Source organism: Quercus suber, unplaced genomic scaffold (assembly GCF_002906115.3).
Source record: "Quercus suber isolate HL8 unplaced genomic scaffold, Cork oak 2.0 scaffold_63, whole genome shotgun sequence".
Classification (NCBI taxonomy): domain Eukaryota; kingdom Viridiplantae; phylum Streptophyta; class Magnoliopsida; order Fagales; family Fagaceae; genus Quercus; species Quercus suber.
Genome location: NW_027069528.1, coordinates 1271638 through 1327949, shown reverse-complemented (window position 1 = coordinate 1327949; position 56312 = coordinate 1271638). Strand labels below are relative to the sequence as shown.

Genomic DNA, 56312 nt, shown 5'->3' with positions numbered 1-56312 from the left:
AGAGAATTTCCAAATTTAATTTTTAGGAAAACATCAAGACAAGGTGAATTTTATTCTTTTTAACTTCCATAGAAAAATTTATTATGCACATTATTTCAACCCTTATAGAAAAGAAGGTTTCATGTAGCATGCAAAACATGTTTAATTGACTTAGAGATGTAACTTATAAATTAAACCCAAATCAATCATACAATTACACAATCAAAGCATGAACATGTAACATGTATTACCTTCTGAATTATTGCTTGGAATTTTCACAATTATTGAAAGAGAATTCCGAATTTAATTTTTAGAAAACATCAAGACAAGGTAATTTTATTCTTTTTAACTTCCATAGAAAAAAATATTACGCACATTATTTCAACCCTTATGGAAAAGAAGGTTTACATGTAGTATCAAAACATGTTTAATTAACTTAGAGATGTAAAAATTAGTCAACCAACTATGGTAAATTAAGGTTTCAAATTTTAAATAAAACAATTCTACAATAATAAAAAATTATTTGTGATAAATATGATTATGAAATGCATTACTTTTCATTAAATTAGTTCAAATTACAAAATAATAATAATAATAATGAGATCACCATAAAAAATAATCATGCGCAACGCGCGGCCTGCGACTAGTATTAATAAATCTTTGCTCCTCTTCTTTAGTTTTTTTTTTCCTGAATATATCCTTGAGGAGACATTTTAGTTTGAGGAAATTTCATGAGAGAGAATAAATTCTTGGAGAAAATACATTGATCCAAAGTTGTATCATTTTGTATCGGTCCGGTGGCAAAATTTCTGTACTGGCTACCAATTGCGTCTTGCTCAAAATACTGGCCAAAAACTTGGCTATCTGGGTTTGTTGACAAAGTAATCAATATCTGTATTTTGAGCATAGGGTTCGATCACATTATAGCATTCCTTTACCGCACATATGTGAATACTGGCCAACATTACAGTACAATCAACTTGGCCATCTGTGTTGTTTGACAACATGATTCAATATCTGTATTTTGAGAGTAAGGTTCAATCACAGTATAGCAGTCCTTAACCTGCATATATGTGAATCATTTTTTTATGTTTTGATATTAAAATAGAATTTGAAATTAAAAAATGATAATTCTTTTGTGAGTGAATTAGAACATTTTTTTAGTTATCAAAATGCTGGTTTTGTGTTGAAGCGGTTAATGAACATAGAAACAAGGGGTGACGGAACAAAGGAGTTTGTGGCGCTGATCTCCACTAGCCGGGCCTCTCCATTAGCTATATCAGCTTCGCCATGGATGGTGGGTTGCCGTCGCCGTAGATTGAGCCCTCTTAGATTCTCTGATCTCCCCCTTCTCCTTCACAGGTAGATATTAAATTCCAATGGCCTTCTTTTTTTAGTTAATGACACGTGATAATTTACTTGGCAAAAATAATAAATATTTAATATCTTTGTTAATGGTATCTATATTTTCATCCATAACTTAATGCAATGACTATTTTAACATAATATCAAAAAGTTAAATGAGTAAATTGGAACAAATTGACATTCAATACAAAGTTAAGGAGGACTAAGATATAGTTTACCCAAAATTTATAACTAAGAAATTAAGCCTCATTCTTTGCCATGCCAATCCCCGCGGTGCTCAACATTTTTCTAAAGGACCCCACATAATCACCCTGCTAAAATTATATTTGCAAACATGTCTATTATTATTTTTGGTATGGGATTTGATAGATCCAATCAAAAACTAATTTTCCCAAAAGAATAACAACAACAGCTGCAACAACAACAAAAGTTAAAGACCTTTGGCAAAGGTTTGAAACATGATGTCCTCCTTGCAATTTGGGAAGCAAAGAATCTGAATCCAATGGGTTGCTCGGGCAAGACAGCAGACAACGTTGTTGTTGTTGTTGTTTTCCTAAGATTGTATGTCCCCCCATTTGGAGCTTTGATCCTCTTCAGAAATGCCAACCTACTAAACATATTTGGAAATATGTCTCCTGACTCTGAGGGTTTAGCAAGGTTTTTCTGCTACCCAAAAAAAAAAAAACATATTTAGAGCAAACCCAAAATATACTATCAACCCATGAACCATTTTTAGAACCCGATGTGTGTAAACTGTTTTTTTCTCTCTCTCTCTCTCTCTCTCTCTCTCTCATAAGTAATACTAAGTTTTATTGATCAACAAAAGATTAAAATGAAGCCCAATGAATGAACTGAAATGAAATTTCTACTTACCTCACCAAAGGCAGACTCAGGATTTCAAGCTGGGGGGGCCAGATATAAGCTTGGATATAAGTGAATTTTTTTTTTTCAAATACGCATCTATATAGTATTAATAAACTATCAACTAAGACAAATACCCAAATTTCATCACGTTGATTAACACGATATTTCCATATTTGTTTGCATGTTCCAAGATCATAATCCAAAGAATCAAGATCAACTCTTTGAAATTGTGTTTGAGAGATTGGAACATCAACATTTTTCGAAATTGGGGAATGCATATTTTCTAGAATTGAAACATCCACATTTTCTAGAATTGGAATATCAACATTAGTTATTGGCAATCCCACGTTGACTTCGAAAAAATTTGAATATTTTCTTTTGAAAAAATCAAGCATTGTAGTTGATTTTTTCATGATCTACAAATAAAATAAGAATCATATATATTAAATTTGTGTGACAATTTTCTATATTATATGATTTGTTTTTTTCTTTTTGTCTTTGGTCTACCTTTATTTATCTTTGCCTTTGTGTTATCTCCATCTTTCTGACATTGACTTAGTCCCACTACGGCACTACCGACACTACAAATTTATTCTGCACTACTAAAAAAAACTTTTCTTAACTTTACTTTTTTTTTGTTTTTTTTTTTCCTGGTCACAATGTCACTTGTCCCTATTATGCCCAACCACCAGTCAACAAAGATGAAAGAACAAACAAACAGTCAAAGTAATCTCTACAAACTCTACTCTCTCTCTATCTCTCTTATCTATATAATACAAGAGAAAGAGAGAGTCACAAACACACATAAAGTGACAGAGAGTCACAAAGCTAAAAAGCACCAAAGAAAAAAAACACCACAAGCTGCAGCACAGATTCAATTCACAGAATCACAATCACCAACATCAGTAATCAGTTCATCACTCATCATCAGTCATCAATAAAAACACAAACACTCCACAAGCAAGCACAAACATCTTATTTATTTTTTAGGTTTTGAAGGAAACTAGGAAAGGATCATAGATTAAATACCTATGAAGGCTCGAGCAACCGGCGGCAACGGCAAGATGGGGCTCGCGTGGGCAGCGGCGACAGCTAAGACTCTCGCCTTCTCACATCGGCGTCAGCGTGGCGTGGAGAGAGAGAGAGAGAGAGAGAGAGAGTGAGGTTTTAGAAATTTGGGTCCAAATGGTTTAGAAGTGAGTTATTGGGCCTTTTGGGGGCCAAAATGGGAAATTAGCCATAATTTTCCAACTATATAGTTAGTAGTTCCAGTTCTCAAACTATATTATTTACTAGCATCTCAAGTCTATGAGACTCGATTTTGGCCTGTAAATCGAGTCTCAAAGACTCGATTTCCATGGTCTGATCGTGTCCGATGTGACATTTTTTTCCACCTGGCAACTACATGGAAATCGAGTCTTAAAGACTCGATTTCTAACCCATATAGCTTTTAACACACATCAGAGAAGAACCCAGAACATCATAGATGAACCCAGATAAAAAAAAAATAAAAAAAATAAAATAAAAAAAAAAACAAAAACAGAAAGAGAGAGAAGGAGTGGGTGAGCCACCACCATGAAACCAAAGAACCCACAGCCACCACCATGACCATGCGCGACCCAGCGCGCGGCCTGGGTCGTGCGCGGCCAAAGGCCAGGCCACGCGCGACCCCGGCCAGGTTGAGCTATCTCTCTCCTATCTGATCTGGCTGCGCGCGACCCAGGCCGGGCTGAGCTCTCTCTCTCCTATCTGATCTGAGTCTCTAGATTCTTTCTCCCTCTGATTTGATTGTACTGGGTTTGGGGTTGTTTTGTCTCTGGATTTCTTAAATTTTTTTGGGGTATTTTGGCTTGTACGAGAGACGTGAGACTTAAAATTTTTTTAAATTTTTTTGGGTTATAAATCGAGCGTTAGAGACTCGATATCCAGGTGGGAAAACAGTGCCACGTCAGACATAATCAGACCATGAAAATCGAGTTTTTGAGACTCGATTTATAGGCCAAAATCGAGTCTAACAAACTCGAGATGCTAGTAAATGATATAGTTTGAAAACTGGAACTACTAACTATATAGTTAGAAAATTATGGCTAATTTCCCATTTTGGCCGCCTTTTGGTCCTATTGGTTAGGCTAGTGGGTTAAGGTAAGGAGAAGTGGGTTGCCTTTCTCTACAGAAATATATTTCACTTTGACTTAATAAATGGCATGCATTAGAATATATATAATTACTAGACTCGTTATACCCATTTTGCACGTGCAATAATACTTTTTTTTTTTAATTTATTTGTTTTTTGGTTTAGTATTATGATGGTTAAAAGTGATACATAAATAATATATAAATACTATGTGTATTTTTCTTTTAAAGAAAGAGGTAAAGTAACATGGAATAATGTTTAAAAATTAAATAGAGATATTGTCCTAAATTTTAGGCCGAGTGGAGAATATAAAGGAAAAGGGTATGGCTTCTGTCCAGTGGCCAGTGCCCATTGGAGCCATTGCGATACGTGTCCAATCTTGGACACGTGTCCGCATCGCAACGTGTCTAGTGATCACTAGCACTGGACACAAGCTGCTCCCAAAGAAAAAAAATCTAAAACTTAAGAACAATAAATTACTCTTTTAACTAATTTGTGCTTTTTAATTTAAAATTATTTAACTAAAAGATAAGGATATTTTAAAGAGTTTAAGAATTTGTGTAAGGGTATTTTAGTATGCAAAATGTTGAAATCAAACAAGGAACCATGTTATTAATAAATATAGATTTTGCAATGTTCTATAATATATAATTTGATTTCTGAAATTTGTTCACTCCAAAAAGCAAAAAATTTTCTAAGTATTTTTTAAAATTTTTTTTTATCTTTCTATCTTTACAAATATATCATTTTATTATTTTAGGAGTGTTTGATTGATATTAATTTTTTTAAGTGATTCATTTTCTTCTAATCTATTATAATGTGTTATATTTGCCTAATGTACAACTATAAGTTTCAAATTTATTATTCAAAATTTGTACTCTCTTAAGGAGATTATTAAGATAATTAAAACTCATCACAAAATTACAATTTTTTTAACCAAAATTAAAATGAAACCTAATAGATTGTGTTCTGATATAAACTCAAATTTCTATTTCCAAAATAATTGAGAATCTTATCAACGACTTTTCGTTAATATCCAGGGTAATTAAACTACATCAATTTTGGGATCAAACAATAAATAATAATTAAATCGATGGAAATAACTCTATCTATGAGGAATTGCTGGAGTAAAGCAATATAATACTATAGATCTTTTACTATAGTGGAATTGATGAAATAATGTAATCTAGGGGTGTGGTCGGTTCGGTTGGCTTGGTTTTTTTCCAAATTTGTTACCGAACCGATAGGGATCGGTTTTGTAATAATTAAAACCGATGCATACCAATGAGGGTCGATTTTTCGACCTATAGCGGTGTGGTTTTATCGGCTCGGTTTACTTGGTTTTGACAAATAGTGGGAGCAACGTATAGAAAGTAAACAATAAATCTGTTCTAATCTGAACAGCATGAAGGAATACCATTTTGTTTTATTAATGTTATACTTATATATGAGTTAGGCAGGCCCACCCATTTGGCAACGAGCTCACAACAGCATAATAACAATTAACAAGGCCCATTCACTATGACCATACAAAATTTTGGAGTATTCAATTTAAAGTTTTATATAAAAATTACAACCTTAATCAAACAGCCAACCTTAATCAAACTCAAACACGAAGACATTCATGCTTTCCCACACAGCCAAACTTAATCAAACCAACTTAATCATTCATGCTTTCCCAAACAAAAAACGAATGAAAAGGAAAACAAAACTGAAACACTCTCAATCACTAGCAATCACAAAGACAAATACAGAAACAAATACAAGCTCTCACCAATAAATCAAAATCATAAACTTCACTTCTCTCACAAGCCTAAAACCCATTGTACCGTATCATTTATGCTTAAGATTTTCCATGCTTAAGAGTCATTCATGTAGAGGCTTATCGTTGGTTTGCCATGACTGGTGAGCGACGACGAGAGCTCAGGCGAGCGTTGCTGCGTCAACGTCAGGTGAGAGGAGAGAGTGAGAGAGATTTTTTTTTTTTTTTTTTAATGACAGCCATAGGACGTCATTTTATTAAAAAGAAAATTACAATCAGAACCTGTGAACGACGCCGTATCCAAACTGGGGGAGAAAAACGAATACTGGGTCTAGTATCGATTCAGTTCGGTGTAGATCGGGTGTGGTATCATTTGATCCGGTGACTGCGCCGCACCAGCGTCAAAATGGGCTTCGCCCTCCGAAGGCCAGCCTCAGCTCAATCAGTTAGCGTTGGTCGGTTGGGTCAACTCCAGTAACGATTTGCTCACCCCTAATGTAATCTACTACAATGAACTAGAGAAATTCAAATTAATAATACTTTGGATTTGAATTTTCTTTTTTTGCTTCCTATGTTCCTTTATTTGCTATATTTTTATGTTTAAAAATATTAAGAGGTGCTAACCAATTAAACTACAAGACTCTTGGCTCTTATCAAAACATGTTAGTTATTGTTATTATGATGATGATCACACAACCTTAAGCTTTAAGCAAAGCTGAAAACACCCTCTTTCTCATTATATATATATATATATATTGATGAATAAAAAATGGGTAAGAGGACAAACAACGTAATAATCCTACCTGGACATGACCATAGTAGCACCCTTATTGCTCAATTTTATTTTATGTTATTATAAATGTGGCCCAGTTGCAACATTGTGAAATTGAGTTTATTCATAACTCAAATGTTCTGTTTGATTAGCTTTATGATTTGAAACAATATTTTATTCTCCTTATTAGCTTTTGAAACTATCTAATGCCCCAACCATATTTCAAAAAAGTTATAAAATTATAAAGAAAAAAAAGGAATTCCTGCATTATTCTAAAAAAAAAAAAAAAAAAAAAAAAAAAAAAAAAAAAAAAAAAAAACTCTCTTTATTTAAATGTAGGACAAAACTTAAGTATAGTACCTTAAGTGCTATTTCTTAAGTTCTCCTCTTAAGATTCAGCCATGTGGCTACTTAATCAAAAAATGCACTTCCATCCCATGAGAAAAAATCCACATTGTAAAATCTTAAATGTAGAACCTAAAGAACAGCACATAAGTACTGTACCCAAATCTTGCTCTTTAATGTACCCTTAAAGTTGAATTTCTTATGCAAATTGGCAATATCAATACAATTACTATATCCTTGCTCTTTTTGTACACAATCTATGCTCATTCATCAATAACACCACAATACTTACTTAACAAAACATTTAGTGTTAAAATTATAATGATACACATTATGATTACTTTCATTCTATAATTTGAATTAACTATTTCCTCAAACTGCAAATAAATATCATTAATTGAAAGATAATGCTTGCTTATTATTCAATTCAATTTGATTACTAGAAGAAAGTTCCTAAGAATGCTATCAATAACATAACCAAAATTCTTCTATGTCCATCAGATAAAGAAGATGCACCAGAGAAGTTGACTCTCTGAGCCTGATCACTGCCAAAGAGAGAAACAAATGAAATTATTAGTAAAGGTGTTTGGAATAGAAGGGATATAAAAAATTCATTGACACATAACTTTTTGTTAATAGTATGTGTATGAAACAATATCTAGAAGAGTTATACAATAAGAGCAATCCTTGGGACAACATTTTTCACGATCTTTTTAACAACATGCTAAGATGGAAAATTGTGATTGCTGCAATGACACTTTCAAAAGAGCCCACCATTTACACTACTAGTATGCAACAATCACAAGTCACATCAATAGTTATGAAAAATGTTGTATTCCTAGACAATAAAATAATAATAACCACTTTTCAGCATAAATTATTACAAAAGCAAGGATAAACCTGATAATTTATTGTATTTTGATTTACACTTCCTAAATATAGTAAATTTAACAAATTGACAAAGTTTAGCTGTGTTTTTGATGTCTTCCGTTTGTAAGGATGAAAGTAAGCCACAATATATTGCATTGCCAGGCAAAGGAGCCCCATCGCTGTCATTCTCTGTGTTTAAAACATTCAAATAAACTTCTTGCCCCAGATACCAATAGTTGAGATTCTCAGCACGAAGGTTCCAGTTACCAACATTGTCAAGGGAAACTAAAATGACTGTCCAAGCTCCAGGAAAGACCTGAAGTGAGAAATAAGTGGTTATCAATACAATCTCTCTCTCTCTCTCTCTCTCTCTCTCTCTCTCTCTCTCTTTGGGATCTTTTTGTTTTTTTAGCTAATTATCAACAAAGAATCCAACCTAAATATATAGTAGTATAATTTTATTTTTCAATCTTTGTGCATGTACATCCGTGTGCAAGTACTTTAATAACAACCTATAAGAAAGTGATTAAAAAGCTTGAGCGATTAGGCCTCAAAGCACCTAAAGCCCCCAATTAATGGCCTGTTTGGATAGAGGAGGGAAGGAGGGGGAGTGAAGGAGAGTAAAGTAAAGTTGGCTAAAAATAAGCTAATTTTGTGTTAAATCTACTCTACTCCTCCTTCCTCTCCCTCAATCCAAACAGACCATAAAGGATGGATGGTGCAATGGAGAGAGAGAGAAAGATAATGCAAGCTCTGCTGGTCAAACCGGATCATTTAAATAAGATGAATGAAGATGGCTATTTTGAGGGCCTCAAAGCTGATATTTGCGTGCCATATCTTTTTTCTTTTTTTTTCCTCTCTTTTAGGTGGTTTTTATTTTTTCCTATCTTCTGACCATCCCTAGTACACAAATGGACTTCTTACGTTCTTAGTTTACTTCTTAAATGTGGGACAGAATTTCTTCAAGATATTAAATTGGCCACAACCAATTATGACTCTGATATGAATTGTTGCCTCCAAATTTTGAATTTTTTTTTTTTTTCTAGTTGCAGCATATAGTATCTACTTGTTTTCCATTTCTAATTATGTCTACACATCCATGACATGTCATAAATGGAAAGGTTGAAGAGAGTCTAGAAGCCACCAAATAGATATAAAGGGGTGTTAAACATCTTTTGGTAATTAATCCAGCCACTGATCTTTATATGAACATGGGAAATAAACTAATAATTTTCACTGCTCACTATGTGACATCTGTCTTCATGTGTCAAATCAATTATTTTGATTTAAAAATTGTTTCATAGAATATTACCATCATATATGCTGTTCTTTCCGTCATCTATGATGTATGTTTCCCAAAAACAGGATGTTTATGGACTTCTGAACGGATTTCTTCCGGCCATTAGATTCTAGTATGCAACCTTATTGATATCTTACTACTGTTTACATGGAATATGCTTAAACATCACTGCTGAAATGTAAATGCAACTAGCACCTACTTCACAGTAGAAGGTAAGGGGTTCATTTTATAGATTTTAAGGAAAGCTCTTCCCAGTCCCAGATATTAAATCCCCACGCAATGCATTTCATTTTGACAACATGGCTAGTAAAGGTTCCCAATACAGTGAGAGGCTGAACGCATCACAAAATCCACAATCCCTTAGAGATTCTAATACCCCCTGGCTTTTAAGATTACCTTTAGTTTTCTTTTTCATAAAACTGATCTTGATATGCCTTTCTTGTTATTGCATATCCCATTCCTACTAGCTTTCCAATGCAAAAATTGCTCAACCAAATGATTCATACAAAAGCATTTTGGGTGAAGATTATAGACAGGAGTACCTGCGTAGTGCAGCGAGCAACACCATCCCATTTGTTATAAGTTACTCTGCTATTCTCTGTCCACACTCCGAAATCCATACTTCAGTGCAAATGGGAAATTATCCAAATTAACTTTTGAATTTGATAAATTAGAAATAGTATGATGACAATATCAAAGCTGATGGCTCACCCCACAACTAGCCATCCAGGTGGTAGCTCTGGACAGTTGTATCATTGTTTTGAAAGATAATTTCCATAAAACCTCTGTAAGTACCATTAATTAGAGATGTATCAATTTTGGGAGGTCTGTTCATCAATCTATTTGGGAAATCTAGCTTATACACCCCTGGAATGTTGAACTGCTGGGCAAGCGTCAGGGGTGTTGAAGGTGGTAAGTATGAAATACCATGGAGGGTAGTCTGCCACTTCCCATCTATAAGCACTGGCGGTCTATTGAGGATCACATATACATCTGTCACAGTAATTTGACCATACTTGAAAGATCCCTGTGGGTTTGGGCAAGCAGCACCAGCAGAGACATTCCATCTGAAAAATGCACCACCATGACCAAAAATGTGAAATAGTCAGCCCTGCATCCATGAGTATATTAAAAGTACAGCAATGATGCAAATATGACCACAAGGATAACAAACGAGATACAAAAGGACAAAAAAATGTACATCGATTTCTGATGTAGTTTTGTTTGCTTCTTTCCAAATGAAATTGCTTATTTTAAGAAGTTGAAAAGATAAATTTATCCCATATCATAAAATTAATCAATATTCGGGCGAGGGATGAACCCATCTTTTAAACCACTCACATTTGTGCATTGGAAATTTTACCGATTAATCTTAGGCTAAGAATCTACAAGGAGCTCTATACTATGTCCGTTTAGGATATTTCTTTTATTAACCCAAAAAGAGATATACTTAGCTACAACCTTATGGATCTTGCTTGATTCATTGAGAAATAAGGGTTGTTTTCATTAGGAAGATCAGGAAGAGGATCTGAAGCAGGTCCTTGAGAATTGGAGTAGTGCAAGATGGCAACTCCAGTAGCACTGCCCCAAGCAGATGAATTGACAAACCGAGGACTCACAACAATGTAGTAATCACCGCTAGCATTTTGATCCATTGTGACCAAGAATGAGTATGATGGCCCACATGAACATCCATGTTTGTGTAGTTCTGCTGAACCGTGTCAGATACTTCAGTCTCCACAAGAATTAAGTTATGATTTTGTATCCTGAAATTCAAGCTGGTTGAAATACCAACATTGTGCACCCGAAGATGATATGTTTTTCCTGCAGCAAATAAAATTACCAACATTTGGCTATCATTAACTAAAACAAAAAGAAACTGCGTGTCTTTCATAGTCGTGCATGTACAAGTCACCATATGTGGGTTGATTAATTACAACATATCACAGTCACAATATTACAGGGAAGAAAACCTACAAGAGTTTGTTTAGAACAAATATGAAAGAAGCCCCTGCAGGTCTGAACAGAATTTGAACCACAAAAGTATACACTGAAACGAAATGGATATAAACCATATCAGCATAGAGCACCTCATCAACTTCTTTTGGGCATGCATGAACCTTTCATAAAAATGGGACCTTTTCACATTCTGTTTTCATTATATTTGAAGGCACAAAAAATCCCCTAGGAGGGGTAGCACTGCCTTCTAGAAAGAATTTAGAAATGAAACCCATCTCCTAGAATGAGGCCAAATATGTAATGGTGGGTGATGCACCTAAAATAACATCCTGCAATTACATTGTATAGCAGGGACAATATGGGGCCCAGATGACCCAAAATACGAAGATATTAATTTTTTTTTTTTATATACTATTTTTGTTTTATTTATCAAGGGGTTTATCAGATGGTTAAGGGATTATTAGAAAATCCAGAATCAACTGTATAATAAAAATACAAACAAGGAGTATATAAATATTTAGTGTTTTGAGTGACAAAACTGGAGCTTGAATCAACTTTTCCTAATTTCTTCAAAAGCTTTGGTTGCCAAACTCATCCATGCAAACCGTCCTTTCTTCATACAAACTGTAACCAGAGCCATAATAGTGCAAAATCACAAATCAATCTCCAATAGAGCAAGGTCTGCTAATGAAAACTGACATTTTCTCGATCTGCTTCATCGCCATGAGAGGAAGCAACAGATCAAGAGAAAATACACTTTCTCCAAATTGATGCAGGACTTCTCTTCACACAAAACTCTCATCAATTATTGAAAGTGAATAATATGTTCTTCCTTAGCCTGACTATATATAAGAACATCATTCAAGTAAATGACAAGAAATTGAACAGTAAATGTGCTATGTACATTGGTAAGACCAAAGGGCATGACCAGCCATTCACAAAGCTCATCCAGTATTTTAAAGTGATTTTCCACTCATCCCTAACTCTGAATCTGATTTGATGATATCCACTAAGGATCAATCTTCCAGAAGGCATTAGCTCTGGTCAACATATTCTCAAGTCATGGAATAGGGAATTGATATTTGATGGTGATTGGTTGATTGCTAGGCTAACTTTGCACATTCTCTAGCTACCATACTTTTTAAGAGTTAACAGAGCAGGGACTGAAGGACTTAGGCTTTCCCCTTATAAACCTTTCTTTAGTAATTCATTTACATGGCTCCTAAGTTCAGCATATTTAACAAGATTCATATGCTAGGCTGGTAAATTTGGTAGAGAAGACCCTGGAACCAGAACTATAGCATGTTGCACATATCATAAAGGTGGCAATTCATTGGAAATGGAAAAAAGTGGACAGCAACACCTGCAATTCTGTTGGTACCTCTGTTGGCTGTTGTTCATCTAGTTGTTGCAATATTCACATCAAAACATAAATAACCTTTCTTTCCTTGATGGCTGCTTCAAATTATTTTCACCAAGGAAGTGAGAGGCTTTTTTTTTTTTGTTTTAGTTGCTATTATGCTTCCATTCTCCCTATTATTGTCTCTTCAACAGGGAGAATGGAAGTATAACACAATTACAAGAATGGCTTAAGCTAATACAAGAATAACAAGCCGATTATAATATAAACACTAATGCTAACGGTAGTCAATGCAATTACCTTTCCCTTGGCTTTAGCCCATTGTTAAAAATGAGAACTACTTAACTCAGTTAATTGGAAGTAAATCTTTTTTAGTAATCAAATATTGGTGGCTATATACATGTAAACAATGGTCCATATCCATAATGAGAAAAAAGTTTTGTCTTTCATTCTCTGTCACTATACAAGACACTAAACAGAGAGCTCATATCACCCTTCTTAATATATTGTGCAACTGTCAAACTCCCTTGCCAAAGTGTCATAAGGTCATCATAAACACAGTCTTGATAATCCGATGGCAAATATCTCTTTCAACTTGAACCTCATCTCCTCCCAATCAATAATTGGAGGCTGCCTCGCTCATTGAAGTTGGACAAAAATGAGCGAGGCTTTGGTCTTGATAGTCCGATGGCAAACTTGTGGTGTTGTACCTGAAACACCACAAGTTTTATAACTTCCCCTGCAAAAAATGATTGAAAAATCAAGATATTCCCTACAATTATCATTACCCCAATTAGTCAATTTTATCCTCCACTGCTGTAGGGATGGCGGTGATGTACAATATTTATGATAATGATCTCCAAGCCAAAACAAAAGGCTCAAGCGTAGTATAATTATTTTTTTTCCTTCTTGCAGATCTAATAAGTAGTGCCTTTTGTACAAATATTCCAAACAAATTAATAGATTTCTCTTTAACTATTGAACCTCCACAACCTTAACCATTTTCACTCAATACTATCCCCAAACATGGTTTGGTTTTAACCTCCCTCAGTCAATTGTCTACAGAAGAGGAAATATCTGAGGATTTCATAGTTCATACTATTACTATCATTTTCTAGAATAAGGACAGATTGGCTTGTCTACAAGGCCGTTCTAGCCTTTCTTACGTAAAAAAATAATAATAATAATAAAATAAAATTAAAAAAAAAAAAAAACCTTCAAGATTTCCCATGCAGTTTAACGTTGGTAGGTCCCATTAATCATTAGTCAATATGTTGATATGATTACAGTACAAAGTAAAACAATATGGCTTTATCCCAAAGGAAGGGAGGCATGAAGCATCCAGAGCGCCAAACTAATTATTATTTGTTTCACAACTGCTGTATGATATAAAAATAAATAAAATTACTAATGATGGCATTCTTACTTTAAAACTATTATCCTATGTACCCTCAAATGAATAAAGTTTCAAGAACCCCTAGTAACACTCAAATAGTGGTAAGTGCAAATAGGACAAGAATCAAAATTAGTAAAGGTTGACACAAGCTTCATCCAGCATTTTGACAAAAGGAAACTAAAAGATATGAAAGTGAAACAGAAAGTGTCTTAAATTGATTGATATTGCATAGGTCTGACAACTCAATTCATAGTTGTTTTAAAACAATAGTTTAACTTGCAAGCACCCATAACGTGTTTTAAGACTAAATTTGATCAGCTAATTACAACTGGATTACTTTTGTAAAACTGAAACTGATTCAAGATATAATTTGGTCCAGAACCTAATTGCTAAGCAATTAAGAATTTTTGGGCTGGTTTGGGTAGAGGAGGATACCTATTGAAGGTTTGATATTTAGGCTATATTTGAATTGGAATACTAGTTTTTATGATTGGAAAACTTTGAATAATGGTTGGAACATAGTATAGCTAACTAGTACAAAAAATAAGATCTATGAATTTAGTCTCAAACTAGGACTCTTGAGTATCCACCTAAGAGGGCAGTATAAGACACCCAATGGCTAGTCAAAAGGTTTAGCAACAACATGCGTGCACAAGAAAATTGCAACAGAAGATAGAACAGTAAAAGGAATAAACAATCTTGGGCACATAAATGAAAAGAATTTTACTCAAAGCAAATATACCACTCACATAATGACTAGTGATAGGTTAAAATATAAAAGTTGTCTTTGATTTTGAGAAACTAAATAACTTTCACCTAGACTTTGGAAGCAACTCTTGAATATTTTCATCTACTTGATTAGACGACAGCAAGTCAATAAACATGGCAGCAGTTGTTGCGTTTGCTGAAAATCCCTCGTCAACCATCATTTTGAGATATTTCATTGCCTTTTCAGTCTCACCATGTTGCAATAACCCTTGGATTAATGTGTTATATGCGTGCTCGTTAGGTGAACAACCATTGCCTTCCATTTTCTCAAGCAGCTCAATCGCTTCATCAATTAGCCCCTCTTTGCAAAACCCTTTGACCATTATAGTGTAAGTCCGAACATCAGGTTGCAATCCTTTTGCAAGAAGACTACTAAAGATTTCTCTTGCAATTGTAAGCTCCCTAGCATTGCACATACTGTCAATCAAGATGTTGTAAAACACAATATGTTGGTCCAACTTTTTTTCTTCCATCTCCTGAAACAATGCCACCGCCTCAGCGATTCGTCTATTCTTACAAAATCCATCTAACAAAATGGCATAGGTTTGGGGATTTGAATGTTGGCCACAAGCTTGCATTGTATTGAATAGCTCTAGTGCAGCCTGGACTCTCTCCACTTGACAAAACCCACCTCTAAGAGTATTGTAAGTCATTACATTAGGAATCATTCCCTTGTTGGACATTTCATGAAACAGACGCATTGCCTCATCAATTTTTTTACTTTTGCAATATCCATTGATTAATATGTTATAGCTAAACACATCGGGTGAAAAACCCTTCTCAACCATCATATTAAAGATTTCTCTTGCAGTTGTAAGTTCCCCAACCTTGCAGTAACCATTAGTCAAGATGTTGTAAAACACAATATTGTGGTCCAACTTTTTTTCTTCCATCTCCTGAAACCATGCCATTGCCTCAACAATTCGTCTGTTCTTACAAGATCCATCTAACAAGATGGCATAGGTTTGGGGATTTGGATGTTGGCCACAAGCTTGCATCTTATGGAATAGCTCCAGTGCAGCCTGGGGTCTCTCCGCTTTGAAAAACCCATCGATAAGAGTGTTGTAAGTCACAACATTAGGAATCACTCTCTGGTTGGACATTTCATGAAAGATACGCATTGCCTCATCAATTTGTTTTATTTTTGCAATATCCATTTATCAATATGGTATAGCTAAACACATTTGGCGAATAGCCCTTCTCAACCATCACATTAAATGTCTTAATTGCCTCATCCATTTGGTTTTGCAAACAATAACCATCAATCAAAGAATTGTAAGTGACTTTATTAGGCTCAATGCCTCTTTGAATCATCACTTCAAAAGCTTCTTTTGCCTCACTCAACATCCCTTCCTTGCATAGTGTGTCCACCAGTATGTTGAAGCTTCGCACATTTTGCATGATCTTCCTTTGTCCCATCTCATTCAACATGGTAGCAGCCTCCCTCCACCAGCCAAAATTGCATAGTCCTTGAATTACGCAATTGTAAGTGACAACATCTGGCTGAATGCCTTTACTCATCATTTCAGATAAAAGGTTCAAAGCCTCAGTTACCAATTTGCCCTTACATAAACTGTCAATGACCGTGCTATAGAGCACCACATTTTGTTCAAAATTCCCTTTTTCAAGCTTCCTGAACAACCTAATAGCCACACCAGTCTGGCCAATCTTACATAGACCGTTTACTATTGTTCCACAAGTTATCACATTAGGCTCATACCCGTTCTTCTCCATTTCCTCTAACAACTTCACAGCTCCTGAAATATTACCTTTAAGACAGAGGCCCTTGACAAGAGTGGTTAGAATTATACAGTTTGGCTGATAGCCAAGTTTCAAAATTGTTGCTAAGACAGAGAATCCAAAATCGACCCGGTTCAATTGACAGTAGCAATTAATCAAAACAGCGAGAGTACAAACATCGGGAGAGATTCCGAATGATTTTATTCGTTGAATTAGAGCAATGACTACGGAGTAATGCTTCATTCTTGCAACGGCACCCAACAATAGAGAAAAATCTCCAATGAAAGGCAAAGGGTGCATGTGAAGCATTATATCAAACAGGCCTAAGGCATGATCAAGATTCTTAAAGGTTCGAGATTTGCACTGATCTCTCACAGATTTCAACAAGTGATTCGGATTCTGATATGGGGTTTTCGCATTTTCTCTAATAGTGGAACAATAATTAGAAGTAAAAGCGCGAAATGGAAGGCTTACTCTAATAATCAAACGATTGCATATAAAAAGAAGAGAGGATGTTGATTTACCCATTTCACAACGACGACAGTCTCAGCTACCAACTCGGGTCGGGTTTGGTTTCGGCTTAGCTTCGAAAGGAGAAATCATGGTGGTGGAGTGGCAGATCGGAGAGCGAAGCAGTGAGTATGACTGGAAACTCACTGCAATGAACAATGAACTCAAAAGACCAATGAACTCACTGCAGTGAGTACATCTTTCTTTTTGGGTAGAAATAAAATGGGCTTGTGTACCTTTGATCCAGACTGCACAATGTAAGTAAACTAATGGATAAGATTAAGAGTTAAAAATACACTTTTAATCACAATTTTTTAACAGAAAATTTTTTAACCTTTTAAATTTTTTTTTTTTTTTTTTACTTTTTTACTTTTTAAACTTCTACATTTATAATTAATTATACCATACATTATTGCATGAACTTCAAATCCATATAGGATAATGCTGCTTATTCTTTTTCTTCATTTCTTCTTCTGTGTCTGCCTTGTAATTGTTGGTGTTTAAGGGTGGCAAAATTTGACACAACCTGTAAACAAGACACTACTCGACACGAAATTAGTAAGTTATGGGTTGAGACTTAATGGGTTCGTACCATATTCGGATTGACACAATTGACCCATTTAATAAACGGGTCGTGTTAGTGTCCGACCTTTGGAACCCATTTGATTTGTTTAATTAAACTATATTTTATTAATATACTCCTCAAACTCTAGATATATATAAACTTATTAGTTGTTGTGGTTTATTTTTTTAGCATATTGCGATTGATAATTTGTGATATTGAGATATATTTTAATTTTAAATAATTATTTGTGATGTATTTACTCATTAGTTCTAAATTTTATATTAAAAAATTTATTTATTTTTGGTTTTTCATAATTTAGATCAATTTGGTCAATACTAAAATTCATTGGCAGCTCCACATGCAAGTCAAGGTGGTCATAGGACCACCCTAACTTGCAAAAAAAGTATATATACACTTGCCCAAAAAAAAAAAATTAGTATATGCTAAACTAACCTATTGTGAAGAATGGGAATGATTTGTATTTCTTAATTAAGTGGAAACTCGTTTAGAGCCATTTTTGAACCCTAAAAAAACAATAAAAAAATTGTAAGGTTAGACATATTTTGTTTTACTGCACGTGTCCTATCTAAATTTTTTTTTAAACTTTTGTTCATGTTGTGCAAAAAAATGAAAAGTATAATATATATAAATAAGTCAAAAACCTAGTAAAGAAAGAAAGAAAGAAAAAAAGAAAAAAAAAAAGAGTACACTCATATGTATATTAAAAAATTAAAAATTCCATAAAAAAAATAAAATTAAAAATTAAAAAAGAGAGAGTAAAACTCATCTATAACTTAAAAAATGTCTAACTCTTACACTAGGTATAATTTGAACCCACGTATGTGTAATTGAAATATATATATATATATATATATATATATAATTAAAGTCAAAACTAAGAGAAAATCTAATTTAATTCTAATTAGATTCTAATTGTTTGTCTAATTTTGCTTTAGTGTCCTATCTAAGTTTTTAAAATTTTTGTTATAGGTGAGTTAATGTTGTGCAAAAGAAGAATAGTCTAATATAATAAATCATCAAAAACCCAATAATAATTAAAAAAAGAATAAACTTATGTGTATATCCAAAAATAAAATAAAATAAAAAATTAGAGAGAGAGAGAGAGTAAACTCATCTCTGGCTTAAAAAATGTCTAACTCTTAAACTAGGTATAATTTGAATCTATATATGTGTGTAATTAAATATATATATATATATATATTAAAAGCCAAAACTTAGAGAAAATCTAATTAGATTATCAAGTTTGCGCCATTTGTCTCATCTAATTTTTAATTTTTGTGTTAAGTGAACTATTGAGTGTAAATATCGAAGAGTCCAAATCCAATTGAAGTCTAATTTTGTGCCACGTGTCCATCTACTATTCATGGGTCTCGCTGCAGTTTTTGATACTATTCATGGCCCTATTACACTTTTTGATACTATTCATGGGTCTTATTGTACTATTCAACTTATTTTTTAACATTTTTTTCTATATTTTCAATAAAAAGTTTTCAATTTCAGTTAAATAAGATATTTCAACCGTATACTAAATTCAAAATTGAAGAGGGGCGACGTGGGCTTTGGGCATAGTAGAGATAACCTTCTCTCCCTCTCTATCTTTCTGAAAATTAAGATTGAAGAGTTTGCTTTTTATTCAATATAAATATTTTAAATTATATATTTTTTAATCTACTTCACTGCTTGATTGATAGGACAACACGTCTTGCATAGGCTGCGTAGCCCACAGCATTGCACAGTGACATTGCACACTGCACACAGGCTGTGGCCTGTACAGACAAGACTGAATAGTGCACACAGCACTGCACATTCTGCCCACAGGTCACAGCACATCACAGCTGGTCCCGCCACACACGAATTAATAATTTATCACATCTTTTTCTTTTTTAATGCAAACTCTTATTTTATCAATTATTATAAATTATTACACCAATTAATAATTTGATGTATATCATATCTACTCATTTGTATTATAGTGATACTAATTTATTGAACCATGTAATAAATTAATTTTTATTTGCGCAGGTTTAGACTTTAAAGTGGTTATAGGTTTAGAAAAATTGCAATAACCTCGTTCTATTATTCTGTACTTTAAATTTATTTTTAGTTAAATTATCATTTTTAATTATAAATTGTGTTTTATTTATTTATAAATATTTTATTATTATAAATGTCTACTAGAAAATATTTATATGAATATGAAAAACTTCAAAAAAAAGAGAAAAATTGAAAAACAAATTGAATCTAAATAAGGATTTATGAATAAATATGTTACTAGTATTAAAAAAACAATAGTAATTTGTTAGAGGAACTTAAATGCAAAAACTTAATTAGTAATTTTGCATCTCAAAAAGCAAGAAAAAAAGATTTTAAATAAAAAAATTCAATAAATATTATTTAATTAATATTTAAATATAAAAAATGTCCCACTTAAAATTTTTTGCCTAAGGCCCCCGAAAGTTGTTGAGCCGGCCTTGAATATGCACCATAACTTGTTCCTTTAATTGATGATTGTAGGATACTTATCGGGCAAGAGTGGACTTTCCATCTTCTTCATGCTTACTGTGAGGCCAACATGTTAGCAGACGGATTAGCAAAGAAAGGAAGTTCACGAGGAGACAGAGTTTTTGCTTATGAAACTTGTCCTATTTTTGTTTATGAGTGGTACATTAGGGACAGTTTTTGCACTCATAAAGAAGTGTCTATAACTAGACATGTGATCCTATAATCTGTTTTCTTTTAAATAAAATTCCCCTTTTCTTTGTTTTCATTAGGCCATTCTTTTCCTTTCGCTTTTTCTTTTTCATTCTCAATTTCTTTATTAGTATGAGTCTCATTGTCTGGCAGGGGAAACAATGGAGGTTCCCGGCCACTCAATCAAGAAAATACCATTTCAACCATCTCACTAATTTCCTTCCCCAGACCATTACTGTCCAAAATTAGCTCCCAAACTGATTTAGAAGCTTTCTCCAGTACTGGAGCTCTGTATGAAATCAATACAAAATTATAAGTTACAGAAGCTTCAGTATTCACAAGTGCCATAAAATTAGTATTGTCACACATTGGAAGCCCCTTCTAAACCATGACATTGTAACAAACCACACACACTAGCAATGTGAGATGTTCTTACAGATCCACTTAGAGATCCCAGGTTCAGAGTAAAAAAAGTGGCCATGGACAAAGAAAGCTCTATCCTCATGTGCATTACTAAAATTTGACAGAGAGTTGATTTAAGCTTTGAACCACCTAAGGTATGTACATACAGGGTATCTACCCACATGGATTCAGCCCACATACAGGGTATCTGCCCAAAATTGCTAAACCCACTTTCAAGTTTCATTCATTATTTTCATATATCCATCCACATTAATCATCAAAATTGGTTACACTGGATTGGTCATCTTATTAATTTTTGACAAAGTTAAGGAAATTTCATGGTCATGAAAACTCAGTCACTATTTAACATTTGATACTGCTAAGATAACTTTAAGATAATGACAATTGTCCAACAGATGACCAAAGCCATTTCACAACCACATAAAAGCTATGAGTTTTCCAAAAAGTAAGTGCATGCCTTTAGTGCACACCTGGGAGGCTATTTCTACCTCTAAAAACAAATGAAAAAAGGACAAAAAACACTAAAACCTACTCAAGTTCCTGCCTTAGCGCATCAAACAACTCTCTTTTGGTTTGTTTCTCTGCCCCAGGGGTGTTAAGAACTTTACTCTGTTCAGCCATTTTAATAGTAGTATTCTTAAGCTCTTCCTGCAAAAACAAAGAGCGTGGACATACAAAAATTTCACATTAAAATCAAAATATACCAGTACTTCCTTAAGCATTGATATCTTTGACAACTATTGATTTTAACTTTTTCCACTACTTCCATTCCTCCCTTTCTAATTACAGAATTAAGCAAAGGAGAGAATACTTGTGCTAGAACTTGCTTATGAAATCCAAGAATTTCACTCACATAGGCAGCATCAAACTCATCAAGTCACAACACGTCCCTAAAACTAAAAGAATTGTATAAACATGGACAACTAGTTAGCCTAATGAAATTCAACGGGAGCTAGCAACATGAACCCAAAATTTTAAAAAATTCACCAATAAATTTCTAAACTTGATTCTTCTAAATATCTGGATAAGCAACCCACTTTAGTCTACCAGTACTGTTGACAATTCACAAAAAACTTTAGTACATCCCCACAAATTCTCACTGTAGAGTGCAGACCACACAAATTGCAATGTGGTTCAAGAATTAGAATTGGTGATACCAACACTAGGACTTATACTAAGAACTAGCTGGTATCAACAAAATTTACATAAATACATACATAAGCTGTATATATAAAACCTCATTAATAAAAAAGACACGCACACACTAATAAACAAGGGAACTTTTTGTTACAAACAACAAAGTCTCTGCACTATATATTGGGAGGGTTCTATTATCAAAACTCATATGTAACAGACAGCTCCATCATGTGCATGTGTGCTTATATACATGGACCTTTGATATCATTAAGTGTTATGTATATCACTTGCTCTCTCTCTCTCACACACACACACCAATATATGCCACTCATGAGTAACAAGTACAAATTAGTGTTTCTCTTTTGTGATTTTGTGTCTAGCAAAATAAAGGCAGTGTTTGTTTTTATAAGAGAAAAGTTGACGATAAAGATCCGCTCCAAACATGTTTAGATATTTTCTAAATAAAATTATGTGACAAAAATGACATATTCATAGTCCCTTCTATAGTTATATAGCATGTTGAAAAAAGATATCTCCACATATGTTTAAAATCAAACTTTTTTCATGACAAAAATTTTAGATTCATAACAAATTTTAGAACTTTTTTCACTTTATGAGATGATAAGTTGTGATTAGTGTTCTTTGATGTAAAATCTGACACTAACAGAATACCTTGTCAGCTCATATATTTCACAGGGCCTTGATTTAGCTTCCGTTTTATAGATTATTGTTGCCTATCAAAGGCTTCCCTGCAAGTGCAAAAACAAAAATTATGTAGAAGACTGGGACAGCCTCAACATTGACGAGCATTCACTAAAAATCAGATTGGTACCTGAAACACCACAAGTTTTATAACTTCCCCCCGCAAAAATGAATAAAAAATCAAGATATTCCTTACAATTATCATTACCCCCATTAGTCAGTTTTATCCTCCACTGCTATAGGGATGGAGGTGATGTACAATATTTATGATAATGATCTCCAAGCCAAAACACAAGGCTCAAGCGTAGTATAATTATATTTTTTTCCTTCTTGCAGATCTAATAAGTAGTGCCTTTTGTACAAATATTCCAAACAAATTAATAGATTTCTCTTTAACTATTGAACCTCCACAACCTTAACCATTTTCACTCAATACTATCCCCAAACATGGTTTGGTTTTAACCTCCCTCAGTCAATTGTCTACAAAAGAGGAAATATCTAAAGAATTCATAGTTCATACTATTACTATCATTTTCTAGAATAAGGACAAATTGGCATGTCTACAAGGCAATTCTAGCCTTTCTTACCTAAAAAAAAAAAATCTTCAAGATTTCCCATGCACTTTAACATTGGCAGGTCCCATTAATCATTAGTCAATATGTTGATATGATTAGAGTACAAAGTAAAACAACAAATTTTCTCCATTGTAGAGATGGCTTTATCCCAAAGGGAGGGAGGCATGAAGCAACCAAAGCGCCAAACTAATTATTATTTGTTTCACTACTGTTGTATGATATAAAAATAAATAAAATTAATAATGATGGCATTCTTACTTTAAAACTATTATCCTATGTACCCTCAAATGAATAAAGTTTCAAGAACCCCTAGTAACACTCAAATAGTGGTAAGTGCAAACAGGACAGGAATCAAAATTAGTAAGGGTTGACACAAACTTCATCTAGCATTTTGACAAAAGGAAACTAAAAATATGAAATTGAAACAAAAAGTATCTTAAATTGATTGATATTGCATAGGTCTGACAACTCAATCCATAGTTGTTTTAAAACAATAGTTTAACGTGCAAGCACCCATGACGTGTTTTAAGACTAAGTTTGATCAGCTAATTACAGCTGGATTACTTTTGTAAAACTGAAACTAATTCAAGATATAATTTGGTCCAGAACCTAATCGCTAAGCATTTAAGAATTTTGGGGCTGGTTTGGGGAGAAGAGGATACCTATTGAAGGTTTGATATTTAGGCTATATTTGAATTGGAATACTAGTTTTTATGATTGGAAAACTTTGAATGATGGTTGGAACATAGTATAGCTAACTAGTACAAGAAATAAGATCTATGAATCTAGTCTCAAACTAGGACTCTTGAGTATCCACATAAGAGGACAGTATAATACACCCAATGGCTAGTCAAAAGGTTTAGCAACAACATGCGTGCACAAGAAAATTGCAACAAAAGATCGAACAGTAAAAGGAATAAACAATCTTGGGCACATAAATGAAAAAAATACCATCTCGTAAGAAGTATAGAATTTTACTCAAAGCAAATATACCACTCACATAATGACTAGTGATAGGTTAAAATATAAAAGTTGTCTTTGATCTTGAGAAACTAAATAACCTTCACCAAGACTTTGGAAGCAGCTCTCGAATATTTTCATCTAATTGATTAGACGACAGCAAGTCAATAAACATGGCAGCAGTTGTTGCATTTGCTGAAAATCCCTTGTCAACCATCATTTTGCGATATTTCATTGCCTTTGCTGTGTCACCATGTTGCAATAACCCTTGGATTATTGTGTTATATGTGTGCTCATCAGGTGAACAACCATTGCCTTCCATTTTCTCAAGCAGCTCAATCACTTCATCAATTAGCCCCTCTTTGCAAAACCCTTTGACCATTATAGTGTAAGTCCGAACATCAGGTTGCAATCCTTTCGCAAGAAGACTACTAAAGATTTCTCTTGCAGTTGTAAGCTCCCTAGCATTGCACATACTGTCAATCAAGATGTTGTAAAACACAATATGTTGGTCCAACTTTTTTTCTTCCATCTCTTGAAACAATGCCATTGCCTCAGCAATTTGTCTATTCTTACAAAATCCATCTAACAAGATGGCATAGGTTTGGGGATTTGGATGTTGGCCACAAGCTTGCATTGTATTGAATAGCTCTAGTGCAGCCTGGACTCTCTCCACTCGACAAAACCCACCAATAAGAGTGGTGTAAGTCACTACATTGGGAATCATTCCTTTGTTAGACATTTCATGAAACACACGCATTGCCTCATCAATTTTTTTACTTCTACAATATCCATTGATCAATATGTTATAGCTAAACACATCGGGTGAACAACCCTTCTCAACCATTATATTAAATGCCTTAACTGCCTCATCCATTTGGTTTTGCAAACAATAACCATCAATCAAAGAATTGTAAGTGACTTTGTCAGGCTCAATGCCTCTTTGAATCATCACATCAAAAACTTCTTTTGCCTCAGTCAACATCCCTTCCTTGCAAAGTGTGTCTACCAATATGCTAAATGTTTGTACATCTGGCATGACCTTCTTTTGCACCATCTCATTCAACAAAGTAGACGCCTCCCTCCACCGGCCAAAATTGCATAGTCCTTGAATTACGCAACTGTAAGTGACAACATTTGGCTGAATGCCTTTACTCATCATTTCAGAAAAAAGGTTCAAAGCCTCAGTTACCAATTTGTCCTTACATAAACTGTCAATGATCGTGCTATACAGCACCACATTTTGTGCAAAATTCCTTTTTTCAATCTTCCTGAGCAACCTAATAGCCACACCAGTCTGGCCAATCTTACACAGACCATTTACTATTGTTCCACAAGTAATCACATCAGGTTCATACCCTTTATTCTCCATTTCTTCTACCAGCATAAGAGCTCCAGCAATGTTACCTCTAAGACAAAGCCCCTTGACAAGAGTGGTTAGAGTTATACAATTTGGTTGATATCCAAGTTTCAAAATTGTGGCCAAGACAGAGAAACCAAAATCGACCCGGTCCAAATGGCAGTAGCAATTAATCAAAACAGTCAGAGTATAAACATCGGGAGAGATTCCGAATGATTCCATTCGTTGCATTAGAGTAATGACTACAGAGTAATGCTTCATTCTTGCAACCGCACCCAATAATTGAGTAAAATCTCCAATGAAAGGCAAAGGGTGCATGTGAAGCATTGTATCAAACAGACCTAAGGCATGATCAAGATTCTTAAAGGTTCCAGATTTGGAGAGATCTCTCACAGATTTCAACAAGTGATTCGGATTCTGATATGGGGTTTTCGCATTTTCTCTAATAGTAGAACAATAATGAGAAGTAAAAGCACGAAATGGAAGGCTTACTCCAATAATCAAACGATTGCACATAAAAAGAAGAGAGGATGTTGATTTACCCATTTCACAACGACGACAGCCTCAGATACCAACTCGGGTCGGGTTTGGTTTCGGCTTAGCTTCGAAAGGAGAAATCATGGTGGTGGAGTGGCAGATCGGAGAGCGAAGCAGTGAGTACAACTGGAAACCCACTGCAATGAACAATGAACTCAAAAGAAAAATGAACTCGAGAGCAATTATATATTTTAAAGAGTAATATATATTATATGCCATAAATTTATAGGAAACTTCGACTCGGCAAATAGGAATATTATAGTACTGCCATTGTCCTTATTCACACTGTAAAACTCGTACCTACTCGCAGCCAGGTGTTTGGTGGGCTTCCATATGCACTACTTCTTCTTTGTTTTTGGGTAGAAATAAAATGGGCTTGTGTACCTTGGATCCAGACTGCACAATGTAAGAGCATTCTAATCTGGTGTGTTTGGCATTTGGCGCACTAAATACTACTGTTCAAGCTTCATCAGCTGTTCTAAATGTTCTATAATTTTAGAACATGCTACAGTACTGTCTCAAATATGAGACGGTACGAACACAAATGCCATTTCAGAATAATAATTTTTTATTCAACATTTTCTCTCTCCTCTCAATATTTGATTCAACATTTTCTCTCTTTTCTCACTATTTTCTCTCTCTCCAATCGATGTTCTCTCTCTCTTTCTTCTTTAGATCACCCTCCCTCACCCTCAAATCAACAGTGATCAAGCCGCCGATCAATGATCAAGCCGCCGATCACAGATTAAGCCTCACCGATCAAGCCGCCGATCATCGATCAAGCCGTCTCATCATTCTACGTACGCCATCGTTCAACGGTACAACAGCCTCACCAATCAACGGTACGCCATCGTTCTACGTCTCTGTCTAGCATTCTCATTTCCCTCTCGCCACACCGATCTAGCAATCACCGATCTCGCCATCCCTGATCTCGGGATTGTGCAGGTGGATGTGGATGTGGGTTGGTGGATGTCGGTTTGTGTCGATGGTGGGTTTGGGATGTGGGTTTGTTTGGTTCGGTGGATGTGGGTTTATGCCGATCTTTCTGGTTGTGTGTTTATTTTTTTTTTCTTTTTTTTTTTTTGAGGTGGCGTTGGTGGATGTGGGTTTGTGCCGGTGGTGGTTGTCGGTGTTGTTGCGGCAGTGGTTGGTGGCCGTTGTTGCGGCAGTGGTGGTTGTACCGTTGTTGTTGATGATGATGATGAGGATGATAGAGAGTAATTAATATATTATTTTAATGTATAGAATTGAAGTATAGAACATCTGAAAAATGGTATGTTATAAAATGGTGTGCTAAAATGATAAATTAGGTTTTTGGTGTGTTAAAATGACATTTTTTATGAGAGAGCTGATGAGAATGCTCTAAGTAAACTAATGGATAAGATTAATAGTTAAAAATACACTTTTAATCACAATTTTTTTAACAGAAATTTTTTTTAACCTTTTAATTTTTAATTTTTTTACTTTTCAAACTTCTACATTTATAATTAATTATACCATACATTATTGAATGAACTTCAAATCCATGTAGGATAATGCTGCTTATTCTTTTTCTTCATTTCTTCTTCTATGAAGGTGGGATACTTGAAAGAATTTGTGGTGGACCCTAGGAATTAGGAAGCCAGGCAAGGCGCCGGGCCTGGAGGGAATCCTCTCCTGCCCTCACTGGGAGTGATAGAAGTCATCCACGCAGCTCCAAGAGACACTCAGGTGTCCAGGAGAAGGGGGGTACTGGCTGTGGTACCAGCGGAAGGTTGCACGGGCGAGCAGCCCTTCGAGAAGAAGTTGAAGTGCACTCGAGAACCCATTGCCTTCAACGACGATGATCTAGAAGGCACGATTTAACCATGTGACGATACGTTAGTGGTTACAGCCCGGATAAATGGTTTCATAGTAAAGAGTGTATTGATAAATCAGGGGAGTGGTGCCGAGGTGATGTATCTCAACTTGTTCAGGGGGCTTGGCCTAAACAATGAGGATCTCTCTAAGTACTATATGCTCTTGATGGGTTTTGATGGCTAGATGGTAATCCTAAAATGACAGATTTCGCTTCCCGTGAATATGGAAGGAAAGGAGGTGAGGATAACATTCATAGTGGTCATTCCATTTTCTCCATACACGGCGATCCTTGGAAGGTTGTGGATTCATACAATGGGGGCAGTACCATCTACCCTCCATGTGAAGGTCAAATTCCACACCGAGAAAGGCATTGCTATAGTGAGGGGTAATCAGCAAGTGGCCAGTCAATGCTAGGTAGCCGCAGTTGACCAGGGAATCAAGTGGAAGGAACCGTCCGAGGAGGTCCCTTTATAGCAATCACAGGAGCCCTGAGAAGGAATGGGGGCTAGCTGCGCTGAGGAATTGATCAGAGTGAAGATATTGTCGAATGATGACTGGTATTTCCAGGTGGGGGCAAGTATAAAGGATGGGGATAAGGTAGAGATGCTGTTACTTCTTGTTCAGAATATAGATGTATTTGCTTGGAGCTCGTATGAAGTGCCCGGAGTGGATCCCGAGTTCATAGTTCACAAGCTCAATGTGGACCTACTGTACCCTCCCAAGAAGCAGAAGCCGAGGAGATCAGCTAAGGAGCACGTCGAAACTGTCAGGCAAGAGGTTAAAAGGTTAAAGGAAGCCGGGGCAATAAATGAGATATTCTTTCCGGAGTGGCTTGCGAACACCGTGGTGGTAAAAAAGAAGGATCTATTTCCTATGTCGAAGATTGATCAGATGGTAGATGCCACCTATGGGCACCCAAGGATGAGCTTTCTAGACACTTTTCAGGGTTATCACCAAATTGCCCTAGTTGCTGAAAATCAGGAGAAAATAGCATTCATATCCCTTGATGCCAATTACCACTATACCGTGATGCCATTTAGGCTAAAGAATGCTGGAGCCACTTATCAACGGATGATGACGAGAATGTTCTGAGATAAGATTGGGTGGGTGGTTGAGGTGTACATTGACAATATGGTGGTGAAGAGCAAACGGGAGGCGCAGGATACTGATGATCTCAAAGGGGTGTTCGAAGTACTTTGACAACACAAGTGGCGTCTCAATGTAGACAAGTGTGCTTTCGGAGTAGAGGCTGGCAAGTTCCTGCGGTATTTGATCACCAACCAAGGAATAGAAGTCAACCCCGATCAGATTGAAGTTGTGAAGCGTCTCAAACCGCCGAGTAATCCGAAGGAAGTCCAAGTACTGACTGGCATGTTAGTTGCCCTTAACCGGTTTATTTCCAAGTTTACCGACTGTTGCCGTCCATTCTACCAGCTTTTGAAGAAATGGAAGGGATTCTAATGGAATGATGAGTGTGAAAGAGCTTTTCAGGAATTGAAGGAATATTTTGCGTAGGCACCTATGTTGACGGCCCTAGAGCCTGGGAAGGATTTATTCATGTATCTCTCAGTATCAGAACATGCCATAAGTGCCATGCTCCTGAGAGATCAAGGAGTGCAACAACCTGTGTATTATGTCAGCAAGACCCTGGTTGAGGCCGAGATAAGGTACTTGCCCCTAGAGAAATTGGTGTTAGCACTAGTGCACGCCACGCAGAAGCTGCCTTACTATTTTCAAGCTCACACCGTTTATGTGTTGACCGAATATCCTTTACAGTCGTTGTTGAAGAGATTTGACTTCACAAGCTGAATAGCTAAATAGGGGACTCGGCTTGGCTCCTTTGATATTCGGTACAGGCTAAGAAGTTCGGTGAAAGGCCAAGTTCTCACCGATTTTGTTGCAGAATTTTCCCCGAGGATGAAAATGCAAGTAATCTATCATGTGGACTATCACCCGTGGAAGGTATTCGTGGACGACACTTCCAGCGCAGTGGGAGTTGGGGCCAGAATTGTCATCAGCACTTCGGAAGGGATCAGGTTGGAACATTCCTTCAGGTTGGGTTTTAGGGCTTCCAACAACGAAACCGAGTATGAAGCCTTGCTGGTTGGATTGAGAACCGTTCTGGATATGGGAGCACGGGAAGTTGAGGTTTACTCGAATTCTTGATTAGTGGTTAGTCAGGTATAAGGTAGTTTTGAAGCCCGAGATCCTCGAATGAAGGAGTACTTGCAAGTGGTGAAGCAGGTTATGAGTTGGTTTCTCAAGGCAAAGGTGGTCTAAATGGCCCGAGGACAAAATCGACATGCAGACTCTTTAGCCATATTAGCGTCGTCAATGACCGAGGAGGTACCTCAGATAATTAAAGTGGAGCTTGTAGCGGAACCAAGTATCAATGTAGCGGTAGTTGTCTCAGTGTTAACGGTGTCCAAGCCATGTTGGATGGACCCAATCATTGACTTTCTGGTCCAGGATAGGTTACCAGATGATGAAAAGGAAGCTGGCAGGATACGCCGGGTAGCTGCTGGTATTGGTTGTCGGCGGATAGCAGACTGTACTGGAGGTCTTTTGGGGGGCCATATCTCCTATGCTTGCGCCTCAAGAAGGTTAATGAGCTCATGGTTAAACTACATGATGGGGTGTGCAGCAGTCATATAGGAGGACATTCATTGGCACACTGAGCGATAGCCTAGGGGTTTTGGTGGCCGCAGATGCGGAAGGATGCCATCAAATACGTACAGAACTGCGAGTAGTGCTAGAAGCATGCCCTATTGATCCATCAGCCAGCAGGTAGTCTAAATCTCATCAGCAGCCCCTGGCCCTTTGCCCAATGGGGGTTGGACATTGTCGGTCCATTTCCTCGGGCCATGGGCAATTGGAGATTTGTTTTGGTAGCTGTAGATTACTTCACTAAATGGGCGAAGGTTGAGGCATTGGCTAATATCCGAGACGTGGATGTTAAAAAGTTTGTATGGAAAAACATAGTTACAAGATTTGGGGTGCCAGAGTCCCTTATATTCGACAATGGATTGCAATTTGATAGCAGAGCCTTTTGCGAGTTTTGCAGTAATCTCGGCATCAAAAACAAATATTCCACCCTGGCCTATCCTCAGAGCAACAGCTAAATTGAAGCCACTAACAAAGCAATTGTGAATGGATTGAAGAAACGATTGGAGGGTATAAAGGGTAGGTGGGCCGAGCCATGTTGGATGGACCCAATCATTGACTTTCTGGACGAGGATAGGTTACCAAATGATGAAAAGGAAGCTAGCAGGATACGTCGGGTAGCTGCTCGGTACTGGTTGTCGGTGGATCGCAAACTATACTGGAGGTCTTTTGGGGGGCCATATCTCTTATGCTTGCGCCCCAAGAAGGTTAATGAGCTCATGGTTGAACTACACGATGGGGTGTGCAGCAGTCATATAGGAGGACGTTCATTGGCACGCCGAGTGATAGCCTAGGGGTTTTGGTGGCCGCAGATGCTGAAGGATGCCACCGAATACGTATAGAATTGCGAGCAGTGCTAGAAGCATGCCCCATTGATTTATCAGCCAGCAGGTAGTCTAAATCTCATCAGCAACCCCTGGCCCTTTGCCCAATGGGGGTTGGACATTGTTGTTCCATTTCCCCGGGCCACGGGCAATCGGAGATTTGTTTTGGTAGTTGTAGATTACTTCACTAAATGGGCGGAGGTTGAGGCATTGGCTAATATCCGGGACGTGGATGTTAAAAAGTTTGTATGGAAAAACATAGTTACAAGATTTGGGGTGCCAGAGTCCCTTATATTCGACAATGGGTTGCAGTTCGATAGCAGAGCCTTTCGCGAGTTTTGCAATAATCTTGGCATCAAAAACAAATATTCCACCCGGCCTATCCTCAGAGCTACGGCCAGACTAAAGCCACTAACAAAGCAATTGTGAATGGATTGAAGAAACAACTGGAGGGCACAAAGGGTAGGTGGGCCAAGAAGCTACCCAATGTTTTGTGGGCATACCGAACAACCCCCAGAAGATCCACAGGAGAAACTCCATATTCCTTAACGTACGGGACGGAGGCAGTCATACCAACTAAGGTAAACCTATGTAATGCACGGGTTACGGGATTTACCCCTGCCCAGAATGACGAATTAATGATGAAGCATTTGGATTTACTAGAGGAGTTCTGAGAATCAGTGACTATACATCTTGCCGAGTATCAGCAGAAGCTTGCACGAAGGTACAACCAGGATGTAAAGACAAGGGGGTTTGGTGCTAGGAACTTAGTGTTGCGAAAAGCTGTTGGAAATATGCGAGACACCAATGTAGGGAAGCTGGCCCCAACCTGGGAAGGACTTTATAAAGTTACTGCCATTGCGGGCGCAAGGCGTACTATTTGGAAGATTTGGACGAAAGGGCACTTCCCCGGCCATGGAATGCCCACAATTTGAAGAAATTTTACCATTGATTGTTAGTACACGGGGGTATAGATTGAATGTAATGTTATATGTGCATAATATTAATTGATACAAAGATGATGTTTATCCATGCATGTGTATTTGTACTTATAATTCCATCATTGTTAACTTATTAGCCCCGGTCAACATACGCGAAGAGAACTAAGGCAAATTATTCCAAGGACAGAAACTTGTTCCCGATTCGATTTTCATCACCAGACAGGTGGAAACCTAATTTCAAAATTTACGTAAGGACGGAAACCTATTCCCGGTTTAATCTTCATCACCGGACAGGTGGAAACCTAATCTCAAAATTTACAGGACAAAAACTTGTTCCCGATTCAATCTTCATCATCAGATAGATGGAAACCTAATTTCAAGATTTACGTAAGGATAAAAACCGGTTCCCGGTTCGATCTTCATCACCGGATAGGTGGAAACCTAATCTCAAAATTTACAGTACAGAAACCTGTTCCCGGTTCAATCTTCATCACCAGACAGGTGAAAACTTAATTTCAAAATTTACATAAGGACAGAAACCTTTTCCCGGTTTGATCTTAATCATCAAACGATAGGAAACCTTACACTGGGTTATTCCTAGAATAGAAACACACATCCCGGCTCTATTTTGATCACTGGGCACATGAAGCTTACGTCAAATTATTCAAGGGATTGGAACCGATCTTTGGATTCAATCTGAATCATGGGGAAGGTAATTTCCTTACACCAAATTTTCCTAGATAATTCAACATATGTCAAATTCAGTTCTTATTGCCGAGGAGCCAATTCTTTCTAGATATAGGCAATCCCTTCCAGACCAGTCCCCGTCATTATACATGCATAAGTATAATCTATCCTTCTAAAGACTAACGAGAAAACAGTCTCAATCACTGTTCGGAGGCAAACCGTGATTAGACTGCTCAGTCATGTGGAATAAAAAAAGAAAAGAAAAACAAAAAATGAAAACAAGCAGGCAAAGCATGACAGAAAGAATAACTTAGTAGCAGTTAGATAAACATTCATAAATATGGATGAACCAGATGTTTGTTCACCAAAGGAAAGTAAGCAGAAATAAATCATTGTTCTGTCACCACAACTCGGTGACTGTAGGCAAACCAAACAAATAAAAGTGAAAATTAAATACGAGCAGAAAATAAAAGCAAGCTAAAAACATAAGTATTAAACTGAATGATCGGTGGGCGGGAGATGGACTGCATCATTGGCTTGCCGGTCTGGTACATCCTCGGTTGGTGGTTGCTGGACTTGTGTGTCTTCGACAGCATTAAGGTTGCTGGTGACCTCGAGATCAACAATCTCCACATGGGTGTCAATCGCTTGCACCAACTCCCTCATGCTGGGGGTATCTTCTTTGTCAATAGCGCCGGCTTGGCTCTGAACGGGGGGAAGAGAAGCCGGGTATGGGATTTGCTCTAGATTCCTTAGTGGGGAATCTTCAGGCACTCCCATTGCTTGAAGGGCTGCCAACCACCCTTCCCCAAACCCATGAAATGGGGCTTGGTGGACAATAGGCTTCACGAAGTTCTCAACATTCGCGAAGCCCTCGTCGTACCACTTATTCTCGCAAGCTTCAAGGGCCGCCTTTAGATCAGCTATCTCGTCAACTTGAGCCAGGTTTAAGCTTTCTGCCTCCGCCAATTTAAGCTCTATGCCCCCCCAGCTTGGCTTCCGTTTTTGCCAGTTTCTTCTCCGCCACCAACCAGGCTTTCTCTGGAGACTGCGCCTTCTTTTCGACGGCCTTAGCAACTTTGCCATTCTCCTTTTCCGTGGTAGTTGTAACATCCTTGAGCGCTTTCTCCGATTCAGCATCCTCGGTGAGCTCCTTCAGCTTCTCGCCAAGGATATGGGTCAGCTGTGCGGCCTAGTAACGTAACAATAACAAATATAAAAGTTAAGAGATTACTCATGCATCAAAACAAACGAAAAAGGGAAAGAGAGGAAGTTACCGCTATAGTATGCCACTATAGCCGCCTTGTTATCGACTCTTCGATGCTGTCCAAGAAGAATTGGACGTCCTCAGGTAATAAAATACCCTGCACCAGGCTTTGGGTGACCCGCCTTCCTTCGCCCTAAGCCTACATCCTCATGCTGATAGACACCGATAAAGGCTCGTTGCCGAGTCTGAAAGCAGTTTGCTAGCCTACCTCAAGCCAGGAAGAGGATGCAACATTTGTCCCAACCTGGGTAGTTGGTCAAGAAATGCCAGCCGGTTCCTAGTTCGTGATCCCGCCAGACACCAGGGGAGGTGTCTTAGTGAGAGTGTCGCTTGGAACCCTAGGAGGCTGATCGGCGACGCGTTGCTTCTTTTTTGCACGGCTGGCAGAGGAAGGAGGGGGAGTCTGATCTTTGCCTTGAGGCTGAGTCGAAGAACCTGTGCCTGGCAAGAACCGGTCAACAGTCATCATTCGCCTAGTCACCATTTCTGCACCTTGGTCGGCCTCAGTTGCTTCTGGCTCAGCTATTTGGGCTGGGGCTTCAAACTCTTCAACAGGCACGTGGACTTTACTGCTTTGAGACACACGTTCAACCGATTCGTCTTTCATCGGTGCAAGATCCTCTGCTGTAGTATACTTGGGGTCGAGGTCCCAAGCTTCACCAACTATCAAGGAGGGCGGAAGAAAATTGGCGTATCGAACGTCGATGTATGACAACAACGGACTATCCACCAACAAAGCTGGCCCGAAAGGTTGCCAAGTAGTATAAACAGGATTACAGCTGAGAATAAGGTGCGATGCCTGAAGCTGTCTGTCGGAGAGCACAAATATTTCAGACTGGAGTATGAAATTCAGGTCTCTTATATACACCACTCTAAGGTCTGGCTTAAACCTTTTGCTTTCTGCATCAAAACAACACAAAGCTGGTTAGTGCCTATTTGAGTAAAGTAATCATGGGTAAAACGCAATTAACAAGTAAAAGATGCTCGGTACCAACCAACATCACGCGGCGAAAGTGGACAGGGGAGCTCATCGGCAAGCCAATTGCCGCTCACTCGGACGAATTCTCCTGCCGAGTTTCTATTGGAGTCGGGAAGGCATGATAGAAGCCGTATCCACATGTCCCTAGTCTTTAAATAATAATCGGACCTAATATTATCACATAAACTATACATAAAGTTGATGTCATGATGGTTCAGTTGTAACTCGTATATTTGGTTTAGCCTACTAACACAACTCACAACTCAGTAAAAATTGGGGGGGAGTTGGTCAGGGCATAGGCCATAGAACCTAAGGGTACCTACAAAGAGAAGGTACACAGGAAACCTAACCCTACCCTCTAGTATAGCCATCAAGGGAAAAAATGCTACGTTTGGGCCAGAGCCCCTCTCGAGAGCAATATCGCCCTCGTGACAATAGGCAATATCAACATCCCCAAGGACGCCATAGGCTTCTCTAAAGTTGGCCAAGGCAGCCCCAGGTGCAAGAAGATGAGAGTATCCCATTCCTAAACTATGGAGTGAAGAAAAATTGAAAGGAAGAAAGAGTAAAGAAAACTTACTTTGGGCTCTAGAGAATGATGATCTGAAGTGGAGTGTTTACGCACAGAAGGAGAATGCTCGACAGAAAGAGAGTTGAAGGAGAAAAGATGTAAAGAGTGATATGGGAAATCAGAGGGAACTATTTATAGGATCCAAGTGGGATTAAGAGCATTTAATGAAAAGGGGAGGCGGGAAAATTTTTTGAATTCTTTTTGTAATTGCTACGCTCGTTGCCTCGGTTCACGAACCTTTAGGCTATGATGACGGTTACACTTGACAGTTTGGCATGATGCACCTTTCAAGAGCACATAAATGAACGTCTTATCTGTTCAGTCACTGACGCCTGAGCTTCCCGAGAAGCCTCTGGCATATGCCTTCCTTGATTCATGCTTGGTATCTGGACACGAATGAAGGGGGGGCTATTGTACGGGACTGGGCCTCAAACCCCACGGGCCTTGGGCCTAAGCCTCGCGATACATTATATGACCCTGTTCCCATTCCGAACCTTTAGCCTCGATCCGGACGCCTCAGGGCCCAATCTGGACCCAAGTGCTAAAATGAGATTGCACCGTCCTGAATACCTAAAGCAAGCCCTTCTCGATCGTCTCTAACCTAGTCGGAGGTGTTATTGCTCGGAGACACCCTGTACTCGACTGCCCGGTGGTACCTTCGAGAATATTGCTACTAAGCGGGCTTTTGGAGGTGGGAATCAGTTCCAATGCCATTACCACCTTTCCTAACGGAACATTCACTTAGAGATGATGGAATTGGACCTCTATTCGCACTAGTAAGGGGGAGTAATCATAACATCTCCACTTATCTTAGCCTATAAATAGGAGAAGAGAATGAGGAATAGGGGTTGGAAATTCTGGAGAAAAAATGAAGAAGAGAAGAGTGACTAAACCAAGAGAGAAAAGGAGCGACTCTATGAGGTAAAGAGAAGGGTTTAAGGAAACATGAGTGTATTTGGATCACCGAGCATAGGACTACTCATAGTAGGAAACCCAAAGCCCACAATACAAATAGATTATGAGCCCAAGTAGAGGTTGAGCCCAATAACCATATTTTGGGTACGCACATGAACTATTAAGTGTAAATATCGAAGAGTCCAAATCCAATTGAAGTCCAATTTTGTGCCACGTGTCCATCTACTATTCATGGTCTCACTGCACTTTTTGATACTATTCATGGGTCCTATTGTACTATTCAGCTTATTTTTTAAACTTTTTTTTTTTTTCCTATACTTTCAGTAAAAAGTTTTCAAGTTCAGCTAAATAAAAAGTTTCAACCGTATACTAAATTCAAAATTGAAGAGAGGCGACATGGGCTTTAGGCATAGTAGAGGTAACCTTCTCTCCCTCTCTATCTTTCCAAAAATTAAGATTGAAGAGTTTGCTTTTTATTCAATTTAAATATTTTAAATTATATATTTTTTTAATCTACTTCATTGCTTGATTGATAGGACATGTCTTGAACAGGCTGCATAGCCCATAGCATTGCACAGTGACAGTGCACATTGCACACAGGCTGTGGGCTGTGCAGACAAGACTGAACAGTGCACACAACACTGCATATTCTGCCCACAGGCCACAGCACATCACAGCTGGCTCCCCCCACACACTAATTAATAATTTATCACATCTTTTTCATTTTTAATGCAAACTCTTATTTATCAATTATTATAAATTATTACATTAATTAATAATTTGATGTATATCATATCTACTCATTTGTATTATAGTGATTCTAATTTATTGAACCATGTAATAAATTAATTTTTATTTGTGCCAGTTTAGACTTTAAAGTGGTCACAGGTTTAGAAAAATTGCAATAACCTAGTTCTATTATTCTATACTTTAAATTTATTTTTAGTTAAATTATCATTTTAATTATAAATTGTGTTTTATTTATTTATAAATATTTTATTATTATAAATGTCTACTAGAAGATATTTATCTGAATATGAAAAACTTCAAAAAAAGAGAAAAATTGAAAAACAAATTGAATCTAAAAAATGATCTATGAATAAATATGTTACTAGTATTAAAAAAAACAATAGTAATTTGTTAGAGGAACTTAAATACAAAAACTTAATTAGTAATTTTGCATCTCAAAAAGCAAGAAAAATAGATTTTAAATAAAAAAATTCAATAAATATTATTTAATTAATATTTAAATATAAAAAATATCCCACTTAAAATTTTTTGCCTAAGGCCTCAAAGTTGTTGACCAGGCCCTGAATATGCACCATATCTTGTTCCTTTAATTGATGATTGCAGGATCCTTATCGGGCAAGAGTGGACTTTCCATCTTCTTCACGCTTACTGTGTCTGTGAGGCCAACATGTAAGGAGATTGATTAGCAAAGAAAGGAAGTTCACAAGGAGACAGAGTTTTTGCTTATGAAACATGTCCTATTTTTGTTTATGAGTAGTACATTAGGGACAGTTTTTGCACTCATAAAGAAGTGTCTATAATTGGACATGTGATCCTATAATCTGTTTTCTTTTAAATAAAATTCCTCTTCGCACCAAAAACAAAAAACAAAAAAAAATTAAAAAAAAATATTTGGATATATTTTTAATACATACTGTTAGGGTCATATTTTTTATGTATTGGCTAATCCTTTGATAAAATGCACTTTACTTGTAATTGGGTACATCTAAGTTGGGTTTAATGTATCAAGAAGTATGTAACTCTTACATAACAAGTAGTATCATTAAAGACACAAAAATTGAACCAAGAAACAAGTAAAGAAAAGCTGATTCAGTTAAGCTTGACACTAGTATCTAGAATTTTTTTTTTCAAATGGCCTTAAATATCAAACATTTTTGTTAGTTGTCAGGTTTCAAAACAATGTTGGAAACTAACATATCGAGTTTTTAAAACTCGAGATCGAGATCTGGTTACAACTCGAGTTTTAAAAACTTGATTTTTGAAACTTGATTTTTGGTGTTTGTCATACCCTTACGTGGACAAATTTTCCATGTAGACCAAATTTAGCCTTGTAGAAATCGAGTTTATAAGACTCGAACTTCAAGGAATTATAATGAATTTTGTTGTTGGCATGCTATCCTCAAGTCGCACCATCTTCAATTTCCTCCAGGAACCCTTAACAAACACTATGAGAAGCTCCAGGAATGTGACCCCACTTTGTTAAAGTTGAGCCAAAGACCTTTCCCAAGTCTTAGTTCTCCTTACTTCCATACAGATTGCTACAACGGAAGAAAAGAATTTTCTTTGGATTTTTATAGACATGGGCAGTTACCTTTACCATTCTCGAGTACGCATTCGCCATTTAAATCTATTCCACAAATTCGGGTATATGAACAAGCCCACCAACAATATCTTCTTACGACGAATTCAACTTCACCAATATCAGGTATTACATTGTGCATATTCCAATTCCATACTATTCTAAGACTTCAATTGTACTCAAATCTTTTGTGATGATATAGTTATGGTTTCTCAAATCTTTTGTGATGATATAGTTATGGATTTCTCTCCGCATTCAGATGGAGCCATTAGTAACCAAGGAGTTGATGATCCAAGGATGGCAATGCGGTATCAAAGGATGATTAATCCTACAAACGTTCTAGGAAGAGATCAAATGCAAGGGCCATTTTCTATGGCTATATCAACCCAAGTAAATCCAGCCATATCTGGTCAAAACTCTAATGTGTCCGGAGCTTGGCCTATTTTAGACACTCAAATCCTAGATGATATTCAAAGCTAATCGCTGAGTGACGATCAATTTCAATTTGATTATGACCCTTACTTAGAGGTGGAGTCATTGAACAACTTAGTACCTGATTTGCAAAAAGAAATGAACCCAACAAGCTACTTTGAAAACTGTTTGTTGGGTGAAGCTGAACACATTGGTATGCAAAATGTGCGGAATGTCACAAGGGTGAACTCCTTGGGTTCATTGATGGCGTTGCCAACAGAAGAGCAACCTGCAAGTAGCACTCTCTATCCACAGTCTGTTAACTGGCTACCTAAATCTCAAGATCCTAATGTGAATTTTATGATGCATCTACCTGGGAACAACACTTTAATGGATACAGTTTTTGATCCAGATCCTACAGTTGATACAGATGATCCAACAATGGTAGATTTCACAACTACTAATAATTTTGATGGGGACAATCACTGGACATGATTCAAAAGTGAGTATTTTTTTTTTTTTTAGTGAGTATTGATATGAGGGAAAGATGATAATAAAGTGCATGATTCAAAAGTGAGTAATAATACAAGGGAAGGATGATAATAAAAGCACATCATGGTCGGGCCCAATGCAATGGCAAGTGGAAAAAATACAGGTTGAAGATTCAAGCTTGAGAATTAACCTGTTCAAAAAGAAAATTGAAGGTAAACACCACGTGTCTCACATCTTGTTTAAGAATGCGATGCAATTGGAGGATTCAATTTGAAGTCATCTTATTTAGAATTTGTGCATTGGGTATGACTTTTATTTTTTAGGTTTTTGTAAGTAGGCAATTGTACCCAACTTTTAATTTTTTTAGATTTTTGTAAATAGGCAATTGGAGGATTCAATTAAAAGTGATCGGAATGTGTACTGGGTACGACTTTTATTTTTTAGATTTTTGTAAATAGACAACTGGAGGAATTTGTGCATTGGGTACGACTTTTTTTTTTTTTTTTAGTGAGTTCTTCTAGTATCACAAAAAAATTCTTCTTCCCTGTGTTCCTTCCCTCTCCCAAAATACCTATTATTTTTTACTTTCACATGGACCAACTATTTTTGCTCTACCAATCATAGTCAGCCATATAGAGAATTGTGGCAAAAGTTTTACATTTTTTTGTGTTACTAGATTTTTTGTTTTTCAATAGAAAAATAAGTAGTCTTGAACTTTGGATTTCCATATTGTTGTGTAATGCAGTTCTAGCTTCGAAGTATGTGCTCTGCAAATCCTTCTTATCATGTAAACTCACAATACTTTCATTTCACTTTTTTGAGTTACGAATGTATTACTTTTAGCACGCATTATAAATAAAACCTACAGTATCTCTTTGCTTTTGCTTCCCTTTACAAGGGGTTCCTAGTGTACTAGTGTTTTTCATAACTGTTTCTAAGACAAGAGCAGAGTTTAGTGGATACTAAATATACAACCACCATCTAATATAAATGAGCAGCTGGGAAGCACGGATAAAGTGGTTGCCGTATCCAACATAAATTATGCCAAAAACATGTAAAATATATCCACAAAAAAAAAATAATTAATTAATTAATTGCTGTGACCTCAACATGTTGTATTCTAGTTTTTCAAGAAATGTTGTGTTGTTGTGTATCGTTTTGTGTCTCCATGACATGTCCAATGTGGACATGCTGCCTAAAAAAAGAGTCAGTTGATCATTCGTTCATCTCTTGTACTTTCACTAGCGCTGTCTAGTTTGGTTTGCAATTGACAACTAGATCTGATTGTATACAATGTCATTGTATTAAGGAATAGATTTTGAGTTGGTTGAAGGACATAAGAATCAAGTATATTAGCAGAATCTTTCAATCTATTTTGCTAAGCCTTTTTTTGTGCCAAATATTCAGTTTTTGTAACCAAAGAGAAAATGTTATTGAAAAGCCTGCCTGAAGTTATTTGGTCATGTATCCCCTTTTGGAACTTGACTTTGAGTAACGCTCTAGCCATACTGCTAAAGAAGCATAAGCATAGTCTTGGTGTGCTTACGAGAAATAATATGGCTTCTAAGCTATTTATTGGAAGGATAATTGGACTCTAGCTGCTCTGCAGAGTGATTTTAGGACTCTTGGCAGTATGTTTGAGGTCTTTTGCATCAGGAGAATTGGCAGTCACATCCTAACAGAGGCACATGCCCATGCTTAGCATGCATCAAAATCATTCATGCCAGTTGCCTGGTCTTGATCACTCTTTTAGGGTTTTTTTTTTTTTTTTTTTTTTTTTTTTTATATATATATATATAATATAATATAAAACAAAATAAGATCAAGTGACTTCAGAGTACCATCAAAAACCTATCAGGAAGTTAACAATGCAATTTTGTGCTGAATGTTTTAGTGTATTGGTGCAGTGAAGATTGATGGTAGGGTGTCTGGCGATCAGGGAAGCTCTATTGAAAGCGATTCACCTAAACATCAACTCACATGATGGTTGAAATTGGATAATGTGAAACCTGGTCTACTTTGAATCAGAAACCTCCATACAGTGGCCATACACTGCTGCAGCTTTCTTTTAATTTTTCTGTACAATAAGTTTAGGCTCGAATATATATATATATTGTAAGGTTGAAATTTATCAACCATCTTGTTGGCTTTATTCCGTGCCAATTTGCTTGTAATTTAGCATTTAGTAACCCTGCATTTAGGTGGGATTATTGTAAGGGTAGTGTGTGAGAAGATGTGAAGAAAAGCTCAAGAATGTGCAAAGAAGCAGAGCTTCGTGGCTAGGACTCGCGGGTGGCTCACGACTGGCAAGCCGCCAAATGCAGGCACATGAGATGCACACAGGGAAGCTGAAGGGTCGCGCCAGCTGTCGCACTACAGGACAAAAGTCCCAGGCTGGCCAAGCCGTTACGTCGTGACTTGAACTCGCGACTTGGACAATCCGCGAGACCAAGCTGCCAATTTACCCTGTTTGGCAAAAACTGTCTCTTCGTATTCTTTTCTCACCCCACTATATATAGACCCTTATACCCACGACATTGAGAGAGCTTCTAGAGAGAATTTTGTGAAAGAAACCCTAGAGCAAAACAAAGAATGCCTCATCCCCAATCTTTACCTTAGAGACTTTATAAATTTCTCTACTCTCTTCCTCTCCATTATAATACCCTTCAGAGGTTTTTGACCAAATCCTTATTTCACCACATCCACGTTTGTGAGAATGCTCATTTGGTGCTAAGGGAAACAGTTTGGAAGGAACCAATATACATTGGTTGATGCTATGGTCTAGTAGCAGAATCCGGGAAGTTAAAGAAGAAATAGGTTTGGCATAACCTCGTTGGAGTAAGAAGTTTAGAGGGCTTAGGTACTTGGTTAGATTAGGCTTGGAGGGTCTTCTGCTATTCATGTATCCCAACTACATTCTTTAGTGGATTATTTAACCGCTTGGAGGGCGGTGGAGAGGTTTTACGCCGAGGACTTCGGTTTCCTCTTCAATAACACATCGTGTGTTGTCCGTGTGTTTGCATCTTCCTTCCCTTTATCTTTGCCTTATATTTACTACTGTGCATGTGTTTATATTTGACTTAGATTGTTTATCAATTTTGTTATAAGCTTGTTATCATATTCCGCACATTAATTGTTTGATATAAAGCTTGAATTGGTAATTTTGTAATTTGAGATCTAAACGTTCAAGGGTGTTTCATACCCATTTTGAACTTTCATATATAGATAGATAGATAGATATAATCCGTTTCAATCTACCAAGAAAAAACATATCATTACATATTATTTCTTGCAGCAACTTTGCACCCCAGAGGACAGCAGTGGAAATCATAAATGAGATTTCATTGTGATAGTGAAAATGAATCACTAAATGAGATCTGACATGCTCAAGTGCAAGTATGCTGTTTACAAAATAAGTCCATCTAAATTCTGCACTAACTAATTCAAGCAATAAATACAACCATCACTCAAAGAAATATTCACGATACTTTGCTATGGTATAAACTGCATGAATCAAGTTAACATCATACAGCACAATGGTTGTGCAAACATAGTTTCAGACATCAGTTGCCAAGTTCACTTTTTTTATATTTTTTAAAAGTAGATGATTTTATTCCAAATAAGTACCTCATTAATAATACAAAACACTAGATAGCCCAAGAAATTGCAACCAAAAATTAGATAGCATAATAATGTTAATTTTAATCCATTAAAATGAATTGAGAAATTGATGACAAATCAAAATCTAGACTAAATAACCAGATTTCGCCACCCCACATCTGTTATAAATAGCTCGTTTGACAAAGTTACTCTTGTTGGTAAGTAATGATATGGGAACCGGCATAGTGGCCTTTTTTGTAACTTTCAAGTGGGGGAGGTGATGTTTGAACCCAAGGTTCTCCTCTTGAGAAAAACAGTAACGGCATTGAGCCACAAGGCTCTTGGCATGACATAGTGACTCGTGTCTTCAAACTTGGTTGGGTGATTTACTAGAATCTTCTAGTATGGCTGGAGGATCACTAGATATGCTTGCAGCTTCACATGCACCTCCTGCTTTCAATCCACTAAAACTCCTTTTCTTTAATGAAGAGGGAGAATTCTCCTTTTCTTTGTTTTCATTAGCCCATTCTTTTCTTTTCCTTTTCCTTTTTCATTCTCAATTTCTTTATTAGTATGAGTCTCACCGTCTGGCAGGGGAAACAATGGAGGTTCCCGGCCACTCAATCAAGAAAATACCTTTTCAACCATCTCACTAATTTCCTTCCCCAGACCATTACTGTCCAAAATTAGCTCCCAAACTGATTTAGAAGCTTTCTCCAGCACTGGAGCTCTGTATGAAATCGATACAAAATTATAAGTTACAGAAGCTTCAGTAGTCACAAGTGCCATAAAATTAGTATTGTCACACATTGGAAGCCCCTTCTAAACCATGACATTGTAACAAATGCTGGCAATGTGAGATGTTCTTACAGATCCAGTTAGAGATCCCAGGTTCAGAGTAAAAAAAGTGGCAATGGACAAAGAAAGCTCTATCCTCATGTGCATTACTAAAATTTGACAGAGAGTTGATTTAAGCTTTGAACCACCTAAGGTATGTACATACAGGGTATCTACCCACATGGATTCAGCCTACATACAGGGTATCTGCCCAAAATTGCTAAACCCACTTTCAAGTTTCATTCATTATTTTCATATATCCATCCACATTAATCATCAAAATTGGTTACACTGGATTGGTCATCTTATTAATTTTTGACAAAGTTAAGAAAATTTCATGGTACTGAAAACTCAGTCACTATTTAACATTTGATACTGCTAAGATAACTTTAAGATAATGACAATTGTCCAACAGATGACCAAAGCCTTTTCACAACCACATAAAAGCTATGAGTTTTCCAAAAAGTAAGTGAATGCCTTTAGTGCGCACCTGGGAGGCTATTTCTACATCTAAAAACAAATGAAAAAAGGACAAAAAACACTAAAACTTACTCAAGTTCCTGCCTTAGCACATCAAACAACTCTCTTTTGGTTTGTTTCTCTGCCCCAGGGGTGTTAAGAACTTTACTCTGTTCAACCATTTTAATAGTAGTATTCTTAAGCTCTTCCTGCGAAAACAAAGAGCATGGACATACAAAAATTTCACATTAAAATCAAAATAAACCAGTACTTCCTTAAGCATTGATATCTTTGACAACTATTGATTTTAACTTTTTCCACTACTTCCATTCCTCCCTTTCTAATTACAGAATTAAGCAAAGGAGAGGATACATGTGCTAGAACTTGCTTATGAAATCCAAGAATTTCACTCACATAGGCGGCATCAAACTCATCAAGTCACAACACGTCCCTAAGACTAAAAGAATTGTATAAACATGGACAACTAGTTGGCCTAATGAAATTCAACGGGCGCTAGCAACATGAACCCAAAATTTTAAAAAATTCACCAATAAATTTCTAAACTTGATTCTTCTAAATATCTGGATAAGCAACCCACTTTAGTCTACCAGTACTGTTGACAATTCAAAAAAAAATTTAGCACATCCCCACAAACTCTTACTGCAGAGTGCAGACCACACAAGTTGCAATGCGGTTCAAGAATTAGAATTGGTGATACCAACACTAGGACTTATACTAAGAACTAGCTGGTATCAACAAAATTTACATAAATACATACATAAGCTGTATATATAAAACCTCACTAATAAAAAAGACGCGCACACACTAATAAACAAGGGAACTTTTTGCTACAAACAACAAAGTCTCTGAACTATATATTGGGAGGGTTCTATTATCAAAACTCATATGTAACAGACAGCTCCATCATGTGCATGTGTGCTTATATACATGGACCTTTGATATCATTAAGTGTTATGTATATCACTTGCCCTCTCTCTCTCTCTCTCTCTCTCACACACACACACACACGCACGCACGCACTAGTATATGCCACTCATGAGTAACAAGTACAAATTAGTGTTTCTCTTTTGTGATTTTGTGTCTAGCGAAACAAAGGCAGTGTTTGTGTTTATAAAAGAAAAATTGACAATAAAGATACACTTCAAACATGTTTAGATATTTTCTAAATAAAACTGTGACAAAAATGACATATTCACAGTCCCTTCTATAGTTATAAAGCGTGTTGAAAAAAGATATCTCCACATATGTTTAAAATCAAACTTTTTTCATGACAAAAATTTTAGATTCATAACAAATTTTAAAACTTTTTTCACTTTATGAGATGATAAGTTGTGATTAGTGTTCTTTGATGTGCAATCTGACACTAACAGAATACCTTGTCAGCTCATACATTTCACCAGGCCTTCATTTAGCTTCCCTTTTATAGATTATTGTTGCCTATCAAAAGCTTCCCTGCAAGTGCAAAAACAAAAATTATGCAGAAGGCTGGGACAGCCTCAACATTGATGAGCATTCACTAAAAAATCAGATTTGTACCTGAAACACCACAAGTTTTATAACTTCCCCCGCAAAAATGAATGAAAAATCAAGATATTCCTTACAATTATCATTACCCCATTAGTCAGTTTTATCCTCCACTGCTGTAGGGATGGAGGTGATGTACAATATTTATGATAATGATCTCCAAGCCAAAACACAAGGCTCAAGTGTAGTGTAATTATTTTTTTTTCCTTCTTGCAGATCTAATAAATAGTGCCTTTTGTACAAATATTCCAAACAAATTAATAGATTTCTCTTTAACTATTGAACCTCCACAACCTTAACCATTTTCACTCAATACTATCCCCAAACATGGTTTGGTTTTAACCTCCCTCAATCAATTGTCTACAAAAGAGGAAATATCTGAAGATTTCATAGTTCACTATTACTATCATTTTCTAGAATAAGGATAGATTGGCTTGTCTACAAGGCCATTCTAGCCTTTCTTACATAAAAATTAATAAATAAATAAATAAAAAATCTTCAAGATTTCCCGTGCACTTTAACATTGGTAGGTCCCATTAATTATTAGTCAATATGTTGATATGATTACAGTACAAAGTAAAACAATATGGCTTTATCCCAAAGGGAGGGAGGCATGAAGCAACCAAAGCGCCAAACTAATTATTATTTGTTTCACAACTACTGTACGATATAAAAATAAATAAAATTACTAATGATGGCATTCTCACTTTAAAACTATTATCCTATGTACCCTCAAATGAATAAAGTTTCAAGAACCCCTAGTAACACTTAAATAGTGGTAAGTGCAAACAGGATAGGAATCAAAATTAGTAAGGGTTGACACAAGCTTCATCCAACATTTTGACAAAAGGAAACTAAAAGATATGAAAGTGAAACAGAAAATATCTTAAACTTATTGATATTGCATAGGTCTGACAACTCAATCCATAGTTGTTTTAAAACAATAGTTTAACTTGCAAGCACCCATGACGTGTTTTAAGACAAAATTTGATAAGCTAATTACAACTGGATTACTTTTGTAAAACTGAAACTGATTCAAGATATAATTTGGTCTAGAACCTAATCGCTAAGCATTTAAGAATTTTGGGGCTGGTTTGGGTAGAGGAGGATACCTATTGAAGGTTTGATATTTAGGCTATATTTGAATTGGAATACTAGTTTTTATGATTGGAAAATTTTCAATAATGGTTGGAACATAGTATAGCTAACTAGTACAAGAAATAAGATCTATGAATCTAGTCTCAAACTAGGACTCTTGAGTATCCACCTAAGAGGGCAGTATAATACACCCAATGGCTAGTCAAAAGGTTTAGCAACAACATGCGTGCACAAGAAAATTGCAACAAAAGATCGAACAGTAAAAGGAATAAACAATCTTGGGCACATAAATGAAAAGAAATACCATCTTGTAAGAAGTATAGAATTTTACTCAAGCAGATATACCACTCACATAATGACTAGTGATAGGTTAAAATATAAAAGTTGTCTTTGATCTTGAGAAACTTAATAACCTTCACCCAGAATTTGGAAGCAGCTCTCGAATATTTTCATCTACTTGATTAGACAACAGCAAGTCAATAAACATGGCAGCAGTTGTTGCGTTTGCTGAAAATCCCTTGTCAACCATCATTTTGAGATATTTCATTGCATTTGCTGTGTCACCATGTTGCAATAACCCTTGGATTAATATGTTGTATGTGAGATGGTTAGGTGAACAACCGTTGCTATCCATTTCCTCAAGTAGCTCACAAGCTTCATCAATTAGTTCATTCTTGCAAAATCCATTGATCATTATAGTGTAAGTCCGAACGTTAGGTTGCAATCCTTTTGCAAAAAGACCGCTAAAGATTTCTCTTGCAGTTGTAAGTTCCCCAACATTGCAGAAACCATCAATCAAGATGTTGTAAAACACAATATTGTGGTCCAACTTTTCTTCTTCCATCTCCTGAAACAATGCCATTGCCTCAACAATTCGTCTATTCTTACAAAATCCATCTAACAAGATGTTATAGGTTTGGGGATCTGGATGTTGGCCACAAGCTTGCATCTTATGGAATAGCTCCAGTGCAGCCTGGGGTCTCTCCACTTTGAAAAACCCATCGATAAGAGTGTTGTAAGTCACAACATTAGGAATCACTCCCTTGTTGGACATTTCATGAAAGATACGCATTGCCTCGTCAATTTCTTTGCTTTTGCAATATCCATTGATCAATATGTTATAGCTAATCACATCAGGTGAACAACCCTTCTCAAACATCATATTAAATGTCTTAACTGCCCCGTCCATTTGGTTTTGCAAACAATAACCATCAATCAAAGAATTGTAAGTGACTTGGCCAGGATCAATGCCTCTTTGAATCATCACTTCAAAAACTTTTTTTGCCTCACTCAACATCCCTTCCTTGCATAGTGCGTCCACCAGTATGCTGAAGCTCCGCACATTTGGCATGATCTTCCTTTGTCCCATCTCATTCAACAAGGTAGCAGCCTCCCTCCACCGGCCAAAATTGCATAGTCCTTGAATTACGCAATTGTAAGTGACAACATTTGGCTGAATGCCTTTACTCATCATTTCAGAAAAAAGGTTCAAAGCCTCAGTTACCAATCTGTCCTTACATAAACTGTCAATGATCATGCTGTAGAGCACCACATTTTGAGCAAAATTCCTTTTTTCAATCTTCCTGAGCAACCTAATAGCCACACCAGTCTGGCCAATCTTACACAGACCGTTTACTATTGTTCCACAAGTAAATGCATGAGGTTCATACCCTTTATTCTCCATTTCTTCTACCAGCCTAACAGCTCCAGCAATGTTACCTCTAAGACAAAGCCCCTTGACAAGAGTGGTTAGAGTTATACAGTTTGGTTGATAGCCAAGTTTCAAAATTGTTGCTAAGACAGAGAATCCAAAATCGACCCGACCCAAATGGCAGTAGCAATTAATCAAAACGGTGAGAGTATAAACATTGGGCGAGATTCCGAATGATTCCATTCGTTGAATTAGAGTAATGACTACAGAGTAATGCTTCATTCTTGCAACCGCACCCAACAATTGAGTAAAATCGACAATGGAAGGCAAAGGGTGCATGTGAAGCATTGTATCAAACAGACCTAAGGCATGATCAAGATTCTTAAAGGTTCCAGATTTGGAGTGATCTCTCATAGATTTCAACAACTGATTCCGATTTTGACATGGGGTTTTCGCATCTTCTCTAATAGTAGAACAATAATGAGAAGTAAAAGCACGAAATGGAAGGCTTACTCTAATAATCAAACGATTGCATATAAAAAGAAGAGAGGATGTTGATTTACCCATTTCACAATGACGACACAGAGTCTCAGCTACCAACTCGGGTCGGGTTTGGTTTCGGCTTAGCTTCGGAACTTCAAAAATCGAAAGGAGAAATCATGGCGGTGGAGTGGCATATCGGAGGGCGAAGCAGTGCGTACGACTAGATGAGAATGATTTGTATTTTTGAATTAATTGGAAACTCGTTCAGACCCTTTTTGACCTCCAAAAAAAACAATAAAAAATTGTAAGGTTAGATATATTTTGTTTTACTGCACGTGTCCTATCTAAATTTTATTGAGATTTTTGTTCATGTTGTGCAAATAATAAAGAGTTTAATATAAAATAAAATAAAAACCGTCAAAAACCCAATAAAGAAAAAAAGAAAAAAGTTTCTTCCAAAATTTTGAGAAAGATGTTGATGGCAAGATAATTCGTTGCAATATGCATGATATATAGTGCATGGGTTTGTGCAATTCATGACAAAAAAAAAAAAATGAATGCATCACAATCAATAGTAACAAAGAATTAGGATCTAATTATGAAAATGCTCGGCATTTGTGGTTAAAAATTCCAAAAGAAGCCCAATTTCTCAAGTCCGTCAACAATGCAAAACTCTACACACTTTCATTTTTATATATCAAAGTGATCATAACTTGTCCAATATATTGCAACATTTTCGATGTTTAAGGGCATTAACTTTGATTCGTCTAAATGGTATGGTGGAGGAAATTCCCAATGTAGTGGAAAATTTCATACATTTAAGATATTTCTATTTACATAAATATGATGCAGAAAGTTTGCCTGAAACAATCTATAATTTACGTAATTTACAAAATTTGAAGGTTACAATTGGTCGTAGGTTCAAGAAATTACCACAGGGGATGGGTAAACTAATTAACTTAAGACATCTTATTTTGGATTGAAATTGTTATATTTTTGAACTAATTGATTTTCCAAAAGGGGTGGGGAAATTGACTTCTCTTAGAAGAACATTAAGCCATTTCAACATAAGTGGTAAGAATAATTGTAAAGGATGTAAACTTGGAGAATTAAAAAATTTGAACCATCTTTCTGGGAGTCTTAAAATAAGAGGGCTTAGGAATGTGGTAGATGTATGTGAGGCCAAGAATGCACAGCTCAAGAAGAAAATAGGCCTTCATACTTGGATATAAATTTTCACGGAGAGAGTGATATAAGAATGGAGAATGATGATGAATTAGTTCTAATGTCTTAGAGACACCTCTAGAATTAGAGAAATTATCATTTTTTTTTTTTGGTACAAGGGCACCACAATTTCTTTTAATTGGACGATGCTCTTGACCAAATTGAAAACGCTTTATCTAGAAGGCTGCATAAAGTTAGAGTCATTGTCTTCTCTATGCCTCTATGGAAACTGACAATCCTTGAATATTTAACGATAACGAATGCACATAGCTTGATAAAGGTTGGTGTTGAATTTTTGGGAATAGAATCTGAAAACAAGAAAGATACCCAAATAAAAATATTCCCAAATTTGAAATATCTATGCTTTATGGAATTGTACGAGTGGAAAGAATGGACTGGAAATGGAGGGATCAGGGATGAGAGAAGTAGGGGAAAACAAGGAAGACTGTTTTGATATAATGCCTTGTCTTGAAGAGTTAAAAATTCTATGGTGCCCAAAGTTAAATTTGCTACTGAATTTCCTTCGTACAACTCGATTGAAGAAATTGGAGATCCAAGGCAATCAAATTCTCAGAAAAAGAGGACTAATCCAAGATTTCCCATATCCCAAGAATCAAGATTAACTAAGTGTGTGCATGCAAGAACAGGGTTCAAAGGTAACCTTCTTCTACTTCTCTTTCTTCTTCTTTGAGTGGTTCCAATGTATATTTTTTTTTTTTTTTTTTTTGAGAAAGGAGACTGTAATTTATTGCTGGATAGCCAAATCGGCTTGAATTACAGAAACAAGGTGTGGAGGAACATCCTCCATCCACACCGTAAACTCGCTAACATGTCTCGCATGTCTAGCAATGTTATGGGCTGATTTGTTTGCTTGTCTTGGTACAAATTGGAACTCCACAAAGTCCAACTGACTTGCCACCTCTCTAGCTTCAGCTAACAAATGACCATATTCAGTAAGTGAAGAACTCTTGCATTTTAGGCCCTCGATAACATTCTTTGAGTCACCCTCAAGGATGAACGACGTCAATCCTAGGTCCTTGGCGAATTGAATGGTCTTCATTGCTGCAATCACCTCCACGGCAGCAACAGAAAAAGGAAGATGGAAACTCTCTGCCATTGAAGCTAACACCCTGCCTTCAGCGTCTCTTACGATGGTCCCTACCCCAGCACGTTGGACTTCTTTGAAAACAGAACCGTCAAAATTGATTTTCAGTTTCGACCTTGGTGGAGGCTTCCAAGCTGATCGTTGTTCACAGTGATTCACCTGGTCTGGAGGGCGAGGTGGGATGGTGCGGACAAATGCAGCTCTGGCCTTCTGCACTTCCGAATGAATCTGCTGAACTGGGATGTGCTGTCCGCTGGTTCTTATGGAGTTTCTTCGTGACCAAATAGCCCAAACAGTTGTGGCAAAGCAGTTTAGGTCCTTTCCTTCCTCAACAACTGTTTCCACCAAGTCTTTGAAGCTTGAGAAGCACGGACTGGGGTCTAAAATTCTCCACGTATCAAACTGAGACCATGCCTGAGAAATGGATGGGCATGACCAAAGTGCGTGAAGCACATCCTCTGGGTCCTCCTGACAGTGGTCACAGCACTCATCCAGGTTCCAATGTATATTGATTAGGTTCTAGAGCTTAAAATGCAAGTTGGACTTTTTGGACTATGGTTCGACTTCTCCAGAACATCTGGTGTTATTGTGTGTTTTATTAGTTGCCTATCCATGCCATGCAATCAATGCTTGTGTTAATTGGCTAATTACATTCACAATTTGGTTTAATTGCTACCTTTGCATAAAATAGACCAAGCAGTTATTTTATTTAGGGGGAGTTAATAAGTGTTTTAAATTTGGGACCCTCAAAATATCCACAAATCATTTTTTTTAAAGGTTGGATATTTTTGTTAGAATAATCAACTGAACATGTCACCAAATCTCACTTATCTGCATATAGAGAAAACAACTACAGTGCCTGCCTCTTTCTAATTCATTTGCTGTTTAATGTATATAGGTCTTGCTCATTTTCTTGATTTCGGCTATGTATAAAACTAAGAGTCTGAATTTGGTAAAAATGTTTTTTTTTACTTAAAACTCAATACATCCTATCACACATAATAACATCTCAATGAACTCACAGTTAAGTTGGATACTTGGATTTTCAAATGGGTATTAGAATTGATTGAGTGTGGTTATACCTATTGTTTAATATGTAATGTGATGATGTGGCATGTTAGGATTGGAGGGGCAAAATTTGGTAAATAGTAGATTTTTCGGAAAAAAATTCGGTGAGTAGGACACGTTTGAACTTATTTAATTAGTTGGACTGTTTTTGGAACTCGAGTTGCAACCCAAAATCGAGTTTCCCAAACTTGATTTACTCTTGGATAACACCTAACGTGAATTTTTTTTTTTTTTTTTAAAAACACGTGGAACTCGAGTTTATTAAACTCGAGTTCCATGCTTTTAAAAAAAATAATTTAGATGGAACTCCAATGTAGGAAACACGAGTTCCGCTATTTTTTTAAATGTAACTCGAGTTTCCCGTGTTTTTCTTTAAATCCACGTCAGGTGTTATCCCAAAGTAAATCGAGTTTGGGAAACTCAATTTTGGGTTGGAACTCGAGTTTGACAAACTTGAGTTCCAAAAACAATCCAACTTACTAAATACTTTCAGCCGCATGCCATCTATCTAATATTTTTCTTAAAAGATGCTGTTGAGCAAATTTTGCCGGATTGGAGGGGTCAAACTTGAGTTTACACCACATCCTTATAGAATTTAATCTCTAAAACTAAACTAAATTAACTCATATGGATTTATTTTGGGCATGTAAATTCAGTATTATGAAGAAGAGTATGACAAAGAAGTGGATGCTGGAAAAGTTCATTCTCAGCCCGATTTAACGTAGCAAAGTCTGATCCAGTCACAGTAAATTCATCCACTTATGCTTCATCTTATTCTTCTATTAGAACAAAATATCAATTATTTATCCTACTCATCTCTCAAAAGTTCCCTAAAAAAGAGATTAATTACAATTGGAAGAGAAATTTGACAGATTTTGGCCAAAATCACAAAGGCTAATACGAATGGTACAATCTGATATACCCACTATTTGCAACATTACAAATTAATGTGAATGTGTGTGAGATTATCAATTTGAAAAGGCAAACGTCCCAGAATGAATGTTACTAAAATTTTAGAAGTTGATTATTATTATTATTACAAGATAAAAAGTTTACTCTAGCTTAATTTAAGTGTACATGTGTGTGAAACTCCCTCCTGAAGACTTGAACCCTGTCCCTTGCCCCCATATGCCCCCATACCCCACAAGCACTTATACTTTGTTATTTTCAAGGCCAATTTTGTATATAGATGGAATGTCGAGGAATCACATTCGTGATTGCCAGAAATTATGCAATTTGAGCAGTAGCTATAGATTTCTAATTGATAATATTTCTCTCTCTAACTTTTCTTATTTATTTGTTATTCTTTGTTCGAAAAATTCCTTATATCTTTGTGCCACAAAGGCTACCTTTTCCATTTAATTTGATAATATGCTATCTAATATCTAATCTTTCTCTCTCTAACTTTTCTCATGGATTTGTTAACCTTTGAGGAATCCCTTCTATCTTTGTGGCAAAGGCTACCTTTTTTTTTTTTGTTTGTCTAATTTAATAATATATAATACCATATGATTTTGAGTGTTTTATGTTTCTTCTTATTGGTTGAACAACTTGGAAAGTGATAGATTTAAGAGAGGGATTAGATAGCAATTGGCATCAACACAAGACTAGCCATGTACATATTTGGTCAAATTCTAGGTCTATTAGTGTTTAGTCATTTGTTGGCTTAATTTTGATTTATATTAAGCAGAATGCTCTCTAATATGTGTTAGTCAATCTGCTGGTGAATTAACATTTAATATTTTCCCCCCCAAAAAAATGTGTTTGATATAGACATAGCATTGTTAGTTTATTGTGTGAATTATAATTCTATATAAAGTTTTTGTTTATTTATTCAGGCCAATTTATATAATTTTTTGCTTACCAAGTTTTTGAAGTTTTAATATCTAATTGCAACTCTCTTATGAAAAACTTTTAGTTAGGTAAAGCCCATTACAGAACTAATTAAAACTTTTTTACCATCTCTGAGTAATTACACTGGACAATTGTGTTGTTAATTGGCCTAAACTAGCTGGGTAATAGAGGCACAACAACTGGATATTTGTTTTGGATAGATATGCTTAAAGTGGTAGATTCTAAATAAAATCCATATTTTAAAGTTGAAACAGAACCAAAATCTAAATAAAATCCATATTAGCTTTTAATTGTAATTTAAATTTACATCAAGTGCCTATTTTAATTTTCTTAATTTTGCTATCAAGTAACTCATTCATAATATTCAGCACAAAAGTCAAAATCACTACTTTATCATCACTACTGTTAAAAGCTTCTATGCGTAAGCACAGGTTACAACCTAGTATATGAATTAAAATTGAAGACCCAATTAATCAAAACTTTAGGACAATGCATATCAAGATTTACTATTCTCATTTAAAGATTAATTACTAGATATTCTTGAGTATGGTGACATGGTGCCCTACCCACATTATGGTGAATTCTACTAATTAAATTTATAGTGAGATTCACCATGAAATATGAGAGGAATGAGCACCACATAACCATACTCCAAGAGCAACTAATGGGCTCAAATGTTCTATGTTCATTAAGCCATACCATGTATATTGATCTGATGGGCTTAAATCATTCTTGAAAGGAGATTTCCAACAAAAAATCATTGCAATCAACAATACCGTAGCGAAATGCCTTTGTTCCAATCTGAGTTGATAAATCTCGTCCAACCCAACCACCCAAAGGGGTGGTAGGAACCAATTTTATCAACCCCATTCCTCTCTCTAAGTTAACTAGTATGTAACCTATGCGTAATAAATTATAATGGTGTTATTGATGTTAGTTTAGATTATTAAATATATAGGACATTAGTTGGACCAGGACATTTGGAGGTACTAACTTGATTTTTCCATGCAATTTTAAGGATATTGGTTATGTCAAGTTTCTCATTACACTGTTGTTATGTATATAATTTTGAAAATCATTATTGGACACTACATATACAATATTAATTCACTATCACTGTCCATAAAATTCTACTAAATACAACACAAAATAAAAGAATAAATTGGTTCAATAGTATCTCCTAAATTGAATGGGAATAGGTGCATGGGATCGTTTGGCTCAATTACAGTTTGTTACACTCAAGATCTTCACATACAAAATATGTAAATAGAAATAGTTGTAGAGAAGGAAAATTCCCGACCTATCACAAGCTGACACGTCATACTACAAAGTCCACAAAATGCAGCCAATTACAAAGCGCCACATGTTGCTGCT

The 56312-nt window shown here is 36.4% G+C and overlaps 3 protein-coding genes, 2 long non-coding RNA genes and 1 pseudogene across 5 annotated transcripts; all 6 read right to left on the bottom strand.

Moving 5' to 3' along the window:
* Window positions 1–1588: 1588 nt before the first annotated feature.
* On the bottom strand, window positions 1589–3387 carry LOC136067232 (uncharacterized). The gene is made up of 3 exons (XR_010628731.1): window positions 3238–3387; window positions 1783–2007; window positions 1589–1655 (listed from the first exon to the last, which is right to left on the bottom strand). It is a non-coding gene; the product is annotated as an uncharacterized LOC136067232 (long non-coding RNA).
* Window positions 3388–8213: 4826 nt separating this feature from the next.
* On the bottom strand, window positions 8214–11200 carry LOC112006057 (monocopper oxidase-like protein SKU5). The gene is made up of 4 exons (XM_065772751.1): window positions 10853–11200; window positions 10103–10458; window positions 9934–10012; window positions 8214–8407 (listed from the first exon to the last, which is right to left on the bottom strand). Exons 1-2 carry the CDS (start codon window positions 11044–11046, stop codon window positions 10110–10112), a joined length of 543 nt encoding a protein of 180 aa, XP_065628823.1. The 5' UTR covers window positions 11047–11200; the 3' UTR covers window positions 8214–8407; window positions 9934–10012; window positions 10103–10109.
* Window positions 11201–13457: 2257 nt separating this feature from the next.
* LOC112006054 (pentatricopeptide repeat-containing protein At1g62914, mitochondrial-like) lies at window positions 13458–17365 on the bottom strand (annotated as a pseudogene).
* Window positions 17366–20493: 3128 nt separating this feature from the next.
* Window positions 20494–46068, bottom strand: LOC136067209 (uncharacterized). Its single transcript, XR_010628722.1, has 3 exons — window positions 45004–46068; window positions 21357–21472; window positions 20494–20690 (listed from the first exon to the last, which is right to left on the bottom strand). It is a non-coding gene; the product is annotated as an uncharacterized LOC136067209 (long non-coding RNA).
* On the bottom strand, window positions 24191–26256 carry LOC112008273 (putative pentatricopeptide repeat-containing protein At1g12700, mitochondrial). Its single transcript, XM_024040607.2, has one exon. It carries the CDS (start codon window positions 26102–26104, stop codon window positions 24302–24304), a length of 1803 nt encoding a protein of 600 aa, XP_023896375.2. The 5' UTR covers window positions 26105–26256; the 3' UTR covers window positions 24191–24301.
* A 1776-nt stretch (window positions 46069–47844) lies between the features above and the next one.
* On the bottom strand, window positions 47845–49956 carry LOC112006026 (putative pentatricopeptide repeat-containing protein At1g12700, mitochondrial). Its single transcript, XM_024038338.2, has one exon. The coding sequence runs from the start codon at window positions 49769–49771 to the stop codon at window positions 47969–47971; it is 1803 nt and encodes a 600-aa protein (XP_023894106.1). The 5' UTR covers window positions 49772–49956; the 3' UTR covers window positions 47845–47968.
* Window positions 49957–56312: the final 6356 nt, after the last annotated feature.

What these genes read in the sequence shown, in the direction of transcription:
- LOC112006057 (XM_065772751.1), bottom strand. Translation starts at nt 11,046, where the DNA reads ATGGATCAAAATGCTAGCGGTGATTACTACATTGTTGTGAGTCCTCGG. An exon ending in AATCAAGCAAGATCCATAAG is followed by an intron (nt 10,459 to 10,852) that starts GTTGTAGCTAAG and finishes TGCATTTTTCAG; the next exon opens with ATGGAATGTCTCTGCTGGTG.
- LOC112008273 (XM_024040607.2), bottom strand. Translation starts at nt 26,104, where the DNA reads ATGGGTAAATCAACATCCTCTCTTCTTTTTATGTGCAATCGTTTGATT.
- LOC112006026 (XM_024038338.2), bottom strand. Translation starts at nt 49,771, where the DNA reads ATGGGTAAATCAACATCCTCTCTTCTTTTTATATGCAATCGTTTGATT.